Source organism: Pleurodeles waltl, chromosome 1_1, assembly GCF_031143425.1.
Source record: "Pleurodeles waltl isolate 20211129_DDA chromosome 1_1, aPleWal1.hap1.20221129, whole genome shotgun sequence".
In the NCBI taxonomy this organism is placed as follows: domain Eukaryota; kingdom Metazoa; phylum Chordata; class Amphibia; order Caudata; family Salamandridae; genus Pleurodeles; species Pleurodeles waltl.
This window is the reverse complement of record NC_090436.1, coordinates 252,296,362-252,368,450: the sequence shown is the minus strand read 5'-3', so window position 1 is coordinate 252,368,450 and position 72,089 is coordinate 252,296,362. Positions and strand designations below refer to the sequence as shown.

At 46.5% G+C, this 72,089-nt stretch overlaps 1 protein-coding gene across 1 annotated transcript; it reads left to right on the top strand.

Moving 5' to 3' along the window:
- Positions 1-25,361: 25,361 nt before the first annotated feature.
- Positions 25,362-53,917, top strand: SELENOP (selenoprotein P). The gene is made up of 5 exons (XM_069221486.1): positions 25,362-25,468; positions 29,470-29,692; positions 35,671-35,883; positions 36,362-36,479; positions 51,871-53,917. Exons 2-5 carry the CDS (start codon positions 29,487-29,489, stop codon positions 52,459-52,461), a joined length of 1,128 nt encoding a protein of 375 aa, XP_069077587.1. The 5' UTR covers positions 25,362-25,468; positions 29,470-29,486; the 3' UTR covers positions 52,462-53,917.
- The last annotated feature ends 18,172 nt before the right edge of the window (positions 53,918-72,089 follow it).

Here is a 72,089-nt window from a genome sequence, read left to right as displayed (position 1 = left end):
GGAAGACACAGACCTAACAGACCTAACCCCATTGGTCCCTGTCCTCCAAACACAGATGGAGAATTCTGTAAGGAGGGGGTCACTTCAGCTCTAGACACCTTATGGGTGGTCCCAGCTGAAGTGGTCACTCCTCCTTGTTTTTCCTAATTTTCCCATTGGACTTGCTGCCAAAAGTGGGGCTTTGTTTGGGGGCTGGGCATCTCCACTAGCTGTAGTGTCCAGAGGCACTCTAACAAGAAGCCTGAGCCTTTAAGGCTCACCGCCAGGTGTTACAGTTCCTGCACAGGGAGGTGTGAAGCATCTCCACCCAGTGCCAGCTTCGTTTCTGGCCACAGAGCGCACAAAGGCTCTCACCCCATGTAGTCGCAAATCTCTCTGAAAGTAGCAGTCTGGCATATACCGATCAGTCCTGCACTGGAAGTTTGGTTAAAATACAAGGGGCATCTTTAATATGCCCTCTGGATGCATTTTTCAATAAATCCAACACTGGCATCAGTGCAGGTTTATTGTGCTAAGAAGCTTGATACCAAACTTCCCCGACTTCAGTGAAGCCATTATGGAGCTGTGGAGTTCGTAATGACAAACTCCCAGCCCATATACTCAGTATGGCCACACTGCACATATAGGCCCTCATTCTGACCCTGGCGGTCGGCGGAGAGGCGGCGGTCGGACCGCGAACAGACCGGCGGTATTAAAAATGGCATTCTGACCCTGGCGGGAACCGCCAACACAGCCCGCCAACTTAACACTCCGACCGCCACAGCGGTACAAACAAGCAGCGCGGCGGTTCCCGCCAACAGCCCGGCGGCAGACAAAGTACCGCCCACCCTATTACGACCCACCAATCTGCCACCTTTTCCGGGGCGGGAGCACCGCCGATAAGAACACGGCGGAAACAGACTACGAACGGGAAAACGCTCACCTCTACGCACTCCACGGGAGATTCCGGCAGTATGGAGCCAGAGTTGCAGGTCATCCCCGCACTCCTATTCCTCCTCATATACCAGGAGCACGCCCGGCGGCGCGGAAGACATCGGTGAGTACTGCACCTACGACACAGGGGAGGGAAAAGATTACCGGCACACACCCACCCACCCACACCCACTACAACACACACATCAATGCATTCCCACAGATCACTGTCACAACCCACAAACCACCCCCCTCCGAAATAATGCAAAGACCAAAAGAAGAGATCATAAACGGCCAGATATATTGAAATAAACTATGTACAAAATATATACAGCTACTAAATGTAGTCCAACCACTGTCCGTGGATCACAGGGGTCCTGTGCAAAGGGGCAAGGCCCAGTCCCACGACAAGAACTCCACGGAGAGAACACTGCAGGGGCATCAGAAAGAAAATAGGACAGGCACCTCAGGGGGAAGGGAAGGGGGGGCACCTCAGCCACTTGAGTACACGACGCCAGATCCACGAGGGGACTCCATGACCACTGGGCCATCCTGGGGAGAGCAAAGCCACAGTCCATACAGTCCATACAGTGGGTGGCCTGCCCACTGGGCCATCCTGGGGAGAGCAAAGCCACAGTCCATACAGTCCATACAGTGGGTGGCCTGCCCACTGGGCCATCCTGGGGAGAGCAAAGCCACAGTCCATACAGTCCATACAGTGGGTGGCCTGCCCACTGGGCCATCCTGGGGAGAGCAAAGCCACAGTCCATACAGTCCATACAGTGGGTGGCCTGCCCACTGGGCCATCCTGGGGAGAGCAAAGCCACAGTCCATACAGTCCATACAGTGGGTGGCCTGCCCACTGGGCCATCCTGGGGAGAGCAAAGCCACAGTCCAAACAGTCCATACAGTGGGTGGCCTGCCCACTGGGCCATCCTGGGGAGAGCAAAGCCACAGTCCATACAGTCCATACAGTGGGTGGCCTGCCCACTGGGCCATCCTGGGGAGAGCAAAGCCACAGTCCATACAGTCCATACAGTGGGTGGCCTGCCCACTGGGCCATCCTGGGGAGAGCAAAGCCACAGTCCAAACAGTCCATAACAGACCCCACTGCCACTGGAGGAGGCAAGTTGGCCAGAGGACATCCTGCAGCCCTGCGCGAGATAGATCCTGCCCTGCCACGTCTGCCAAAGGCCCAGCGGTTCTTGCCTTGAAGGGCCCAGTCCAGCGGTTCTTGAGACGGCGGGGCCCAGTTCAGCGGTTCTTGAGACGGCGGGGCCCAGTTCAGCGGTTCTTGCCTTGAAGGGCCCAGTCCAGCGGTTCTTGAGACGGCGGGGCCCAGTTCAGCGGTTCTTGCCTTGAAGGGCCCAGTTCAGCGGTTCTTGAGACGGCGGGGCCCAGTTCAGCGGTTCTTGAGACGGCGGGGCCCAGTTCAGCGGTTCTTGAGACGGCGGGGCCCAGTTCAGCGGTTCTTGCCTTGAAGGGCCCAGGTCAGCGGTTCTTGAGACGGCGGGGCCCAGTTCAGCGCTTCTTGAGACGGCGGGGCCCAGTTCAGCGGTTCTTGAGACGGCGGGGCCCAGTTCAGCGGTTCTTGCCTTGAAGGGCCCAGTCCAGCGGTTCTTGAGACGGCGGGGCCCAGTTCAGCGGTTCTTGCCTTGAAGGGCCCAGTCCAGCGGTTCTTGAGACGGCGGGGCCCAGTTCAGCGGTTCTTGCCTTGAAGGGCCCAGTTCAGCGGTTCTTGAGACGGCGGGGCCCAGTTCAGCGGTTCTTGAGACGGCGGGGCCCAGTTCAGCGGTTCTTGAGACGGCGGGGCCCAGTTCAGCGGTTCTTGAGACGGCGGGGCCCAGTTCAGCGGTTCTTGCCTTGAAGGGCCCAGTTCAGCGGTTCTTGAGACGGCGGGGCCCAGTTCAGCGGTTCTTGAGACGGCGGGGCCCAGTTCAGCGGTTCTTGCCTTGAAGGGCCCAGTCCAGCGGTTCTTGAGACGGCGGGGCCCAGTTCAGCGGTTCTTGCCTTGAAGGGCCCAGTCCAGCGGTTCTTGAGACGGCGGGGCCCAGTTCAGCGGTTCTTGCCTTGAAGGGCCCAGTTCAGCGGTTCTTGAGACGGCGGGGCCCAGTTCAGCGGTTCTTGAGACGGCGGGGCCCAGTTCAGCGGTTCTTGCCTTGAAGGGCCCAGTCCAGCGGTTCTTGAGACGGCGGGGCCCAGTTCAGCGGTTCTTGCCTTGAAGGGCCCAGTCCAGCGGTTCTTGAAACGGCGGGGCCCAGTTCAGCGGTTCTTGCCTTGAAGGGCCCAGTTCAGCGGTTCTTGAGACGGCGGGGCCCAGTTCAGCGGTTCTTGAGACGGCGGGGCCCAGTTCAGCGGTTCTTGAGACGGCGGGGCCCAGTTCAGCGGTTCTTGAGACGGCGGGGCCCAGTTCAGCGGTTCTTGAGACGGCGGGGCCCAGTCCAGCGGTTCTTGAGACGGCGGGGCCCAGTTCAGCGGTTCTTGAGACGGCGGGGCCCAGTTCAGCGGTTCTTGAGACGGCGGGGCCCAGTTCAGCGGTTCTTGAGACGGCGGGGCCCAGTTCAGCGGTTCTTGCCTTGAAGGGCCCAGTCCAGCGGTTCTTGAGACGGCGGGGCCCAGTTCAGCGGTTCTTGCCTTGAAGGGCCCAGTCCAGCGGTTCTTGAGACGGCGGGGCCCAGTTCAGCGGTTCTTGCCTTGAAGGGCCCAGTTCAGCGGTTCTTGAGACGGCGGGGCCCAGTTCAGCGGTTCTTGAGACGGCGGGGCCCAGTTCAGCGGTTCTTGAGACGGCGGGGCCCAGTTCAGCGGTTCTTGAGACGGCGGGGCCCAGTTCAGCGGTTCTTGAGACGGCGGGGCCCAGTTCAGCGGTTCTTGAGACGGCGGGGCCCAGTTCAGCGGTTCTTGAGACGGCGGGGCCCAGTTCAGCGGTTCTTGAGACGGCGGACGGTCTATGGCCAACTGCTAATTGCATGGTGGTGCCCTCCTGGGCAGCGGGGATGGTGCTCCTTCACTGCCCACCTGGGCTGTGGGTGGTGGGGCCCTCCTGGCCAGCTGGGCTGGGTCCTCCCTGGGCAGCGGCTATGGTGGTGGTGGGCTCTCCCGGGGCAGCGGCTATGGGGGTTGTGGGCTCCTCCTGGGCAGCAGGCCTGCTGCCTGACCTCTCCAACTTGCTGCCCTTGCCCTCCTTAGTCGTCGGCCTGTGGCCCTTGCCTCCCTTTGGAGCTGTGGCTGGTGACTGTCTCTGGGTGGTGTCCGGGGGGGATGTAGAAGGCGGGCTCCTGCGGCGCCCCTTCCGCCTTCTGCTCCTCTTCCCAGGGGGTGGGCTGGCTGTCCCCTTGCTGCTGGGTGAAGATCCAGACATGCGGGCTGGCGGGCTCCAATACCCCTGCACCCTTGTCAAGGGGGCTGCAGGGCTGGTGGTGGCTGAGGTGCTCTTCTTACCCCGACGAGAAGGAGGGGGGGGCTCAGGGTCAGGAAAGAAGTTAGTAGTGGCGAGGAAGAGCTTCTTGGGACAATGGAGAGTGGTAGGTACAGTGGGAATGGGAGTGGAGGGAGAGGATGTGGTTGTAGGTGAGTCACGTTTGCTGTCTTTGGGTGCAGGTGCAGGAGGGATAGGCTGTCGTGAGGTGGATGGCTGTTGGGTGGGTGGGTGGCTGCGTTTGTGTGGTGTGGAAGAGGGGGTGACAGACACAGTGGGAGAGGACACAGGGGACGTGTAAATGGCAGTGGGGGTGGTGACTGCACGTGTGCGGACTGGAGTGGAGGGTGTGCTGGTGATGGAAACACTGGCTGATGGTGAGTTGAATGGAGGTGTGAGTGTAGACGTCACAGGGAGGGAGGAGGGAGACGAGGAGGTGGGGGTCACAGAGGTGGTAGTGACTGTTGGCATGTCTGCATCGGAATGTTGCGTGTGTGAATGTCTGGGTGATCTGTGGTGCTTATGTTTGGATGAGCTTCTCTTGGGTGTTGAGGTGTGTGCAGGCTGGTCTGATGGTGTGGGTGGGACAGGCAGAGGAACAGGAGACTGGGAGGAGGGAGTTAGTAGAGGCAGGCAGGAGACAGGGACAATGGCTGCCGTCAGTGCTGAGGCCAGAGCCTGGAACGATCGCTGATGGGCAGCCTGACCCGAATGAATGCCCTCCAGGTACGCATTGCTGCGATGAACCTCCCTCTCCACCCCCTGGATGGCATTCAAAAGGGTAGTCTGCCCAACAATGAGCGTTCGGAGGAGGTCAATGACCTCCTCACTGAGGGCAGCGGGGGTAACAGGGGCAGGGCCTGAGGTGCCTGGGGCGAAGGAGATGCCCGGCTTCCTGGCAGAGCGGGCACGGGGCGAACGCGGAGGGGCTGCTGGGAGGGCGGAGATGGTGCGCTGGGTGGCGGCTGTACCTGTAATGGCGGGGGGCACGGATGGTGCCACCCCCGCAAGGGAGCCCCCTTCCGAGGACGTGTCCGTGTCGCTGCAGGCTCCAGTCGTCCCCGTCGTGGAGCTCCCCTCGCCCTCCGTCTCACTGGTCCAGTCTGACTCTGTGGCATGGCCCTCCTGGGCCATGTGAGATGCAGCTCCCTCCTGCCCCGATGCCACTTCTCCTCCGCCTGATGATGCTGATGCACACAAGCACAGAAAGACAAACAAAAAGGGGGGGGGAGAGAGAAATAAAGGGATATTGAGTACATGGATCTCCGGTACAGTTAGCGGACATGACAGACACAGATGCCCCCTGCACTAAGTTGCGCACTTGGGGTCCGCTACGCATTCCGTGGAACATGCCCTACACGCCTAGAGTTGTCAACTGCACCCATGGATGACACGGCCCAGGGATGGCTGTACTGACACACTACTGAGGGTGGTGGCTGGGGACACAGGGGCTTACGGGGGTGCCCAGCCTACAGATATCGCCCTGGCCTAGGGGGACCCACAGCCCTCCTCCCCCACCCAGACACCTCCACTGCACGACAACAGAGTAGATGATGCTTCTACTCACCCCCTTGTGTCTGCTGTGCTGCCCTCACGCGCCCATCCAAATCAGGGTAGGCCACCGCCAGGATCCGGAACATCAGGGGGCTCAGTTGACGGCAGGCACCCCGCCTACGTTGGGAGGCCATCCCCAGCAGAGACTCGGCGGTCTTCTTGGTCCCGCGGCGGATGTCCTCCCACCTCTTGCGGCAGTGGGTGCCCCGTCGATGGTGGACCCCCAGGCCCCGGACTTCCTTGGCGATGGCACGCCAAATCCCAATCTTCTCATGGGCGCGGACCTATGTGACACGTACAGGGAGGGAGAAATACCACGTTCAAGTTACTCAGCATTTTCCTTTCCAGTGGCCCAACGCCCCCCATCCCCGCCAGGCCCCCCGCCAGGCCCCCCGCCATGCCCAACATGCCCCCCATCCCCGCCAGGCCCCCCGCCAGCCCCAACATGCCCCCCATCCCCGCCAGGCCCCCGCCAGGCCCCCCGCCATGCCCAACATGCACCCCATCCCCGCCAGGCCCCCCGCCAGGCCCCCCGCCATGCCCAACATGCACCCCATCCCCGCCAGGCCCCCCGCCAGGCCCCCCGCCATGCCCAACATGCCCCCCATCCCCGCCAGGCCCCCCGCCATGCCCAACATGCACCCCATCCCCGCCAGGCCCCCCGCCAGGCCCCCCGCCATGCCCAACATGCCCCCCATCCCCGCCAGGCCCCCGCCAGGCCCCCCGCCATGCCCAACATGCACCCCATCCCCGCCAGGCCCCCCGCCAGGCCCCCCGCCATGCCCAACATGCCCCCCATCCCCGCCAGGCCCCCGCCAGGCCCCCCGCCAGCCCCAACATGCACCCCATCCCCGCCAGGCCCCCCGCCAGCCCCAACATGCCCCCCATCCCCGCCAGGCCCCCGCCAGGCCCCCCGCCATGCCCAACATGCACCCCATCCCCGCCAGGCCCCCCGCCAGGCCCCCCGCCATGCCCAACATGCCCCCCATCCCCGCCAGGCCCCCGCCAGGCCCCCCGCCAGCCCCAACATGCACCCCATCCCCGCCAGGCCCCCCGCCAGCCCCAACATGCCCCCCATCCCCGCCAGGCCCCCCTCCAGCCCCAACATGCACCCCATCCCCGCCAGGCCCCCCGCCAGCCCCAACATGCACCCCATCCCCGCCAGGCCCCCAAGCCAGCCAGTGGCCCCAAATCCAGATAGAATTAAACTCACTTGTTGGTCTGGAGGACCGTAGAGTTGCGCATACTGGGGGAGGACCCCATCCACAAGTTTCTCCAACTCCTCTCCAGTGAAGGCAGGGGCCCTTTCCCCAGTCGCAGCAGCCATTGTCCCTTCCAGACCGAGGTCACAGCAACACTTGCAGTATAGGTCCTCTCCTGTGAAAGTTCAAGTCGCAAGTGGATAAGTAGATAGAAAATGGCGGTCACGTCCGCGGCGGTGCGTACCGCGGCGGTGCGTCCCGCCACCGCCGGCGCCCTTCGCCATTGGCTCCTGAAACCCATAGGCTTCAATGTTAACCAATGCGGCTTCGCGCCGCGGTCTTGGCCCGCCGCCCGCCGCGGTGTGCCACGCCAGCGCATTGACCTCACATCCCATTGTCACACTTCACAGGTCAGGCAGCCGCCATTTCCAGGGCCCACATGGCTCAATTTCAACTGCGTCACACAGGCCTAGGCCTTGCATAGCCACTCATACACGCCATTCACTGCATAGAGAATCGTATACTGTGCTAGCTGTGAGTACGTACCTGTGGGTTGCCTGACTGTGTGCTCCATGTTGTCCTTCCTAGGCACCGTCCGCTGGGTTGGGCGAGGAGACGGATGAATCCTCCCGTGTACCGACCGCTGGTGGACCTGTCGACAATGGAAGAACGCCACATTATCCTGACCTACCGTCTTAACCGTGCCACTATCCATGAACTGTGTGCCCGGCTGGAGCCCGACCTGATGTCCCCCATCCGCCAACCCACAGGGATTCCCCCTCTGGTGCAGGTCATGTCAGTACTCCATTTCTTGGCAAGTGGGTCATTTCAGACAACAGTGGGAATTGCTTCTGGGATGTCTCAGCCCATGTTTTCAAAGGTGTTATCCAGAGTGTTGTCTGCCCTGATGAAATCCGTGAGGAACTACATCATTTTCCCTGAGGTGGGCGAACTGGCTACAGTGAAGGGTGATTTCTACGCCCTTGGACATATTCCCAACGTAATTGGTGCCATTGATGGGACCCATGTGGCTTTGGTTCCCCCAAGAGACAGGGAGCAGGTGTACAGGAACAGAAAAAGTTACCATTCAATGAACATCCAGGTGGTGTGTTTGGCTGACCAGTACATCTCGCATGTAAATGCCAAATTCCCAGGGTCAGTGCATGACGCCTACATCATGCGGAATAGCAGCATCCCTTACGTGATGGAACAGCTACAGAGACACCGTGTATGGCTAGTGGGGGACTCTGGGTACCCCAACCTGTCGTGGCTACTGACCCCAGTAAGGAATCCCCGGACCAGGGCAGAGGAACGGTACAATGAGGCCCATGGGCGTACTAGGAGGGTGATCGAACGCACCTTTGGCCTCCTAAAGGCCAGGTTTCGCTGCCTGCATATGACCGGGGGATCCCTAATGTACTCACCTAAGAAGGTGTGTCACATCATCGTGGCCTGCTGCATGCTTCACAACCTGGCTTTGCGCCGCCAGGTGCCTTTCCTGCAGGAGGATGGTCGAGACGGTGGTGTTGTGGCAGCGGTGGAACCTGAGGAGAGTGACGAGGAGGAAGACGACGGGGCTGAAACAGACAACAGGGACAGAATCATTGAACAGTACTTCCAATAGGACACAGGTAACATTTCAAAGATCATTTAGTAAAAGTTAACTACTCTGCAGCATCTCTGCTGCCTGTCTATTTGCCCCAGTGTATGATGACTGAGTTTTGGCTTTTCCCTCCCTATTTCAGATCTGGGGTCCCCACTACGAGTCCTGTGCTTCGTTTCCCCATGGACTACAGCTTTGTGGCAGCTGTTTGTTGACTTCACCATGTACAAGGACATATTTGCACTGTCATGTCAATTACAATCTATTGAAATCACAGCCAGACTCCTGATATTTTGGTGCAAAATAGGTGTTTATTGAAGTGCTCAAAATGGGATGGGTGGTTTCAAGTGGGTGGGGGCTATGGTGAAGGAATGTCCATGGCAGAGTCCAGAGTAACAGTCACACAGGTGCATTGTCCAGAGGCCTGTGGAGAGATGGAGCATGGGCAGTTCGAGGATGGACAGGGTGACAATGTGGGACAGTGGGATGACATCAGGTGGTATCCATTGCTGGCGGGGGTCTTGACATCCTACTCTGTCTTGCGAGATCTCAGGGCCCTCTTGCGGGGTGGTTCTTCTCCTGCAGGAGGTGGGGGTCTGGTGGGCTGCTGCTGTGCGGGGGCCTCCTGTCCACTAGCGCCGGCGGAGGTGGATGGCTGTTCTTGGTCCCGGCTAGTGGCAGGGGCCCTTGGGTGTTGTTCAGTGTCCGCCCTGCTGTTTACGAGGTCCTGCAGCAGCCCTACCATGGTAACCAGGGTGGTGTTGATGGCTCGGATGTCCTCCCTGTACCCCCGATAGTGTTCCTCCTGCAGCACCTGGATCTCCTGGAACCGGGCCAGTACCGTCGCCATCGTCTCCTGGGAGCGGTTGTATGCTCCCATGATGGTGGTGAGGACCTCGTGGAGAGTGGGTTCCCTGGGCCTCTCCTCCCCCCCCTGTCGCACAGGTGCCCGCCGAGTTGCCCTGTTTCCCTGGGCCTCTGCCCCCTGGCCGGTGTGCCCACTACCACTGCCCCCAGGTCCCTGTTGTTGTTGGGGTGGTGGGTTATCCTGGGTGCCCTGTAGTGGTAGACACACCGCAGATTGACGCGCCCTGGAGACAGAGGCATGGGCCCGCTGGGTGGGAGCTGTGCTGGTGTTCCCAGAGGGGTTAGGGTCTATAGTGGCCTGTGCCTGTGTGAGGGGAACCGACTGTCCAGAGGTCCCCGATGGTCCGGGCTGGTCATCGGTGTCCAGATCGACAGAGCTGCTGTCATCGCTGACGGCCTCTTGGGTGGGGGGTGTGGATAATTCTGGCCCCTCCGCCGCGGTGTGTTGACGGTCGGGTCCTGCAGGGGTATAGAGGTATGGTTATAGTTTCAATGTGTGGCATATGGGTGTATCTGTGGGTTCCCGTGTCCCCAAGTGCTGGCATTCGTGTGTGGGGGCTTTGGTGAGGGTGGCTTGTGGGGGGGATGTGTATATGCATTGGGCATGCTTTGGTGATGGGTGTCCATGCTTAGTGGACGCATGCAGGCCTAGGTTTTGGGATGTGTGGGTTGTGATGGTGAGACATTGGCGGGGAATAGGTGTGCTGGGGGTGGGGGTGAGGATGGTGGTGGGGGTGAGGATGGTGGTGGGGGTGAGGGTGGGGGTGAGGATGGGGGTGGGGGTGAGGGTGGGGTTCGAGGATGGGGGTGAGGGTTGGGGTCTGATTTGGCATGCAGGTGGGGGGGAAGCAGTATTGAAGCTTCAACTTACCAGTATCCATTCCTCCGCCGACTCCTGCGAGGCCGTCAGGATGCAGGATGTTCAAGACTTCCTCCTCCCATGATGTGAATTGTGGGGGTTGAGGTGGGGGTCCTCCGCCAGTCTTCTGCACGGCGATGTTGTGCCTGGATACCATGGAACGCACCTTCCCCCGTAGGTCGTTCCATCGCTTCCTGATGTCTTCCCGATTTCTGGGGTGCTGTCCCACTGCGTTCACCCTGTCGACAATCCTCTGCCATAGCTCCGTCCTCCGGGCAATGCTGGTGTATTGGACCTGTGTGCCGAACAGCTGGGGCTCTACACGAACGATTTCCTCCACCATAACCCTGAGTTCTTCGTCTGTGAAGCGGGGTTGTCTTTGGGGTGCCATGGGGTGGTGTGTATGATGTGTGGGGTGGAGTATGTGTATTTAAGTGAGTTGAGTGTGGTGGTGTGTGTTGTTTTGTGTGTGGATAGTGTGTGGGTGATGGTGTTGAGTGGCTGTGGCTGTTATGTTTTGGATGCTGGTGTCTCTCTCTTGCCTTCTTTACGATTTTGTAAGCGTAGGGGTTTGTGGGTGATGTGGGTGGGTGTTTTATATTGTATTGTGTGTGTGGGAGTGGTGTGTGTATGTGTATCAGGTGTGTGGGATTCAAATCGTCCAATGTGGGTGAGTTTTGTTCGTTGGTGGGTATTCTGACCGCGCCGGTGTGTCCCGCCAATGGAATACCGCGTTTGAATGACCGCCGCGTGGATTCGTGGGTCGTAATGGGATGGGCGTATTTCTGTTGGCGTGGCGGTGGAGGTTTGGTCACCTCCACCTTTCCGCCGACCGCTGGTCTGGCGGTCTGTTGTGGCGGTCGGATTTTCGGAGGTTTGCCTTCTGCGGGTCAGAATGACCGTGGCGGGTTTCCGCGACCGCGGCGGGATTATGGAGGATTTCTGACCGGCGGTAGGCGCCTTTTACCGCCGAGGTCAGAATGACCCCCATAATGTCTAAGAATGGACTTAGACACTGTAGGGGCATAATGCTCATGCAACTATGCCCTCACCTGTAGTATAGTGCACCCTGCCTTAGGGCTGTAAGACCTGCTAGACGGGTGACTTAAGTATGCCAAAGGCAGAGGTTTGCCATGCTGACGTTGTCTTTTTCTCCCACCAGCACAACCAAGCTGCAATGGCAGTGTGCATGGGCTTGCCGAGGGGTCCCCCAGGGTGGCATAATACATGCTACAGCCCTTTGGGACCTTCCCTGGTCACGGGGCCCTTGGTGCCATGGGTACCTTTTGCAAGAGACTTAACTTTGTGCCAGGGGTATACCAATTGTAGGAACAATGGTACATTTTGTGAGAAAGAGCACTGGTGCTGGGGCTTGGTTAGCAGGATCCCTGCACACTCTCAGTCAATTCAGCATCAGTATTGGGTAAAATGTGGGAGGTAACCATGCCAAAAAGGGCACTTTCCTACAACAATCTAACATGTCTTTAGGAGAGAGCACACGCACTTTAGCACTGGTTACCAGTGGTAAAGTGTGTAGAGTTCTAAGGCTAGCAAAAGCAAAGTCAGTAAAAACAGCAGGTCGGAAGGCAAAATGTTAGGGAGAACACCATACCTATGATGCTAGGTCTCACCCCCCTAGTAGTGATCCACCTTGGACTGTATCTACAAATATTGACTACGGTGAATCTTTCCTTCTCTGTTCCAAGGGGTGGAGAGACTCACATCAAATTCTTTAAGATAAATGGCAATGTAAACAAATGGTCACACATTCAATCTCGTAGACTAGTTGAAAGCTTGAAAGGGCTTTGTTACAAACTCAAAGTCAAACTTACATAAATGAATCTCAAAACCATGGTATAGGTATACAGAGAGTTGAATAGTCGCACAATATTCAATCAAATTAGCATATGGAATATCAATATCTCAATAGCGACAAGGCAGAAAATCAGGAGAAATGCCTGATGTTTAAAATCCCAAATCAAATTCTCTTGCCTAATCACTGAATCTAGATTTGTAACTATTTTTATATTTTAAAAGGTTTAGAGAAATGTCAGCATAACAGAACCTCTGTAGGGAGGTGTGTGCAGCATAAGGTCTCAAAAAGGTCCACTTTGGTCAAGGGACCACTAAATAAGAAAACCACACTTAAATCTCAATCCCTCCAAACATTACTTCAACTCTTATTCTGAAAAAAAGCCGCAAATCAAATGAATAATTGATGACTGTAGGAGGCTGGCCTGGCTTATAGTATGTACCTTGTGGTACTTACACCTTGTGCCAGGTCCAGTTATCTCTTATTAGTAGATTAGTAGTGTTCTAGCAGCTTAGGCTGATAGAGGTAGCTATAGCAGAGCAGCTTAGGCTGAACTAGGAGACATGCAAAGCTCTTACTATACCACTTATTTCACTTAGCACTATATCATAAGAAACACAATACTCAGAGTTACTAAAGAACAAGTTACTTACCTTCGGTAACGCCTTTTCTGGTGGATACATTAACTCCCTGTGGATTCCTCACCTAAAGAATTTTCGCCAGCTTCGACGGAAATGTTTCTTCTAGCTCTGCACATCGACGATGATGTCACAATTGCCCGACCCCACGCAATGCTGTATGATGTCATCCAGGCAATCAAGAAGCCCTCATCAAAGTGCAGACGTCAGTTATCACCATTTTTTACGTGCCTTTGAGACAAACAGGTGAACATTGACCTTGAAGAGAAATATAATCACATCAAGTAAAATTATGTAGCAACATTTATTGCAATAAGATAAAATTAAACTAATGGCAATAACACCCTCATATGGAAACATATATACGTAGCCAAGTTCAAACATGTTTCCTTTGAAAAATACCATATATAGTAAGAAATACATATATACATGCCATCATTATATACAAATATAGAAGGAAATGGTGCTCACCCAAGGAGTTCGTGGTAAGACCACTCATGCAATGGGGAGGCGGGTGGGACCGTGAGGAATCCACAGGTGTTTAATGTATCCACCAGAAAAGGCGTTACCGAAGGTAAGTAACTTGTTCTTCTGATGGATACACCTACCTGTGGATTACTCACCTAAAGAATAGAATCCCAAAGCAGTACTACCTCTGGAGGTGGGTGTCTGAATGGTCAAACCAAGAAATCCTGCAGCACTGAGCGTGCAAAATGGCCATCCCTCCTGACCTCAGAGTCCTAACAAAAATGGTTGACAAAAGTATGGAGGGATGCCCAAGTTGCCGCCTTGCAGATGTCAACCACAGGAACACCCCTGGCCAATGCTGATGAAGCAGCCTTAGCCCTGGTGGAATGAGCTCGAAGCCCCACAGGTGGTTCTTTCTTTGCTAAGGAATAACAAAGTTTAATACAGAGAATGACCCACCTGGACAGCGTTCTCTTGTGGACTGCTCTGCCTCTCCTCTTCCCCACGTATCCAACGAAGAGCTGATCGTCTTGCCTGAACTCCCTCGTCCTGTCAACAAAGGAGCTCAATGCTCTTCGTGGATCCAACCGGTGAAGCCTCTCTTCCTCTTTGGATGGATGAGGTGGAGGTTAAAAGGAAGAGAAAGTAATAGACTGCCCCAAGTGAAAGGGTGTAACAACCTTCGGAAGGAAAGCCGCCTTGGTCCTTAACACCACTTTGTCTCTAAAAAAGGAAAGATATGGGGATTCTACACTAAGAGCCTGGAGCTCACTCACTCTTCTGGCCGATGTTATGGCCACTAGAAACACAGTCTTTAAAACTAAGAAACGTAAGGAACAAGAGTGCATTGGCTCAAATGGCGATCCCATTAGAAATGTCAATACTAAATTAAGATCCCACTGTGGCATAACAAACGGAGTGGGCGGAAACTTATCTATGAGACCCTTAATGTACCTCAATACCAGAGGTGATTTAAACAGAGAGGGCTGGTCTGGGAGGCACAAAAAAGCTGACAGTGCTCATAAATAGCCCTTAACTGTGGCAACTGCACACCCCTTCTGTGCCAAGGAAAGAGCAAATAACAACATGTCAGACAAGTGAGCCTTCAACTGATTAATTTGGTTCTCTCCACACCAACTGACAAATCTGGCCCACCTACTTGCATAGATCGATTCGGTGCAGTGTCGCCTGGCCGATAAAATAACATCCACCACCTCCGGCGGGAGAGAAAAGGAACTCAGATTGCCCCGTTCAATCTCCAGGCAAGAAGGTGCAGGCTCTGAAGGTGGGGGTGTAGAATCTGCCCCTGCGACTGCGAGAGGAGGTCTGCCCTGTAAGGGAGACGGAGCCAAGGGCACAGAGAGAGTTGGAGAAGGTCTGAATACCACACCCTTCTTGGCCAATCCGGGGCTATTAAGATGACTTGGGCCCGGTCTTGGCGAATCTTCTTCAGAACCCGAGGAATCAGGGGTATGGGGGGAAACACGTAGAGCAACTGACCCTTCCAGGACATCTGAAACGCTCCCCCAAAGCTCCTTGCACCGGATACTGGAGGCTGCAGAACGACGGGCAGTGCGTGTTCTCCTGAGTGGCAAACAGATCTATCCGCAGGAATCCCCACATCCAGAAGACGTAAAGAACCTGATCTGGATGAAGACGCCACTCGTGATCGATCGAGATGCGCCGACTGAGAAAGTCCGCACGCACGTTCAGAACTCCGGCCAAATGATTTGCTACCAAGCAAATCTCGTGGTGCTGAAGCCAGGACCAGAGTCGAAGAGCTTCTCTGCAGAGAAGATACAACCCCACTCCTCCCTGCTTGTTTATATACCACATCGCGGTAGTGTTGTCCGTCAGGACCTGAACTGACTGACCGGGAAGGGAAGGGAGGAAGGCCTTGAGAGCCAGACGTATCGCCGCAATTCCAACAGATTGATGTGAAACCTCTGTTCCACTGGAGACCAAAGGCCTTTGATCTCCAGGTCCCCCAGATGAGCTCCCCACCCTAGAGTGGAAGCATCCGTCACAACTGTGGCCACTGGCGGAGGCAGCGAGAACGGCCTTCCTTGCGACAGGTTGCCGACCGCAGCCCACCATTGGAGATCTGCTGCAGTGTCTCTGGAGATCGTGATCGAATCCTCGAGATCTCCTTTGTGTTGAAACCACTGCCTGCAGACGCACCACTGAAGAGCCCTCATGTGCCAGAGTTCATGAGTGACCAGCAGAATGCAAGAAGCTAACAGACCGAGCAGACGAAGGACCTTGAGGACTGAAACTACCGCTCCATTTCAAAACATTGGAATCAATGCCTGAATGTCCTGAACCCGCTTGGGCGGAGGAAAGGCCCGATTCAATGTTGTGTCCAGTACTGCCCCTATGAACAGGAGGCGTTGAGAGGGCTCCAGGTGAGATTTGGGCACATTGACTGAGATAACTGAGTTGTTGACTGCAGGTGACGCCGCAAGAGCTCTGGAGACTTGGCTTTGATCAACCAATCGTCCAGATAAGGAAATACCACTATCCCCCTTCTTCTGAGCTCTGCTGCAACCACCGCCATCACCTTTGTGAAGACTCGGGGTGCCGAAGTAAGACCAAACGGAAGTACCACAAACCGGAGATACTTCCTGTGCGACTTGAGGATCGGAATATGGAAGTACGCATCCTGCACATCTACAGACACCATCAAGTCTCCTTCGTTCAATGCCAAAAGAACCTGTGATAGGGTCAGCATCTTGAACTTTTCCTGTTGAGGAACCAATTCAAAATCCTCAGGTCCAAGATTGGACGTAACCGACCATCGTTTTTGGGGATCAGGAAGTACCTTGAATAGTAGCCCTGGCCCTCTTCTGCTCTGGAACCAACTCCACTGCGCCTTTCGACAAAAGGGACATCACCTCCTGTTGCAATAACAGAAGATGGTCGTCCGAACAGAAGGAGGGACGGGGAGGGAAGGGAGGAGGAAATTCCCAAAAGGTAAGAGCATACCCCTTCTTCACGATGCCGATGACCCAGGAGTCTGATGTTATGGACTCCCACATGGGAAGAAAGTGGGCTAGTCTCCCCCCTACCGGAGACATGTGAGCAGGGAGTGGCGGAGGTCTAAGGCTGCTTTCCCTGCTGCACCCCTCCTGAGGAAGAGGAAGAGGCAGAGTGCTGCTGGGTGGCCCCTCTAGGTCGTACTCTACCCCTGCCCCCGAAGGATCTGTAAGGTAGCGTTCCTGCAGGTTGCTGTCCTGCTGCATGGAGCCTGCCACGAAAGGAGGTGCCACGACCAAAACCTCTAAATTTCCTAAAAGATCTAAAAGTAGAGGAAGTGGCTGCCTGAAGTCCCAACGACCTCGCTGTGGCTCTACTCTCTTTAAAGCGTTCAAGAGCAGAATCGGCTTTTGCCCCAAAAAGTTTATCTCCGTCAAATGGCAGGTCCAGGAGAGTAGTCTGTACATCCAGGGAGAAACCTGATGAACGCAGCCAAGCTTGCCTCCTCGTCGCTATGGCTGTGCCTATAGCTCTTGCCCCTGAATCCGAGGTGTCCAGCCCAGATTGAATCACGTGGGTCCGACAATAGGTGCAATACCTCCTGTGGCAAACCAGGGTGACCCTTAGCCTCCTCCATAAGGGCATGAATATAACGCCCCAAAATGCAAGTCGCATTAGTAGACTCTGAGGCCATGCTTCAAGAAGAAAAGGCCTTTTTTGCTGCCTGGTCCATTTTCTTAGACTCCTTCTCCGCAGGGGTCCCGGGGAACGAACCAGGAGCTGAACAGGAGGAGCACGACGCCTGAACAACCAAACTCTCCGGAGTTGGATGCTTGGTGAGAAAGTCCGGATCACCTGGGGCCACATGATAGCGTCTCGCTACCACCCTGTTGACGGCTGCCGAAGTCACTGGCTTCTTCCAGATGTCCTTAATGGGGTCCAAAAGAGCCTCATTGAAAGCAAGAGATGCACCGCCGATGCTGGATGCAGCACTTCGGTCAGACGGTTTGTTTTCACCTCTGCAGCAGGAAGAGGAAGGTCAAAAAAGTCTGCAGCCTTCCTCACAACAGCATGAAATGAAGCAGCCTCCTCCGTATACTCCCCTTCCCATTTCCAGCCAGATCCCATTCAGGGGAAGTGTCCAGGCCACTTGCTGTGTCTTAGCCTTGTAGGTCCCCCGAAGGCTCCATGATCTCACCTTCCTCCAAATGCTGTCTGCTATGCTCCTCTTCCTCCAGGAGCCGTAAAGCCAATCTCCTGGATCGGAGTATGGATTCGACCCCCGGCGTCGATAAGGCGTCGGGCGACGCCGAAGATCTTCGTCGGCGCTGCTCCTCGGATCCATCCGACACCGGACCCTCCGGTGCCACAGGCAACTTCACAGTAGACTGGATCCGTGGGGAATCCATTGGCGCCGGGACAGCAGACGTTGTCGGCGTCACAGGCCTTCTGGGCGATGCCAAGGGCATCGGCGCTGAAGCAGCTCCAGAAGGAAGAAAGGGAATAAAGGGTGTCGGCTTGTACGGAGCTGGAGCACCCAAGTTAAAGGCCCGATGGACCCGCATGCCCTCCACCAGGCGCCGTGGTGGCAAAGATGTTAAACATTGCATTTAAAAATGCAGCGGGATCCGTACCCGGCGCTGGGAAAGTCGGATAAGTCTAAGGAACCAGCACCAGAGGAGAAGCCGATGATGGACCAGGCATCTCCTGCTCCGGAAAAGCCGTCGGCTCCTGATGAGGCTTGACTTCAAACACCGACAGAGGAGACGTCGGAGAAGCCGGAGTCGTCAGGGGTGGAGGCGTGACAGTCGGGCTAATCTCCCACGTCGGCCAGCGCCGAGCTGACGGAGATCTGGATCGGTCCCTGCTCGATCGGCGCCGTGATTTGTGATGACGCTGAGAGTCCCCATGGCGTTGATGAGTCTTTGAAGATCAGGAAGAAGACTCTCTGCGATGACGCCTCTCCTTCCTCTTCTTTGAACGGGCAAGAAATAATGTTGCCTCTCGTTCCTTAAGGGCCTTAGGATTCATGCGTTGGCATGAGCCGCATGACTCAACCTCATGGTCGGATCTAAGGCACCATAAACAATTTTCATGGGGGTCCGTGACTGACATTCGACCCCCATACTGGTTACAAGGTTTAAAACCAGATTTTCTCGGCTGAGACATAGTAACACCGAAGTTAAACTGTAGCTCCCTGTTAGCCTCAAAGAAAAAACGTTACTTGAAGGCACAGAAAAAAGAGAACTTACGTCTGCATGTCGACAAGGGCTTCTTATTGCCTGGATGACGTCATACGGCGTCGCGTGGAGTCGGCCAATTGTGACGTCATCGTCGACATGCAGAGCTAGAAGAAAAATTTCCGTTGAAGCTGGCGTGTGGGGGAAATTCTTTAGGTGAGGAATCCACAGGTAGGTGTATCCATCAGAAAATAAAGATACTTTATTTTAGTGACAATATGCCAAAAGTATCTCAGAGGATATATTCCCTTAGGAGGTAAGTAACATACACAAAATATACACACAAACCAAAATCAGGTAAGTACACAGTTAGAAAAGCAGAGCAAACACTGTAGAACACAATAGAATGCAATAGGAGACAATAGGCCTAGGGGCAACACAAACCATATACTCCAAAAGTGGAATGAGAACCATGAATGGACCCCAGACCTAGTGTAGTGTGTAGAGGGTCGCTGGGAATGTAAGAAAACACTAAGGGTGTCCAAGATACCCCACCCCAAGACCCTGAAAAGTAGGAGTAAAGTTACCCTACCACCCCAGAAAGACAGTAAAGTTGAGATAGGGGATTCTGCAAAGGCAACAACTGACTGCAAAGCACTGAAGATGGATTCCTGGACCTGAGGACCTGCAAAGGAAGGGGACCAAGTCCAAGAGTCACGCAAGTGTCCAGGGGGGGCAGGAGCCCACTACACCCTGGATGAAGGTGCAAAAGGGCTGCCTTCGGGTGGAAGAAGCAGAAGATTCTGCAACAACGGAAGGTGCCAGGAACTTCTCCTCTGGTCAGAAGATGTCCCACGACGTGCTAGAGGAGGCAGAGTTGTTTCCACACAGAAAGACTGGAAACAAGCCTTGCTAGCTGCAAGAGTTGCAGTTGAGGCTTTTGGGTGCTACCAGGGCCCAGGAAGGACCAGGAGGTCGCCCCTTGGAGGAGGAGACAGAGGGGGCACTCAGGAACACAGAGAACCCACGAAGCAGGCAGCACCCGCAGAAGCACCTGAACAGGCGTTCAGAAGATCTGAGCACGGTGGTCGTCTCAGCACAACAAAAGAGGGTCCCACGAAGTCAGAGTCCAACTCAGCGAGTTGGGCAATGCAGGATGGAGTGCTGGGGTCCTGGGCTATGCTGTGCATAAAGGAAGTCTTGCAAAAGTGCAAAGAAGCCCTAGCAGCTGCAGTTCACGCAGTACACAGGATTACTGTCTGGCGTGGGGAGGCAAGGACTTACCTCCACTAAATTTGGAGAGAAGGGCTACTGGACTGTTTTGGACACTTGGATCCAGCTCCTGTGTTCCAGGGACCACGTGCGTCAGGATGAGAGGGGACCCAGATGACCGGTGATGCAGAAGTTTGGTGCCTGCGTTAGCAGGGGGAAGATTCTGTCGACCCACAGGAGATTTCTTCTTGGCTTCCAGTGCAGGGTGAAGGCAGACAGCCCTCAGAGCATGCACCACCAGGAAACAGTCGAGAAAGCCGGCAGGATGAGGCGCTACAATGTTGCTGGTAGTCTTCTTGCTGCTTTGCTGCAGTTTTGCAGGCGTCCTGGAGCAGTCAGCGGTCGATCCTTGGCAGAAGTCAAAGAGAGAAGTGCAGAGGAACTCTGGTGAGCTCTTGCATTCGTTATCTCCAGAGAAATCCACAGGAGAGACCCTAAATAGCCCCCAGAGGAGGATTGGCTACAGAGAGAGGTAAGCACCTATCAGGAGGGGTCTCTGATGCCACCTGCTGGCATTGGCCACTCAGAGGTCTCCATTGTGCCTTCACACCTCTGCATTCAAGATGGCAGAGGTCTGGTACACACTGGAGGAGCTCTGGGCACCTCCCCTGGGGAGGTGCTGGTCAGGGGAGTAGTCACTCCCCTTTCCTTTGTCCGTTTTCGATCCAGAGCACGGCTGGGGGGATCCCTGAACCGGTGTAGACTGGCTTATGCAAGGAGGGCACCCTCTGTGCCCTTCAAAGCATTTCCAGAGGCCAGGAGAGGCTACTCCTCTCAGGCCCTTAACACCTATTTCCAAAGGGAGAGGATGTAACACCCTCTCTCAGAGGAAATCCTTTGTTCTGCCTTCCTGGGACTGGGCTGCAGAAACCTGTCTGAGGGTTGGCAGCAGCGGTAGCTGCAGAGAAAACCCAAGAGAGCTAGTTTGGCAGTACCTGGGCTCTATGCTGGAGCCCCGGGGATACATGGAATTGTCCCCCCAATACCAGAATGGTACTGGGGTGACAATTCCATGATCCTAGACATGTTACATGGCCATGTTCGGATTTACCATTGTGAAGCTACACATAGGTATTGACCTATATGTAGTTCAAGCGTGTAATGGTGTCCCCGCACTCACGAAGTCTGGGGAAACAGCCCTGAACTATATGGGGGTACCTGGGCTAGTGCCAGGGTGCCCTCACACTTAGTAACTTTGCACCTAACTTTCACTAAGTGAGGGTTGACATATAGGTGACTTATAAGTTACTTAAGTGCAGTGTAAAATGGCTGTGAAATAACGTGGATGTTATTTCACTCAGGCTGCAGTGGCAGTCCTGTGTAAGACCCTATGGGTGGCAAAAGAAATGCTACAGCCCATAGGGATCTCCTGGAACCCTAATACCCTGGGTACCTAGGTACCATATACGAGGGAATTATAAGGGTGTTCCAGTGTGCCAATCAGAATTGGAAAAATTAGTCACTCGCCTGCAGTGACAATTTTAAAAGCAGAGAGAGCATAAACACTGAGGTTCTGGTTAGCAGAGCCTCAGTGATACAGTTAGGCACCACACAGGGAACACATACAGGGCACACTTTATGAGCACTGGGGTCCTGGCTAGCAGGATCCCAGTGACACAGCCAAAATCAAGCATACATACAAGTAACAAGTAACATGACAGGCAAGATGGTACTTTCCTACAATGACAGTATCTACTTTAAGTTTCTTCTATGTGGCCTTGGTGCAGCCTCACACTCAGGAATTTCAAACAGCGAATTCAGGATACTCCTTCTATCCTTGTAAAGCTTTTCTTAAACTCTTTTATCTCTCACGCACAATGGGCTCCTTATTAGTCTCAGCACCTGCAGCTTCAGAAAAACATGCAAAAAGCAAACTTCACATTGAAATTAAAACACAGGAATAATGTGGGCCTTCACTCTGTCCAAGCTAAATGTGCACAAGTACACTTTCAAATTAAATGGTTTCTGTGTGTTTTGTTATGTTGAATATAAAATGGCTATAAAGAATAATAGTGCTTAAAATACTATAACAAACATTTTTCGAATGATGATTAAATGTGGCATACATGAGACAATATATTCATTTGTGCACTTTACTTGTATGAAATTCGATGCACCATATTTAAATGGGAAACATTTTCATGTTATGAGGAAAAACAACCACCCTTTAATTTCATGTTTTAAGAAACATAATGACAAAGCCAGGTTATGCTCTCTTAGTAGTTCTAAGAACCTGGAGAGAACATCAGCATTGGTGCGGTCTGTTCCAGGACGGTGCTCCACTGTAAAGTGCATTCACTGTAGGGATATGGTACACCTCACCAGTTTGCGATTCTCGCTCCTCATCTACATTAGCCATCTGAGCAGTCTGTGGTCTGCTTCAACCTGGAAATGAGCACCAAAATGGTATGGTCTCAGCTTCTTCAGTGCCCAGACCACTGCAAAGGCTTTACTCTCTATTGCACTCTACCTCTGTTCCTGCAGAAGTAACCTCCTACTGATAACCCTGCTGTGAGAGCAGGGCCCCTACACAATGCTCTAAGGTTTCAATCTGGATAATGAATTCTGTGGAGAGGTCAGGAATCATGGCCTCCTTCAGGTTGGCTGGGCTGTTTCTTAGAAGTTGGCTCTGTCAAGGGTGCCACACATATTGACAAATCTCCTGTAATAATCAAGGAGGCCTAAGACAGCTCTCACCTCTGTCTGGGTAGTGGGGGTTTCCCAAGCCAGAGTGGTCTTCATCTTGGGCCGGTGTAAAAGTCTTGGTATCCCACCAATGCGTTTCGACTCCCAAGTCTTGCTCACGGTGAGCAAGTCTTGGGAGTTGAAACGCGTCGTGGTGGTGAAGGTGATGAGCTAATACTGAAATAAAATTGTATGGTATGGACACTTTCCTGGAGTGCAGTGTATCAATACTTTTTGTGGATATATATATATATACATACATATATATATATATATATATATATATATATATATATATATATATATATATATATATATATATAGGAACTGACATGAAAGCAGTTCCTGTCAATGTAGAGAGTTATCTATAAGGCAAGCAGACAACTAAATTGGGTGAGCAAAGGTCCCTCAGGGTGTTAGAGGTATTATCCTCCCCCATCCCAACAGAGTTAACCCGTCCTCAAAATTCTAAATAAGGCCCATTGTTTTTCTTGCTTCTATAATGAGATTTGAATTAAGCTTTTCAACTGTAGTGTGTTGGTCACTTTATAAGGGGCCCTAAGAAATTGTTTCTATTTTGATCATATCACCCTAAATATTAGATGGCTGTATGTTACTGGAATACAACATTTCCATTTCTGGTTTTTGCTTTTACAAATCATTTTTTAAAGTATTTAAGACTGGTTTGTTTTATTGAACTGAACCAGAATGAATAATTACAGAGTGCACTGAATTGCTGCAAAAAAATAGTATTATTTCATAACATGGAGCCTTTTGGTGATCCTATATCTGGGCCTTGTACATTCTCATGGCTTTGTGAGGGACAGTGAGTTTATAGCATTAGAGGACTAAACAGTTTTAAGTAGTCTTAAAAAAGTTTTTCATCTTTATCGTTAGTCACATCTGCATGAAAATGTAAAGGAATAGGAGCATTTGTGGAGCATGAGACAGCTCAATAAAAGGCCTCCTATTCTGCACTATGTCTATCAAAATAACATTCAAACATTTGGGACCTTTAGACCTATAATTTGGCACTTACATGTAAGTCAGTTTTGGCACTAATGGACTCACGTCACACAATCACAAGGTTTGTAAACACAAAAATACTTATCATTTTGTATAAAACCTTTTTTTATTAGTTGGACATTTTTTTAGACTCGTAAAAGAACTGTTTCAATTGTTTTCTGATTTGCAAATAGGAGAGTTCATGAAAGGGGTTTCCTTCCTCCCCTTTCCAATCCAGAAAGGAATTTATTGATAGTTTGTGACTGCAATTGCTGTCACAACCCATTGATGAGCTAATGACCCCAAGCTGGCGTGGTAGCTAATTTGTAAAGGGCAAGGGGCCCTTTAAGGACACAATGTTGGCAGCCTTGGAAGAAGGAGTGAGTTTTCTAAAAACCGCCAACCGAACAGTGCAGAATCTCTACTGTATAGCCAACAGCCGGGTAAATACTGAAGTTGTGCTATTTGCACGGCTGTCAGGCGACGAGCACAGAATCTCTATTATTCAGCCAGCAGCTGGGTAATTATGTGTTTTCCTGTTATTTGCACAGCTGCCGGAAGAAAAGTGCAGAATCTCTACTATCTAACCAGTGGCTGGGTAAATAGTAAAGTTTTTCTGTTATTTGCATGGCCATTAGTCGCAGTGTAGAATCTCTACTGCTTAGCTAGAGGCCAAGTAAAAAGTGGCTTTTTTGCTATTTGCATGGACACAGGCAAAACAGGGTAGAGTCTCTACTATTTAGCCAGTGGCAAGGTAAATAATGTTTTTTTTGTTTTACTACTTGCTCGGCAGTCGGACAAACAGTGCAGAATCTCTAATACTTAACCAGGTCAATAGTTAAGTTTCTCTGCTTTTATCAGGGCCTGGTCAAATAATAAATAATTTCTAGTATTTTGCCAGTTGCCGAGTAAATAGCAGAAAAATCACTAATAGTGGCCAAGAAAAAAGCTGCTATCTTGTTTGAATGCAACAAGTATCATTTTAGAAGACATTCAGGATTATATAACATTGTTAGTTTTAACTTTAGTTAAAATGATAATCGTCAGCAAGATTAAAGGGGGGGGGAGTGAGGTTCGGATTTTCCAACAATGTCACTGGCGTATAATGTTATAATAGGTTACAGAGGGGCTAAAGGGGCAAAGGAAAGGGAGACGAATATGGATTAGTAGGACGAAGTGAGAGAAAACACATTATTTGTAAAATAAGCAACATTGTTGAAGACGTTTAAAACAGAGAGGGAAGAGTGTGTGTTTTTTTTGTCTGTGTGCATGAAAAAATTACTTTTGCAATCTGACAGACACCCCACCATACCAGACTGAAAGCACATGTACCCCACTATTACATGTACCCCACTATTTGGCAGAAAATAAATGTATTAGTGGGGAGATAACACCTTAAATATCCCCTGAAGCTACGCCTCTGGTGATCGTTTGAAAGTCACCAGTTCACGCGTTTGGAAAATGCAATTTTAACACTTTGTTTTTCTAGTACATTAGGGTACATACTACTTAAAAGAGCCTTTTTTAAACTGAAATATTGGCAATGTCAGTCAGAGCTTTCAAGCCGAAGATAAGGCAGACAAAAGCACGTCGCAGCTGTAACTCAAAGACGAGATAAACTAAACAAGATAAATGCATACACAGCAATCGGGCTTCTAAGTTCGCTTGAGCAATTTAAGAATGCGAGGCCCTCCCTTCCCCTAACGGGCTGTACCAATAACTGCTTCAGAGTGGGAGACAAAAGGGCGGAACTTTCATTCGATATAAACTATTTTCGCGTTTGGTGACCTATTAACTGTTCCAACTACTTAAAAACCTGTAAAGATCGGTGTCATTGGTTTGTATGCGCGCTGTCTGCTAAAGGTAAAGTATTTGCTTCGCTTGCAAGGTCATGCCACATAAAACTGTTGAACTTTGTCCCCCCTGGACTCTGAACAACAAGCACGGTATAAATGGGACGGGGCAGCTGTTCTCAGAATGTTTACTTCAGCAGCAGCGAGAGGGAAACGAAGTAGAGAAGTGAGTACTGAAGTATTCATCTGCCGCTATTCATCTAATTTCTTAATAAATTGTACTGGGCGTGTTTGTTCTTCCTGCTGTAATTGGTTGCAGTGTTTACAATAAGCCATCGCACAAGAAAGATTTACATGTTCATTAGAATCTTTGGAAACTTTATGCATATGAATTTAAAAGGTATTTTTGAGTTACTTGGCACAGCGGCTACTTTTGTAAATTGATGCAAACAAAGACTGTTTGCAGTACATGACGAGGTATTTTAGTCTAATCACTTTTGTTTTTTAAGAGTGAGACTGAAGCAGCTCAGGCCTTGTGCTGCAGGTGGCCGTATCATGAGTGGTCTACACAGAGCCGATCCCCTGTTTTTTGTCCTCGAGCTGTGAAACATTTAGTTTAAAAAAACATGCTGGCACTGCGTTGCGTGAGAGGGAGAGAGCTGTAAAGCCTTATGTCTACTAAGACATGGCACTGTCCTGCCCTCTCCTTCCTAGCGCTCAGCACTATTACGATGCTTACCACCATGCACACAGCTCTACACCTTAGTGCAAGGCTGTGTGAGTGCGATTTCTAACTTGGGTTTCATGCTGGAGGGTACGCTTTTAAAACAAAATATTTTGCCTAGACACACTTTAAACTCTGAATATATCCTGTACAGTGCAGCACACATACATAGTGGGAAACAAATTTGGGGTAATAAAATAATTTTTCCAAGTTGAGCACCGTGTCTACTATTGTTAGTAGATAGAGGGTTCCATCAAAACCCACGGGTTTGTGTTTGGAAATGTTCATGTGCCAATGGAATGCCCTCCACCCATGGAAGTACTGCAAAGCACTGATTTGCTTTACTTTCAGCAGGAAGATCTTAAGAAAGGGGGCCCTGGGCCAAACGGATTTTGGGGAGCCCTGTTCAGAAGAGCTTTGAATTTATGATCCAATTTCAGCTCCTTCATGTCCTCTTTGGCCAGGCGAAAAATGCACAGGCACGCTTAACTAAATTTGAAATGTGCTTACATCTAAGATTCAGGGATAGTGAATTGTGTTTTCGATATATAACACAGCAGCAGCTCACTAATATTACTGCAAATAATCTCTGTGACACCCTCCCATTTCTCATGAGGTTCTGTTTTGATCTAAACGAAACTTTTTATGGTTGCACATGAAACATAAACACAGCATTTCTCTGCCAAATGTCTGTAATATGCCTATCACTCACATTAAAAATAAGTTAAAGGCAAACGGTATTTAAAACAATTTGTTTAATAATTACTCAAGGTCATCCGGGAAGGAGTCTCTGCAGAACAGAGATAGCTCTATAAGGGGACCCCTGAAAGGCTAGGGACCTGGGCAAGAGTACACTTTCCCTGTGCCTCAAAATGCCTTGTACTTTCAAGGACTGTTGTTACTTTGCATTTAATCACCAAAAAGGCACTTGATAACTAAAGTTTTAACAGCCAAATACGTATTTCAAATAGCTTGTAAGGTAACATGTACCCTGGTGATTAAATCAGCAAGTGTGATGGGCGCTCCTACTCAACAGTATTTGGGCTGTTGAAGTGGCAACAGTGCAAATAGTAAAATCAGAAGAGCTTGGCATAGGGAGAACTGGCTGTTTTCTTATTTGTTCTCTTACAAATTCGCTACAGAATATGATGGTGTCCCTGTTTTCCATTTCAACACTTAAGGGTAGATTTAAGAGTCCCTAGTGCCAACTTTGTGCTGCCATAGCGTTATTTGTTTTACGCTAAGGTGGCATTTTCCCCACGCCATATTTACAAATAGGCGCAATGCATGCTGGGTATAATGTATGCAAGGGAGGGGCGTTCCCACGTTAGGGGGTCAGAAAAAATGGCGTAAAGAAATCTAAGAGATTTCCATGCGCAATTTCGTCCGGCACTTTTAACACCTGCTCAGAACAGGTGTTAAAAGGGTCATTCCGTTATTTATAATGGGCTCCTATGTATTCTGCAGGCATAGCACCAACATTTTGGCGCTACTCCTGCAGAGTACAACAATAGCGTTAAAGTTAAAATTAAGCTATTGCTCCCTACCCTGCACCATGGTGCACTGTATTTTAAATACAGCGCACACGTAGTGGCGGTAGGGAGGTGGTGGAAGGTACCTGTCTGTGTTAGTGTTTCAGAACTTGACAAACTTGTTGACATTTATCTAACTTGTAATTGACGTCCCTCAAAAGTTTGTGTTTTTTTTTTTCCCAGACCTCTCACCGTGGGTCGGTGTAAGCATTGTTAGCTTTTTACATGATGCTGCCACCGTGTGGAACTTTCTGATTTGACATTTAAACATTGGCTCAAACCCGTCTTGAATGGTCTTTTAGTTGTGTTTAAAAAGTGGACTTTTTTTTTTTAACTTGTCGAATCAAAAATACACTATTAAACAGCAATAACCAATTTCAAGATTGAGCGGAATAAACTGAAATTTAAACCGCATGAGTTCATTAGATGCCAAGAGAAAACAGCAGTAGATGGGCAGTGTTTTCTTTTCATGGAAAGAAAATCATTACAACAGGTTAAAAAAGAGTATTTGTTATATTACTCCCAACATTGTAAAAGTATTTAACGGAATTTCTCCATTTAAAAACTCAAAATCTGCAAACGCTTTTGAAAAAACAAACCATTGTTTACAAATATGCCTAGGGTCCAGTTGCAAAGCCTTTAGTGCACCTCAGTTTAACACCCGTGTAAAAGGCATGCTTTATGATTGCAGATATATTTTGTATTCAGAAAACATAAAATACTCATAAACGAATTCACTCACATGTAATATTACACTACTGTCAAGTTAGGTCATGTAAATATTACGTGGGATTAGCTCAACCATTCTGTAGGCATAAACAATTTCTATCCCTGCCCGCTAGTCAAACGTGATACTGTTGAAGGTTTGGTTCTGTCAAGGGCAGGACTTTAGGCCACATGTACGTAGCTTTTTTTTTTCTTGGGGCAAACGGCCTGATTCACAGAATCGGGCCGTTTGCCACAAGAAAAAAGCATTTTAGTATGTAGAGACCCTATTTTGCGATTCGGTAATCTATTTACCGAATCGCAAAATAGGTTCGCTAGTCACAATTAGGAAGGGGCGTTCCTTTCCTAAATGTGAATCGCAGTGCAATGTAGGAATGTTTTCTGACTGTGATTGTAGTCCCAAATAATTGCAGTTAGCACCAATTTGAAATTGGTGCTAAGTTATTCGCAAGCGGGAAAGTGGTCCCCTTCGGACCACTTCCTGCTCTGAAAAAATAAAAATAAACTTTTCATTGCTGTTTTTTAACTGCATCCCGTTTTCCTTTAAGGACAATGGGCTGCATTTAAAAAAAAAAAAAGAAAAAAAAAAAAAAAAAAAGAAAAAGCTTTACTTAAAAGCAGTCACATAGATGTTGGTCTGCTGTCCTCTGCAGGCTACCATCCCTGTAAGAACAGCCATTCACAACGGGGTCACAAATTGCAGCCTACCTCATGAATATTTATGAGGTAGGTCATTTGCAACCCCGATTGGGAATAGCAAACAGTGTCATTGATACTGTTGTACATCAAGTTTTGCGAGTCGCAAACCCTAATATTCGTACATGTGGCCCTAAGTCCCCCATCAACAGCGGGAATGCTGAGAAACACCTCAAATGTGTGGGGTTTGATGCAGAGTTTCTGAACGTGGAAAAATGTTTTCCCACGGTGTAAAGAAAACATAATGTGTAAGTGCACGTTTCCTAGCATTTATACTTCATAATAGCAAAATCATGTACATTTGCGAATGTGTAAATGCTATACATGGGAGTTCTCCTAGACTTTTTTTTTTTGACAATTACAACAAATTGTAATTTTGGTTTGCACTGTATCTGTAATATTATAATTGTAACCTTCTTTCTTACTAACTGGCTCTAGCTTAAAAAACAAACTTTTGTAGAATGAAAATTCATTCTGCAACTGTGAATCATACACTGCAACGCTATGAGATATTCTACTATAGTAAGACATTTATTTTCTCTTGTGCAGGTGCAACTACCCCCACAATGTGGGGAGGAGGGCTGGGGATCGTCCTGGCTCTCTGTCTCCTCCCAGGTGGAGGAGCAGAGAGTCAGGGTGAAAACCACCACTGCAAAAAGCCCCCAGACTGGTATGTTGAGGACCGCAGCCCAATGCTGGATTCTGCTGGATCAGTGACAGTGGTGGCTCTTCTGCAGGCTAGCTGATATCTTTGTGTGTTGCAGGCTTCCAGGTATGGTTGGCGTATATTGTGCTATTACATAAATCTTTACAACACATGCTCTGAAACACAACACAATGAAAGGATTGAGACACGTAATGTCTGCAGCAATGGGTTAATTGATTCAGCATCGCTACCAATTTGCATTTTTTTCTACAAAGCTATATATTATAGTTAACTCAGAAAACACACAATAGGATTGGGACACGTAATGTATGCAGCAATGGGTTAATTGATTCAGCATCGCTACCAATTTGCATTTTTTTCTACAAAGCTATATATTATAGTTAACTCAGAAAACACACAATAGGATTGGGACACGTAATGTATGCAGCAATGGAATAATTGATGCAGCATAGCTACAATTTGCATTTTTTTCTATAAAGCTATAAATTATAGTTAACTCAGAAAACACACAATGGCACAACTTTCTTATAAGAAAGGTATGTTTTTCAACAAAACAATACTTACTTCAAGAATACAAACTAAATGCTGGAGAGTTACTCATGAGTATCCGTTCACCAAAATTCCAATACAGGCGGAGGTGAAATCACACGCCATTTAACCTTTTTTTTCTCCTTTTATTTATTGAATTTCCACTCTAACAAAACGGCAATAACAAGAGTAATATCCACGTGACATAGTGTGACACGGTGACCAGTTGAGTCAAACTGAGCAGTTAACATTGTTACATGTGCGTGGTCATCAATGGTCATTTCACAGACGCAACAATTAATCGGTAGGACCAGTAAACCATTACAACATAAATCACCCCACTCCAGGTGTGTGTCGACAACATGGTAGGTGATGAGCAATAGCAAAATCTTGGTGAAGTTAGTACCCATAGCTTATATCCTAAAGGTGGAGTGCGCCCCATCAGTCTGGATTGAGTTTCAGCAAGTAGGTCCTCAGTGGCTCTCAAAACTCACGAGAGCGTGCCGCTGGGGGTAGCGTTACTGCATATAGGTCAGACCATTCCTCACATATTGACATATCTTTCAGCCAGTCTTTAAACCGTGGAGTGAGCATACGGCCCCAGGGCATCACCACTCTGCATTTTCCCAGGAGTAGTGTTAGGACAACAAAATGTTTTGGGGTTATCCTTAACATATCCTAACAGTATCACAAGGGGGGGTTTTGAAATGCCTGGTCAATCATGTCGTACAGTGCCGTCATAGTTTTAGACCAAAATGAGGCCACGGTCGGACATGTCCCCATGCTAAATGAAAAAAGGACTCCTCCAAAGTACTACAGCAAGTGCATTTAGGTCCTCATTATGAGGCTGGTGTGCCGACCATCAGCCAGCCATCCCCGTGGTGAGAAGACCGCCCCGGTCCTTGAGGTCTTCCCACTGGGCCTAATACAACTTTGCTACTGGGCAGACCGGTGGGAGGGAGGTAACACCCTCTCCTTTGGAAATAGGTGTTACATGACTTGGGAGGGGTAGCTTCTCAATGTCACCGGTATGCTTTGAAGAGCACATTTGGTGTCCTCCTTGCATAAATTGATTTGCACCAGTCCAGGGACCACTGGTCCCTGCTCCGGCACAAAACTGGACAAAAGAAAGGGGAGTGACCACTCCCCTGTCCATCAAAATCCCAGGGGTGGTGCCCAGAGCTCCCCCAGGTGGCCACTTGATTCTGCAATCTTGAATCCAAGGTGGGCAGAGGCCTCTGGGAGCATCTGAGTGGCCAGGTCAGGTAGGTGATCAATCCCCCTTCCTGGGCTATTAAGGGTCTCCCTCCTGGGTGGGTTCTCAGATGTGCAAGACTCCAGCAGGACTCCTCTGCAATGTTTACTTCATATTCTGGCCACTGGAACCGCTACTGGACTGTACAGAAACCAACAGTCTGCAACTCCAGCGACGACTCAGTTTGCAACATTGTTTGTCCGGCTCCTTCCACCAACTGCAACATTTCCCTGGCTGTGCATCCTCTGAGATCGACGAGACTTCAGCCTGCACCAAGAAGTAAGAAGGAATCTCCCTTGGAGTGAAGGAGTCACTCCCCTGCATCTGCAGGCACAAACTGCAACGATGACTGGCTGCATGGATCTGCTCTCCTCCGGAACTGCGTGTCTCCTGCATCACATGTGGTGGTCTGCAGTGGTCCCCTTGGTCCTCTCTGCCAGCAGTCCAACTTGGGAGATGGCAAGCCCTCGCCTCTCCTTGCAAGAAAGTACCCCTAGGCACCATGACTTTTGTAGCTACCAAGGCTCCAGGGGATCTTCAGGCTTCGTGTATCCCCTGTCCTCAGCACTTTTCTGCAGAGCACAGTCTTCTCTCTGCTGCTCCAGCGACGTGGGACTCCTCTTCAGGTGTGCTAAGTGGGCCTCACTGCGACTGCTGTGCCTGCTGCCTGTGGGGGCTGCCTCCTCTTCTTGTGACTCTCCCGACTGCTGAGGGTCACCCCGGACTCCACTCCTTGGGTCGAGTACCCTGGGCCTTGCTAGTCCTCTTCAGCCTCGCAAAACATATTTTTCTTCTGTTGCATTTGCCAAGGCTTGTTGCTGGTCTTCCTGCACCATTGACCCACTGCAACCCAACAGCCGACGTGGGACACCGACTGCATCACTTCAGGGACTCCTCTTCACCTCCGGTGCTGCACAGCTGATCTTCATCCCCTGTCGACCTGGTCCTGCATCCACAGAAGGGTGAGTAGTGGCTCCTGCCACAACCGGACACTCAATCACGAAATGAACTTGATCCCCTTCCTTTTCAGGTCCTCTTCTGCCAGAATTCAACTTTGGGTTCTTCTAGTCTTGTTTAGGTCTTGCACAATCCTTTTCCAAAGTCCTCCTGTTGGGTTTGGGGAATACCAGGTACTTACCTCTGCTCTCCTGGTCGCTGGGGGTCACTCTGGTACGCTCCTCTTGGGGTTCCTAGTTCCTCCAGCTCCTCTCTACCGATTCCACATCCGTGGGTGGGACACTCTATCTCACATTCCACTTATTTAGTATATGGCTTGGCCCTCCCCTAGGGCCTACACTGTTTGCCAATGCTTATTATGCTCTTTACAGACTGCTAGTGTGTATATAATAGTGTGTTTACTTACCTCCAGTTGGGGGGACTGCCTAATAGTATTCTGGTATCTGTGTAACCATAAAAGTACTTATTTTTTATTTTTATTTGTATTATTTTTTGGGTAACACTGTGTATTATTTCATGTGTGCTATGGGATGTGCTAGTGCTGTGTGACTATAGTGGTATTGCATAAGCTTTGCATGTCTCCTAGATAAGTCTTGGCTGCTCATTCACAGCTACCTGTAGGGAGCCCTGGCTTCCTAGACACTGCCTATACTTCACTGATAGGGGATAGCTGGACCTGGTATAAGGTGATAACACCATAGGTGCTCACCACACACCAGGCCAGCTTACTACACCAGTAAATTGTAAGTCATTCTTTATTACACTGTAAGTGAATATTAACATATTATTCACTACTAGTGTAATAAAGAATTGGCAAATAAAGGAAAGTGTAGCTGCTCTTATGTGCCGGGGACTGATTTTGCCATCTCTAAGGCCATGGGTCGCAAAAGCAGTGGCAGGGTTCGCAAGGGGCAAGCCAGGGGTCACTACTGCGACCCCTGGCGGACCCTAAATGATGTCCATGGAGTTATTCTCGCGTCCTTTTAGGAGGTAGGAAACAAAAGCATACAAAGGGGTGAGTTCAGCTTTTTAGTCATTTATACTATATATGGTGATATTACCACCCATTGGTCCCTGCACTGTAGATCACTAATGGGCAGAAATGCCAGTATCAAAAGTATAGTTTTCATATGGTGCACATGATTAGAATATTTTTTTTTTAAAGTACTATTTACGTATTATCCAATTTGAACCTAAACGCAACAACTTATTTGTAAACAAATAATTCGGAAATATATCTGCTACACATGCAGTGATTAGTAAATTCTAAAGTAAATCTATTCATTTATGTTAAAATACTCTTGTTGCACTTACATTAAGGGCCCCAGGGGAACTTGACTTTGCATAATCGGGGCACTTTGGTATTACAGAAGCCACAAATGCTAGAGAAACCCCTTCTGTAGCCTACACACAAGTAAGAGCAGTGGCAACTCAAAGCGGAGTGGCCTCATGCAAATGAGGAAAATCTTTCCCTCTGCTCATGCCAGATTACAGGCCTGGGCCCGTGAGCAAAGAAGCTGTCAAGAGTTGCAGTGACTCTGTGCAACGACTCTGTGCAACATCACGATGGCATAGTCAGTGCGCCCTCTTCCCCCAAAGAAGTCTAAGATAACGGGGAGGATGGTTCCAGCCGCGGCGTCTGCCTGCAGACCAGTGCAGGCCCAGTTGTCACCTGCACGATGAAGGGCGGATGCATACTCCGAGGTCAGGCGCTAGATTATACTTGGGATAGGGGGGGAGTACATTAACTGCGATTGAACACACTGTCAATGCCTGTGTCCGGCGCACCCATTTAAAGGTGTGCAGGGCATGAACAGGGACTGTGCACTCTATATATAATGCAGGCCCTGGTCACTAAGCGTTAACCAGGGGTCTAGGGACAACAGCACTAGCACGAGGTAAAAAAGTCTGTACCCCAGCTTCATTTCCTAACTCCTTTGAGGACATTCATCACTCACAGTTGCATACACAAGGGAAACTGTACCTAGACATGATGGCAGCACAAATAAAAGCAACTCCTAAGCTCAGGATTATATTGAGTGCCTTAGACCCGCCATAGTCTTAGACATGTTCTAATTATATAGTAGCCCATAGGCATCAGTGTTGTACAACAGGAAAAAAGTACCTTTACTACTCTAGTGTCTTCCTGAAGGAAATTAGAATGCCTCTTAAAACACAGGCAGCTCTAGCTACTGAAAAGCAATGTGTCTGGGTTTGCAACAAATCAATGGGTACTACCGTTGTAATGGTCTCCTTGTGACCTCAGAAATTTAAGAATATGTTACAATTCCACATCCTCAATGGCAAGATTCAAAAATAGATCATCCAGAATGTACTCTACATAAACACGCTATTCAGCCTTCTCTATTTCAGATATCTCAGAAGACACCCTCTATATTTTAAGTCTGTGAGTTTCCATCTAGAAGGAACACCACAACCATTTTATAAGTATAGAAGATACAATTCCAAGCTGGTAGGCACCGCTTTTGGCCTAGCCACTGCAGGTGCAGTTCTTCAAGCATTGGCAAAGTCAATAGCGGCTACAGCATGCTTCAGACGGGCGTAGGGAGAGAGGCACGTGAGAAAACACAAAGCCGCACCAGTGCTCGGTGACGGTAGTAGAGGAGGTAGCGTAGGAAAGAAAACTGCTTGCACATCCACTGAGCATTAAAGCTCAAATGACAGAAAACACAAAAATAAGGAGTCCCCTCGCATCAGCCCTGGAAGGACACACACAAGAAGTCAATAAGCATCGTTGAATCTAAATGCGCCAGGGGCAAGAAAAGTACAATAATAGGTAGTTGAGCTATCAAATCAGTTGCAGGGCACTGAAACAGACAGGGAAGCCATCCAATCCTGAAGAAGGAGCACACCAAAAACTAATTTTAAGGATATGGTAAAGAGGACTGGTTATAATGCTGTCTGCAACAGACAGCTAAAGCTGACTCTGGAGAGGCCTCATCAAGACAGTCTTTTTAAACACTGAAACTATTTAATTAAAACCACCATCTATTTTCTTGGAACACAGAACACCATTGTCATCTTGCCACGTACAGAATAATGCACTCGCCTATAGATTATTCGGATGCTACAAATTTTCTGGGCTTTTTTTTTTTTTAAACGAGTATAAAGCACTAAACTCCTTTGTGACGTGTAATAGTGAAGCTAAATTAATTCGGTACTTGGAAACACCCTGTGAAATGTTCCTCAAGTAAAGTACGATCGTGCCACGAGGTACAAATAAAATCATAGCTAAAAAAACGTGCTATCAAACAGGTAACAGCACAAACTAAAACACCTCGGAAAACTTCTATAACTGTGCTAATTATCTTTTTATATCTAGATTGGAAGAACTGCGCTTGAAATTGGAGAAGGATGGTCTGGTGAACATTTCATATATTGTCGTGAATCACCAAGGAAAGCCTTCGCAATTAAAATACCATCTTTTGAAAGAGAGAGTCTCAGAAAACATTTCTGTGTACCAGCAGGATGAAACTCAGCCTGACATTTGGAGCCTTCTAAACGGAAACAAGGATGATTTTCTGGTTTACGACAGGTCTGTAGTGTATTCAAAATACACCTAATAATAGCACAGCGATTAACTTCGTGACAGTGGGCGTCTAGGCACTAGTGCATATATACACAGCTACTACTTTATATTTCTCATCACTTTGACAGATTAAATGCGTTTGGAAGCCATGTGAAGAATGGTACAAACGACATTTACGTTGTATGTTCATGGCTGTTAATCTTGTTCCCCATTCCGTAATGCAGCATTTTATTTTAAGCGCACTGGCATTTCTCCACCCCACTCCTTCCCCAAACATGTAGCAACACATGAATAAAAGCTTCAAGCCACATTCATCACACACTGGTATCAAGGATTTAAATTCATGTGCAAGTATTAAACTGTTCCATAGTCCCAGGGCAGGTATAAAGTGAATGTAGGTCTTGTGGTGGTCTTTCTAGTATTTTATACCTCAATACTGTCAATATTAATTGCTTGTTAATGTACTATTTTTGTCTCGCTTTAGATGTGGGCGACTTGTATCCCACTTGGGTTTGCCGTACACCTTTCTCTCATTTCCATACGTGGAGGAATCGATCAGAATCGCGTACTGTGAAAACAAATGTGGCATCTGCAACAATACGGTACTTTCATGTCTATTTGTTTTATTATTGAAAAACAGTGAAACAGAAGTGTCTTTTTACCAACGCAATAATGAAATAGGTCCTGGTTTTAACCTGTCGGCGAGTATTTTCTCTTCATATTTCTTAAATCTCTCATGCGGGCATAGACGGGGGACACATTTGCAAGGCTGTTTAACAGAGATACTAGCATATAGTAAACAGCACAGTGCTTTTCACACTTATTTTAGGTTTCAAAATGTATAGCGTTTCTATCACAGAAATCTGAATGATCAAAGAACATAAGTATGAGTTTTTTTATAAGGCTCAGCAAGCATGCACAAACACATTTTAGTTGGCAGGTGCTTTACAGTCTCTTTAAAAAAAACACTGCATTTTGTCTTCATGCTCAGGTGCTGAGATTGACTGACTGTGATATTGCAATTATCACACTATTTTTTTTTTTTTAGTCAATACACTATACATCTATAACGTGAGATGTTTTGGTTCAGAGAGCACTTAAAATGTTTGTTTCATATAATATACTATCAATTTGTTACTGATGCCTTGCTGCTGTATTAGGTGAATACACATTAGTCATTTTACAGTAATGTGTGGAAGCTAATACACTTGTACAGGTGCTAAAAGAAGCAGGGCCATAAAGGACTTAACAAAGCTCTCACAGTATCTGTTCTCGCAGAATATTCCTCCAGCAACATTGAACCATTGTTCATCATTTGCAGGGGCTCAATGATTAAAGCCGGCTTTATAGCTGGGTGGTAACAGAAAACAGTCTGATGTAAAAGTGCTAAATCGAGATTTTCTTCTCCGTAGGGGCATTAAGGAGGAGGAAATTCTGCCAGCAGATTATCCTTCAGATGTATCACTTCCTCCACAAATTGGTTTGTTATCATCGAACTGAACTAATGATACACTTAGTTCATGACATATTTATTGGGACAAGAATGTGCTTTGTATGGTGTACAGTTTTGTACACTGCCCCGAGTACCCACCTGCAACTAGCTGGTATGCAGCTTTTTGGATTTTTGCCCTGCGCACACTAATCCATCAGATGCATGAAAGCCTAAGCCTGTCTTTTGATAGAAGTTTGATTATGAACCGGTTTCGGACCTGCGGGAGGGCACCTAGCAAGCTCTCCATAGTTATAGGGGACCACTGTTCCTGTCACAGGTTCAAGCATGTAGCGCAGTGGTGGCAGCATACCATGAAAGCGTATAGTATAAAGTTTCTGATGTGGCCAGTCTTTTATCTGTTACAGGAATGTTAGCCTACTTGCCCGCTCCGGTAATTTTCCACTGCTATACGTGAATCTGAATCCTTGTGCTGATATCCTGAGTGCATTTGTGTTTGTATGTGTGTGGTGTATATGTTACACACACTGCGTATGTCCGAGTGAACCAAAGTTTCTGGGCTCTATTTTGGAAGACCACGGCCTTCTCATGTGCACAAGATGGAAGTGAGATGAATTTTACTAAGTGTGGGAAACACCCAGATACTGAATTGAGGAAAGATGAGACAAGGTTCCTTATAAATTCAGTGAGGTCCTTTTGCTATAGAGAACTGTTGAATAGTCTTTCTGGATACTGCAGTTAGGTAGATTTAGGGGTAAAAGATGGGACTGCAGTTTCTGTGGTAAACAGTGTGAAGGATACTTTAGAAAGGGATCCGTCTTTCTATCTTCCGTCCTGATCACAGCCATGTGCGACTTTGATAGTTAAGTGCAGAATGTTTACTCCTCTTTGTGCCTCTGTTTTGGGTTTTATTGCCTGGAGATGTCCCTGCTTTGAGGAACATCACTGTGGACAAAGACTGAGTCTGGAAAACAGCCCAAGAAGGACACACGAAAGAAGAACTGAACCAAACTGTTTCTGCAAGACAGACAGATACCTCTCTACTCTGCAGTACCTACATAAGAGTTGGAGCTGCTGACCCACTTGTTCTCTTTAGCCAAGGAGGGGTGTATCCACAGAATACCCAGAGAAGTTTTAAGTAGCCAGTGCTGCTATCTGCCTGTAAGCCAGCTTCCCAGAGGTAAGGGGCATCACTTGGAGTGTGACCTGAAGGAATAGCTTTTTTCCTTGACCTGCAATGCCTGGAGCATCGTACCTGGAAGGAGTGAGCCAACCCTAAAAAGTGGACTACTGTTTTTGGAAAAGCAGCTGACCATGGTGCTGTGTGTCCATCTGACAGATTAGTAGAAGCATGACAGGCACACCCCATGCTCTGAGTCTGTCACCTTGGCACACTAGTAAAGTGTGGTGGAGCAGATTGCCCTGCCAACCATACTGTCACAGCCATGACACTCTGCTTCAAAATGGGACCGAGCAGTCTGCACTGCTGTAAGAGGAGACTATTGCTAAATCGCAGCACTCACCAAATATGCCTGAAGTGACTTTCCTGTCACAGCCTTGGCATCTGACGCAGGTATGTCTAAGCAGTCTGCACCACTGAAGAAGAAACCTATTTAAGCCTGTAGCACTTGCTGCAAATATGTCCAAACCGATCTGTATTGTCGCTAGCCCCATGGCATTTTTTCAAACCTGTGGTCACATGGACTACTCCACTTGAAGTGATCTTTTTCCCTAAGGCACTTGCCATTGGGTGCCCAAGTGACTGAGCGCGTGCCGAAATACTGACCAGAAGTGTCAGATCATGCCCAACAACCACTGTTGCACTAAAGTTCCTTGAAGCGGCTCAGCTGTCATCTCTGGATCTGTGCCATAAGTGCACCATGTTGCTGCCGCTAATATGGCGGACCAAGCCACTGAATCAATGACTCACTTAGTCCAGGAGTAAAGAGGTCCTGAGGGTCTGTCCGCTGCCAACAATGAGTTCCTGGAAGAGGGCTACTGACTGAACACAGCAGCCGCACCTGCGGCCGATTCATGTCCCTCGATGGTGGAAGGAGCAGGACTGAGGAGTAGGAGGCCAGAGTGAGGCCTACCACAAACCTGTATTGCATCTAAGCCAAACACTAAGAGATTGAGTGCTTGCTAGTACGTACCAGACAAGAAGGGGGAGAAGGAGTAGGAGTGCTACACCTGTGCTAAAATCTACCATGTGGTTCCTTAGACAACAGGAGGTGGAAAAGAGGGCATCTTCAACAGCAGGCAATGGTCCTTCTCAAGAGACTCTGATTACACAATATTTTTGTGTAGTGTTGAGTTTACATTGTAATAAAGTACTGGTTGTCTGTTGAATGTTGAGCCTGTAGTATTTCTACACTAACCTCCTTGAGAAGCTTGTCACTGATCACTATTGCTACTACTGAAAGTCAAGTGCTGAAAGGTTTGCGCTTGAATCAGTTTTCAGAGTAATAGTAAAAAAGCCCCACGGACACCCGAGGCAAAGAACCCCAGACGTGACCAAGTAGCCCCTACTTACCCTGTGCACCTGCTACCCCCTCTGCCAAAAGGGTCAACTATATAATTCATATTTTAAAGACAACTTTAGCAATAAACATAAGTGCCAATTTTTAAACGATTCCTGAGAGAAGTTGAAAAGTTGTTGCTGTTGGAGTTCACATACATTTGGAGCACATTTCTGAGGTTTTAGGACATTGCCAAATTTTCTTTTAAATTATCCAAGGATTTATAAGGCATACTCACAAGATTAACAGTTTCCAGCAAACACCTGGCACTAATGTCAGGAACTAGTTGCAACAGGTCATTCTACCAATAGAAGTTAGACAACCTTTACACCAGAATCAATTGGAAGTTTTGATGTTGAAATGCACCGTGAAGCTGTTTAGATAAATGGAGAAGTCTTTCCATTAGGTGGTCAACTAACATTTCTGTTTGGGAAACATCCAGTGTGTATCTTCTGATCCTAAACCTGTTTACGAAAATCATGAGGCTTCAGTGCAATTACAAATTATTTTCTTCGGTATTACATTTCAAAACAAATGCCAACCAAAGTTTCATTCCTGTAGCATCTGCTCTTTTAAGGGCTATTTGTCCAGTGACAGTTGTAGGGTCATATAGTTTTTTCCATATCCTATCTTACATGTAGTGTTATTTCATTTCATTGTTTTTCAATAAAAGTAATGTCAGCTTATGCTATACTCTCCACAGGCTCCAGAAGATGCTTAGAATGTCTGGTTTCTTTTAGTATGTCTTATTTTGATTATTGTGCCTTTTTCAAACTGACGTGTCCTCACCACTTTCTCCAAAGCCATCAGTTATCTTGTTAGTCTTCCTGGCTTGCACTCAGGCCAAAATTAGTTCAAAATAAGCTGGCAGACTAACCCATTCCGTTTTTTTTTTGTCTGTTTTCCGAAAATGTACTCCTGTAGAAACCCCTTCCACATAAACTTAATGTCTGGTGTACTCATGACTCATTCCCATTTACTCCTGACAGTACTACATCTGCACACATTTCAGCACAGGAAACTATTTAAAAATGTTTGAATAATCACAAGCTCTTACCTTTTCTGGTGACATCCAGCTTGTGACTGGAGGCTGCAAACCAATCAGGGTAATAAATGGTCACAGTCTCTAGAGCCAAATGTGCATCAGCAGCCTCCTATGTGAGCAGGTTGTGGGGCTATGCTAAACACACAAGCCTACAAACTCAGTAGAACATCTTTCTACAGCACCTACTTGCTGCTCCTCCATCCATATCAGCATAGTACATAGTGAGTTGGGGGGGGGGGGGTTTGCCATATTTTTAAAATCTACTTTTATTGAAACCTGTACTGTCGTAGCACTCTATTTGGTGCAAGGAGGAGACTGGGTTCATGAAATAATTACATTAGATTGTCTAAGTCTGGATAGGGTGATGAGAATTCTGTTGCTCTCATATCTCCAGACAGTTGGCTCGGCTTGACGACCTCTGTCCCTACATTGTCCAGACAGTATATTGTGCTTCAGCAATAGGGATTTGAAGCTTGTTCTTACCCAAACCATGTTCTATCAAATTTGCAAATGTTTTCTTAAGGCCCTCTGTGGCAGCATATCTTCCTGTGACACCAAATGAGGGACTACAGACGTATTAGCTGTCTAGAACCAACACCAGTTTGTCCTGACGATACTATGTTTCGGCATAATCCATTCCCCAAAAAGAAGCAGTGGCCGGAGGAGACAGTGAAATGATGGAAGATCGTCTCAATCAACTTAGCATTTTATTGTATTTAGTAGTTTTATGCTGACATTAGGAAATGTTACTTAAAACCTTAATTTATTGCACATGACATTGGAAGGCATCACAAAGCCTTCTCGTTTTTAGGGTAGAGCATGCAATCGCCCTGGCCCCTGTAATCTCTCTATGGGCTTTTAACCACTCCCATGCCCCACCCATCAGTTTTGTTGGTTGGTGGACTTGCCTTTCAAAATTCGCTTCATTTCATTAGTGAAAGGCATGCATACGTCATGCCTTTTCTGGTATTTAGCCCTTCTCGAGCGCACTGGACGACTACTGAAAACGTACGAGACTCCATGTTTTCCGTATAGTTTCTGGACTACGTTTTCTTTTCATTTCGTAGGCAGCACAATCTTAATGGGCAGTAATCGAGAGCTTTTCATGACTACTAGTTGAATTCTTTTGTTTATCATAGCACTCCTTCACAAATTCAAGGTTTTACAGTGCGATCGCACTAATTTAAATATATATATATTTCTTCTTTCTGTCCCTTCCCTGTCTCCGCTCCTCCCCTCAGGCCTCTAATGAATGGTATACCCTGTATGACATGTAAAGCTACTGTGATAATGGCCTCTTGTGACTGGCGTGACCAATGTGACATCCCTGTTGGCTTCGGCAGTGAGTATGGTCGATACGAGTGCTCTAAGGGCGTTGGCCAGAAAGTCACAACCACTTTTGCAGTTCTAGGCTTGAGAAGGAGCAGGATTCGCTAGCTCAATCCTAGGTGCTTGGTACACCAGTGAGGGGTGTGCAAATTTGTGTAATTCGCTTCTTGCGGAGTTCCGTGAAATTATGGGTATTTGGGTGAAATGCCAAATGTGTCCTTTCATCCTTTTTTTTTGTTTACGATAGATAATGACCACTTGCTTTCTGGCTGTCCACGTTGTTCTCATTCTCTAACTCTATAATTTTGCGTCAAGCGGCAGTGTAATTATTTGCTGCATCATTTCAAGAATTTTGCGTAAAAGTGTAACCCTAACACTAAGTCATCCTAAAAAGAAAAAAGGGAGCACACTGCCTCACACTCCAGCAAAAAGTTAGCCCCAATGCATCATGGTAAATGCAGTCACTTTGTTTTGTGTTGAAAAAGTAATCAAAAGTCTTTCACCTAAGTAGGTGCAGCAAGTGCTGTGTATCTCTGGACACGTGTTTCTAGGTTTAGCCCGTCATCAGCAGAGAGCAGCCAAAGTCTGTGGGGTTGCTTGAAATGCCGCCAAAAGTCTTCTCAGGTTTATGTACCACTCACTGGCGCACAGGTGCCTCACCAGAGCTCGTCAGCTCGTTAGCTCAAGGGAGCAGTCATTGGACAAAAAGAAAAAAGGGAGCACACTGCCTCACACTCCAGCAAAAAGTTAGCCCCAATGCATCATGGTAAATGCAGTCACTTTGTTTTGTGTTGAAAAAGTAATCAAAAGTCTTTCACCTAAGTAGGTGCAGCAAGTGCTGTGTATCTCTGGACACGTGTTTCTAGGTTTAACCCGTCATCAGCAGAGAGCAGCCAAAGTCTGTGGGGTTGCTTGAAATGCCGCCAAAAGTCTTCTCAGGTTTATGTACCACTCACTGGCGCACAGGTGCCTCACCAGAGCTCGTCAGCTCGTTAGCTCAAGGGAGCAGTCATTGGACAAAAAGAAAAAAGGGAGCACACTGCCTCACACTCCAGCAAAAAGTTAGCCCCAATGCATCATGGTAAATGCAGTCACTTTGTTTTGTGTTGAAAAAGTAATCAAAAGTCTTTCACCTAAGTAGGTGCAGCAAGTGCTGTGTATCTCTGGACACGTGTTTCTAGGTTTAGCCCGTCATCAGCAGAGAGCAGCCAAAGTCTGTGGGGTTGCTTGAAATGCCGCCAAAAGTCTTCTCAGGTTTATGTACCACTCACTGGCGCACAGGTGCCTCACCAGAGCTCGTCAGCTCGTTAGCTCAAGGGAGCAGTCATTGGACAAAAAGAAAAAAGGGAGCACACTGCCTCACACTCCAGCAAAAAGTTAGCCCCAATGCATCATGGTAAATGCAGTCACTTTGTTTTGTTTTGAAAAAGTAATCAAAAGTCTTTCACCTAAGTAGGTGCAGCAAGTGCTGTGTATCTCTGGACACGTGTTTCTAGGTTTAGCCCGTCATCAGCAGAGAGCAGCCAAAGTCTGTGGGGTTGCTTGAAATGCCGCCAAAAGTCTTCTCAGGTTTATGTACCACTCACTGGCGCACAGGTGCCTCACCAGAGCTCGTCAGCTCGTTAGCTCAAGGGAGCAGTCATTGGACAAAAAGAAAAAAGGGAGCACACTGCCTCACACTCCAGCAAAAAGTTAGCCCCAATGCATCATGGTAAATGCAGTCACTTTGTTTTGTGTTGAAAAAGTAATCAAAAGTCTTTCACCTAAGTAGGTGCAGCAAGTGCTGTGTATCTCTGGACACGTGTTTCTAGGTTTAGCCCGTCATCAGCAGAGAGCAGCCAAAGTCTGTGGGGTTGCTTGAAATGCCGCCAAAAGTCTTCTCAGGTTTATGTACCACTCACTGGCGCACAGGTGCCTCACCAGAGCTCGTCAGCTCGTTAGCTCAAGGGAGCAGTCATTGGACAAAAAGAAAAAAGGGAGCACACTGCCTCACACTCCAGCAAAAAGTTAGCCCCAATGCATCATGGTAAATGCAGTCACTTTGTTTTGTGTTGAAAAAGTAATCAAAAGTCTTTCACCTAAGTAGGTGCAGCAAGTGCTGTGTATCTCTGGACACGTGTTTCTAGGTTTAGCCCGTCATCAGCAGAGAGCAGCCAAAGTCTGTGGGGTTGCTTGAAATGCCGCCAAAAGTCTTCTCAGGTTTATGTACCACTCACTGGCGCACAGGTGCCTCACCAGAGCTCGTCAGCTCGTTAGCTCAAGGGAGCAGTCATTGGACAAAAAGAAAAAAGGGAGCACACTGCCTCACACTCCAGCAAAAAGTTAGCCCCAATGCATCATGGTAAATGCAGTCACTTTGTTTTGTGTTGAAAAAGTAATCAAAAGTCTTTCACCTAAGTAGGTGCAGCAAGTGCTGTGTATCTCTGGACACGTGTTTCTAGGTTTAGCCCGTCATCAGCAGAGAGCAGCCAAAGTCTGTGGGGTTGCTTGAAATGCCGCCAAAAGTCTTCTCAGGTTTATGTACCACTCACTGGCGCACAGGTGCCTCACCAGAGCTCGTCAGCTCGTTAGCTCAAGGGAGCAGTCATTGGACAAAAAGAAAAAAGGGAGCACACTGCCTCACACTCCAGCAAAAAGTTAGCCCCAATGCATCATGGTAAATGCAGTCACTTTGTTTTGTGTTGAAAAAGTAATCAAAAGTCTTTCACCTAAGTAGGTGCAGCAAGTGCTGTGTATCTCTGGACACGTGTTTCTAGGTTTAGCCCGTCATCAGCAGAGAGCAGCCAAAGTCTGTGGGGTTGCTTGAAATGCCGCCAAAAGTCTTCTCAGGTTTATGTACCACTCACAGGCGCACAGGTGCCTCACCAGAGCTCGTCAGCTCGTTAGCTCAAGGGAGCAGTCTTTGGACAAAAAGAAAAAAGGGAGCACACTGCCTCACACTCCAGCAAAAAGTTAGCCCCAATGCATCATGGTAAATGCAGTCACTTTGTTTTGTGTTGAAAAAGTAATCAAAAGTCTTTCACCTAAGTAGGTGCAGCAAGTGCTGTGTATCTCTGGACACGTGTTTCTAGGTTTAGCCCGTCATCAGCAAAGAGCAGCCAAAGTCTGTGGGGTTGCTTGAAATGCCGCCAAAAGTCTTCTCAGGTTTATTTACCACTCACTGGCGCACAGGTGCCTCACCAGAGCTCGTCAGCTCGTTAGCTCAAGGGAGCAGTCATTGGACAAAAAGAAAAAAGGGAGCACACTGCCTCACACTCCTTTGCCTAGAGCCGCCTTGCTAGTCCTCAACACTAAGCATACTGGTTACGGTAGACCGGTACATGTTGCAGGGAAAGTAAAACTGCAAGTATTTGCTTGTTGAGTGCTGATGGGCCAGCAATGGCTGAAGACTACTGTTGTGATAGGAGTCTAGTTGACCATTGTGGTAAGTAAAGTGTCACAGAAAGTAAAGTTGTATGTTCAGAGAGTTAAATTAGAATCCCTTATGAAATGTTGCCATTGGTTAAGCGAATCAGAGCTCTTAGAATACACTATTGGCTCAGTAGGTCATTTACCATAAAGCAGTGTTTCCCAAAGTGTGCGCTGCGGCACCCCAGTGCGCAGTCAGAACTCACCAGGGGCGCCGCACACTTCTTGGGAACATTGGAAATGCTTTCACAGTGGTATGAAAGCAAAAAACTTGCAGTGGAAACAAATCAAACATGATGGGTTTTACAAGTTACATTGTAACATTGCATAAACCTAACATGTTTGATTTATGTCAAGTTTGATGGGTTTCCACTGCGAGTCGTTCTCCTTCTTACTACTGTACAGCTAACAAAGCCGCATGGTAGTGTGAAAGAGAGACTCACAGTGTAAATAAATCAAACCTGATGGGCTTTACAATTTACATCCTAACATTACAAATACCTAACAAGTTTGATTTATTTGCACTGCTATTCTTTCTCTTTCATACTACGGCACGGCTCCATTCTAAAGACTAACGGATTCATACCGTAGTTAGTATGAAAAAGAAAGAATCACAGTGCAAATAAATCAACCTTGTTAGGTTTGCGCAATTTTATATTGTAAAACCCTTCAAGTTTTTGGTTCCACTCAGTGCTTAATTTATAAATAAAAAACGTGCTGGTGCTGAAAGCTCTTGTCTGAAAAATGCGGCTGCTACAATTAAATGTGCAAGCACAGAATACTGAGGCAGCATTAATCCTAAAGCCATCTTGGACCTCTTTAATCCATTTACAGCCTCTACCTGCCCCTTCAGTTCACTCTTAGAGCTTTCTGATTTCCTTCAATGTGGAGCTCTTCCATCCTTCTCTTCCTCTGTCCTTCCCATATGTGTCTTTTGATTGCAGTACATGCTTGATGCAGAAAACTGTGCCAGCCCTCAAAATTTGGTGTTGGTTCCCCCCACCAGAAACCACTGTCTCAAATTCAGCACTGCTTCCACTGCGAGTATTTCTCTTTCCTACTACTGTACAGCTAACAAAGCAGCGCAGTAGTGTGAAAGAGAAAGACTTTTAGTGGAAACATTGCAAAAGCCTAACCTAGTTTAATTTATTTGCATTGTGAGTCTCTCTCTTTCGTACAGCTCCGTATTAAAAATGGTACGTTTAGAACAGAGCTGTACGGTAGTATGAAAAATAAAGAATCGCAGTGCAAATAAATCACACCTGTTAGGTTTTTGTAATGTGCATTTGTGGCCCCGAGTAACCCATGTGGGGATGCCATGTGGGAGAGTTATGGAAGCCACACATGTCAGTGTCTGGAAGGGTTTGGACCGGTGCTTGATGTCTTGCCTAATAAATAATGAGCATGTCCCTTAGGCAGGGCCAAGCACAATCAGGACAATGATGAAGTGGTATTGTGGTACATGTTCTTCAGCTACTCAGGAAAAGCAGGTAATCATGAAATCACATATATGCCAACATTTAAGAGGAAAGTGGGAAGTTTTTAAAAAAAGAATCCGGAGCATGTATTTCTCCCATTGAGGCCATAAATCAGGTCTACTGTCATGTGTGGGACTTGCAAGTGCTGCAGGATCCAATATCGAAAATGCTAATATGCTTTTTTATTTTTTAGCCTGCAAGGAGAAAGCGCTATGGCAGGCAGGCAGAGCGTGACAAAAATGTTGTGCACTGGCCTGCAGCATCAGGTTACTGGCAGTGTGTACTCCAAGTCACTTAAGACAAGTCCCTGTCACAGAAGCCCTTTATCGGCTTCATCCCAATTATTTTAGAGAGAAAATTGGAAGTGCTCCTGATGCCTGGCTTAAACCTCCCCCCCCCCCACCTGTTAAAAAAATAAAATAATAAATGTGACATAATAGGGTGCCGCGACCAATGGCCAGTAGGTCAAGGGATCTGCGGGTCAAAGGTTTGGGAACCACTGCCATAAAGAGATGATTGGCCCCTTTGTCTCCTTATTTTGAGCGAGATTAGGAAGGCTGGTGCTAATGCTAATTTAAGGTTAAGAGCTATCAATTGTCCTTCTCTTCCTTAAGCACCCTCTCCTTGGACCACAGTCCCATAATTGCTGTGTGCACAATTGAGGTGAGAAGTGGCAGAATATAGGGAGGGCAGGGAAAAGAAGACGACAGAACACATCAGTGTCCAGCAAGATTCAGCATGAGCCTGTGTTTCTGAACAGTGGATAATCGCACTGTCTGTGCAGTGACAACTGATCGTCAGGAAGGGACCCCAAAGAAGTACTCGAATGGATGCCAAGCGCAAAAACAGTCCTTTGATGGAGGAACGCCTTGTATGCAGTGCTTAACTTGTGCTTGTTGTTTCTGGTGCAGAGCACCGGCACTTGTTTTTGAGGGCAGGCACTTATTTTTCTGCCTCACGCATTTACTGCGAGCAAACGACATATGGGAAGGATGGAGGAAGAGAAAAACGAAAAAGCGTCACAATGGGAGAAAGATGCAAGAGTGAGCTGAAGGGGCATGGATTAAAGAGGCCCGAGATGGCTTCAGGATTGCGCTGCTTTAGTATTCCGTGTTCGCACATTTAATTGCAGCAGCCGCATGTTTAAGAGGAGGGGAATTTGGGCACCGGCACGGTTTTATTTACAAATTAAGCACTGCTTGTACGTCTGTTTGGATTAGTAATGGCAGTCATTTGTGTGGTGTACGTCTGTGGGGGAGGGAGTGAAGTATACAGGTGTGTGCGGGCTGCGCGTGGGTTGTTTCGGGAATGTGCAGAGTACATTTTGAATGTAGGGTGTCGTTAGTAAGCGGGGTGACTGAAGAACTGACAGATATACATCATTTCAGTTCACCCACCTTCATGCCTACATAAATGAACGGGCTCGAGTCACTACCTCAAGACTGTCTTCTTTAAGAAAATGCAACATTAAAACGCGCGTGCAGATTGAAATGATTATAACTGTGACTGCGGAGGAGTTTGATGCGTCACAGAACAGTCGCCATCACCCTACAGTGTTGCCTTTTCACAGAAGACGTCATTAAAGATTAGCACTGAAAAAGCCAATACGTTTTATCTTAAATACCATGCGAACAGACTAAACAAAAATTTGTGAAGCCTTGAATCATACATGCATGCAGACCAGAAAATCTGTTGGCATCTATGTGTGTATAGATCAAAATCTCGCGTGAACAAACTCCAAACACCTCTCTAAACAGAAAAATTGACACACAGGCACATACATACAGTCGCACATAGACACGATACTTGCAGATCAACAGACTTACAGAGAATGCCAGACACAAGGATGAGTACAGGCAAAAGCGATGGGTGGACACACAACATGCGGAGGACAAATACACCCCCAGTACTGATTCATGTAAATTGCACGCAGCACGGATAAAAACATATACAACTGCAGCAAACACACAACGAGGCACATATGAATGATCAGTGACAGAAAGAAATACAGGCAGCCAAGTATAATCCCCAAAACAAATACCGACTTTCACGCACAAAGGTCAACAAACATTCGAGATTCCTTGTACAGGTAAACAAACATACGAGCACACATGCACAGGCTAACAGATGTACTTGACCAATGCTTAATAACAACTTACATGCAGCTGCCATCCTACACAGAGACACATACAGACACTAACAGCACAGCTGCAGGCATACAAATAGATACACATACAAGCAAGTCACATACAAAAGGCACGAATAAATGACAGATGTGTGATTCCAGAAGGAACTGGCAGATTCATGCAGGCTTAATTTTGAACTTCTATGCAGGGGAAATGACATTTGAAATGAAGTAATCACTGGAGTCCCAACCCCAATTGAACCATAGCATCTAGTTGGAGATATTTCTTTACTGTATGGTGAAATAGTCTAGACTTCATGCACATTAAATCTTTCACACTTTGGAATAATCACCTGTAGGAAACAGTATCCTGCTCTCTGCATGCCCGTACTATCATTGGCTTCTTTAGTAAGATCATACACGTACAACACTGCAACTCACGAACAGCAGCCTGCCCACCTTTGTCTTAAGGCTCCTCAATTTTTAGGTCGAGCATGCAAACACTATGGCTTGTTGTAATTTATCTGTGAGCTTTTAATCACACCCACCGCACTCCCATCAATGTGACTCGTTCATGGGCTTGCCTTTCAAAAATCCTTTTTTTATCATTGGTGAATGCTTTACGTTTGTCCCTTTTGGCCATTGACCCTGTTATGTGGGTAATTGCACGTTTGCCAATACGTTTGACTGTCAGCAAACTTCTTTTTCCTTTTGTGTCTCTCCCTGACGATCATGGCGGCCGTGGTGCTTTGAATCGGCTCACTTATGTCAACTGTTTTACTTTCCAGTTTCAATTTATGTGGCAAGAAAAGTCCAGTTAGGAATTTACAACGCTAATAGCTCTAACTCGAGCAAACGAGAGACCCATTGCATTGCAAATGCTTGTTAGGTTCCTTGGGGGTCCCAAATACATCTGTCTGTGTTGCCTCTCTCATATGGAGAGCAACCCACTTCAGGAAACACATAAGCCCTATGTGATGAAATATTTAGTCGTAGGTGACCCAAGGGTTCTCACAGCCATGGTGTTCACCTTTTAGCGACTTTAAATGCAGGCTAATCCCCATGTTTTAGATCAACATAGTGGCCCCTAGCTACAGGTTTTTGTTATCCGAATTTGGAGGTGTTTCTGCTGCTTTTCAGGAAAGCTAATTAACATATCATCTGCCAGACAGGTTTTGAAAGCTTATGGTGCCTTTTCTGACATAGCTTGGAATACAATAAGCTGTGTTGTGCAACCACAAGTCGACCTGTTGCATATTTTACCCTTCACTTATGTCACATTATATACCATTTTAGGTATTAGGCATATCATTTTATTATTACCCTCAAGGCAAGCAATGTTTAGTCTAAATAGCTAGCCTTGCTGCCTACGTCATAGTTCTCAGTGAATGTATTTTTATTAGGGACTATCACTGCTGATAATGACACTCTGGTTTTTATGGCTCTTAAAGAAATTCCTCGGTTTGTTTGTTTTGCTGAACATTATTTTAAAGAAGTCCTAATTTGTTTTTAATAATATTATCATTCTAACTTCTTGTGTTTTTGTGAATTTGTTGTATGTATTCACTGATTGCTTATTTTCACCATGTAGTATGCATTTGCTATTATGGCCTTCTTGCAGAATAAAGGTATTTAGAAATGAAGTAAGTGGAGGAATTTCCGTTTGAGCAAATCCTATTTGCAGAGGTAAAGCCTCATCATTCCTGACTCACTGAATCAAGAAATTGATTTTGCTACTGCAAAAATAATTTTATGGCACTAAACTGAATTTAATCACACCAAAAAAACTTTTCAAATGCGGTCCTTAATGTCCAAAATAAAAAAATGTCAAACACGATAAGACTAACAACTAAGAAGTAACGCCGATCAAAGTAGCATTAGTACCTCAATTGAGACAAAATGATGGATACTGTAAAAGGAACAATTAGATGCAAATAAAGTAGAGCAAAATAATGCATATTCAGTTCTCATTAAGGTCTCTAACCAGCAGCAAGTTGTTTAAAAACTGTTGACTTCATTATAGGCTATAAAGATAAAACATTGCTGTCTTGGTATGCCCCTTTACCTTTATCTGAGTGTAAAAATACTATGAGATCAAGAGCAGAAAAAAACAGAGGGAGAACGTTAAAGTTTACAGGGTCAAGGTCTCTGCTGAACTAAAAGTAAATTAGTCAAAAGTTGTACAACACTGGAGTTCAGAAGGAGTGCATGAGGCACCCTGCATAGCTAGTTGTGCCTCACTTGGTATCATACATATTTTTATTTACTCTGCTTTACACAACATTGCAGGGTTTCTGCGGCTATGATATACCTTTCTATTGTTAATATGCGGCAAGCTGTTTTTCTTAGATTATCACACCTTGTGCGAGAGAATCCTATATTTCATGGGGTATAAAGACTGCAGTGTGCAAAAAAACAAACCATCTTCAACATCTTTATGCATGCCCATCCAAATGCTATCATACATAATGCATACAACCCATGTTAATAGAAATACACAGTAGGGAGAAAACAACTGTGATAACAAACTTTAAGCAGAAAACAAATGTATTTGTTCAGTTTTATAATTGTTTTAAAGCTTGCTGACATGTATTTAAATGTCAGTTAATCAGTTTCAATCTGCTGTGTATTTGTTGTAGATCCCAATAGCTGCTGACGTGTGTAACACTACTTTGAACGTACCAACAGAAGGTCCAACTGAGGAACATCAACCTGAGGAGCCCCCCACAACGAACAACGCTCGCCCACATGACCCAGCTAAACATAGAGGTCATGGGCACCAACATCCCCACCATGAACGTGACCATCTTTCAGAAGATAAGAATCACCAGGGTTCGGTTCATGAACCAGTGCGACACTCTCACAATCGTAACAGGGTAGTGGGTCATAACAGGCAAGGGCAAAGAAGTGGCCAGCAAGTTGTAAATATTTATCCCCAAAAAGATCTGGTGGGATTATCCCCACAAAGAGAAATTAAAGTTCCAACTCACATTAGACCTTGAAAGAAACAAAAGAGCTGACAAAAGCAGTTCATGTGAAACTGGCAAGACGTGTTAGGGTTAACTTTGTCGAGCTGATGTTGACACTGACGACAACTGTCATTTTCCGAGTCCTCTAAGGGTATCACCTGACAGTGTAACAATGAGCTTCCATCTTCCTGTAAGTGACAGGAACTGCTGTCAGAGAGTGCCTCTGAATCTTGACAGTGACGTTTGCCTCCAGCTGCTTGACTTTTAATAGCTACAGACCAGCTAGATGAACAGTTGCCCAGTGTGTCAGACCCCAGTGTTGCTTGACAGTGACCTGAAGCAACAGGCTCTTGACAATGACAGGTAGTCACAAAGTAAACATGCAAAGTTCACACAATAATTTGCATGCGTTATTTTGGATAATCTATTTTAGAATCACCTCTGCTAAATGCGAAGGCATTTAGATTTTGGTTGAATGTATTCAAAATAACAAATAACAAAGCAACTCCTGTCAAGCACTGTTCAATTTGAGAGCAGCTCGTGACCATAAATTACTGTTGCAGAACATACGACAGTAATTTTTAGTTGCATGACTCTTGTGCTTATCTCCTAAAGCCTTGTTTGCTTTAATGATGACAGAAGCATAAACTATGACGTAGGGGCTTCTGTTTGATACTTAGCAGGCAAGCACGGGCGGAAGCCAGAGAATACCCCTGGACCACTTTTCTTTATATCCTACTATAGTCCTCTTGCGTTTAAAAACATTATAATGTTTTTGTTTTCCTGTTTCACATTAATGAAACTGTATTTTCTTTAAATTCAATTATTTAATAGCATTACTCGTTCCTGTTCCAAAAACGATTACGGGCATAGTGATTTCATCAAGGTGTACTGAAATAATGAAAAAGTACAGGTTCTGTTTTTTTTGGGTAGAATAACAGAATTTGGGAGTGCACTTTTCATATACTTAAGATCAACATCTGATTACACGTGTACAGAAGTGAAAGTAAACGTAATCGTGGTTGAAAGTATACCTGATAGCTGACACTACTTAACAGGTAAACAAATTGTGTTACCGATTTTAGTACCCATGCCTCCAAGGACTTAACAAAGAACCAGCAGAATACACAGAACTAAAAAATAAAATGAACACTGAAATGAATATCACAAACCTTATGAATTAAATACCTAGAGTATTAAACGCGAAAAGCTGTAGGGTGAAAAAAAGTAAAGAAAAAAGAATTGAGGCAGATAATAGACGATTCTTTATTAATGTAGTTACTTTACTTCGTGAATGTATTTTTCCAAACAATAATTGAGTCTAGTAGTTAGTGAAGAAGTACTTTTTAAATGGTGTTTAATATCATGTACAACAAATAACAAAAGTACAGTTGCATTGTCTGAGTGTGTCTATTTCTTCGCTTAATTTCCCATGTGTGAAACACGTCTCTTACCTTCCTGTTTGACTTACTTTACTAAAATATGTATGTGTTTTCAACTAGATTAAATGCTGTAGCCTTTCATGAAAGGCTCAAAAGAAAAACGTGAATTGATGCTTTTACAGCATTTACCATATTCAATGATGGTTTTTAGGAAAATTGCCCCTCCTAGAAAATCTGAAAAATCATATGGTGAATGCAAAGAAGTAAGAAAGATGAAAGAAAAGCAAAATGTCACTTAATATTCATCTAATAAAACATGACCTATAAACCTGTAATGTATTTTTTACTTATTTTGATTTATTTTTAATGTACAGTAACAATGTATTACATATAGAGGCAAACATGATGACTGATCAGAAATGCTTGCGTTTTAGCTGTGAACCTTGGTAGATGCTAAGTTGCTGTTGCAAATTTTTAATAGTGTTTCGTAGAGTTTCAATTTCCTTGTTTTTTTCATCCTGTAAATGTTGAAGTTTCTAGAAAAATGAAAGATTAGTGTTCTTTACAGATTTCGATAAACTTGCTTATTTTTAACACTGTAATACAAATAATATTGTGTAAACCTTTCTTCAAGATTTTTGTTGCAATATTTCCTTGAGCTGACAACAACCTTATACTTCACCAAAAAGTATGCTACAATCTTGATGGTGCCACATTTCAAAAGCTCTTCAATGCTCATAAGATAATCGAGGTTGAAAATTAGAGAGAAATACAAAACCTATGTATTTACATAATAGCTTAAGGCGACATGGCACCTTCAAGTAACTTGGACCAGATGGAAAACAAGCATTGGTAAAGCCAACATGTTTGGCTTTATCTGCAGTGCATAGACCTGGTGACAACACTACAAGCAAATCAACACACAGAACATCCCAGAAGGCAGCACATTTAGTTAATCATAGAAGCACACAAGTGCACAGAGGGTTGCCTGTGTGGGCATGGGCATCTGTATGCACTGTGCATTGTCTGCATGCATGTTGTATGGGTTTCTGGGGGTCGGTGTGTGAATGTGTGACTATAAGTCTTGCCTTTGTGTATATTTTCACTGCACACATATGTATTTTGTGGAATAGCACTGTTTCTGCACCTTTGGACGCATATCATGTGAAACCCATAGGCATCCATAAAGTCTGACACCTATTTCTTTACCCTGGCAGTACCCCCCCCCCCCCCACTATAGAATGAACAATGTGCGCAAAAGGGAGCTAGAAGTACTTTTCAAAGAGTAAGATGTTCTAAAATAGTCAAAAAGAACAGACGATAAATGGAATGAGCAACAAATCAAACATTCACTCACCCCCAGTCATAGATCTGGGTTTAATCCATCAGCTTTTTTGCTTGCCATGCCACTCCAGTTTGGACCCAGCCAAATAAAAATCACTCTTGACCCTGCTTCCCCTCGGAACAGTGCAGCCCGAACTGCCGGGCCAGGTTCTCCCTGGAATGGAAACAAGCATTGTGGGCAGAAAAAATGATAGATTAAACCCACGTTTGTTACTGGGGGTCAATGTTTGATTTGGTGCACATACGTTCATCATCTGTTCTCTTTGTACTAAAATAGAATGCAGCAAATTTTAGGTAAGTATAAAACGCAAACAGGGCACGTAAAAGAGGTAAGCAGGAAGTATTGCACTTAATGATGTTGAAACACAAAATGCACCAAGCAGTGCAAGATACTGCTATGGTGAGAGTAGGAAACAATGTCCCAAAGAAAACTGAAGGACATAATGCACTGGAAGGAGAAGAGCAACCCTATGCACTGAAGAAGTGGGGTCACAATGCACTAAAATAGAGCATGAGAATGCATTAAAATGTGAGGGACGCCTGTTTTCAGGGTGCAAGGTGAAATTTAGTGCATTTAAGGAAAAAAGGGCCACAATGCAGCAACAAGTGAGAGCGGCACAATACCCATAATGCAGAAATTACAACTCAATAACTAAAGTCCTTATCTAGGATTACTAAGCCACGCACAGCCACTTTGCATGGTTTAGTAAAGACAAAGTCATGCAATGTAGCGCATAGATCTGCCTGCCGTTACTTTGTGTCAGGCAGGCACCCCCTGGGTAGAGCATAAGCATTCCCACGTATCCACCCATGGATTCTGATACAATCCCATTTTTACTGAGGTCAGTAAACATGGGATTGTACAAAAATGGTACACCCAGGGCATGTGTGGCTGTAGATACACGTTTCTCATACTCCTGCCATTTAGTGTTGGGTCTGGATGTGTCCAAGTTGTTTTTCATTTAAGAACTCTTTCGAGTCATGAGGTAGAGTGACTCCTCTAGGTGATAATGAACATTGGCATTAATTCCACTGTAAGATTGTTTTCTTTCTGCCGCCTGGTTCGGACATGTGTGCTTACGTTCCGGTTCCAAACCGTTAAAGTGATCTTTACGACTTGTGCTACACCCTTATCGGTATTGTTTCGATCTTGCTCTCTTATTCTGCGTATCGAGGAACCGCTAAATCCATTGTCGGGTTGATATGCTTCAACTGTGACCCCTAGAAGGCCTTGCCCCTCAGGAGCAATCTTCCTCAGTCTCCATCTACTTCCCTGGTGATGGAACAGAATCCTTTTGTTTCTGCCTTCGCTGTCACACAAAATATCCCCTGACTGACTTACATCAGGTCAGTAACCTGTGTTTGTCACCAGAACACAGGGAGTCGGATTGTGAGGATTGTCGATCTTTCCGCTCCAAGAAAACCCTCCAAGACCATAGAGCAGGTTGACGCAAAATTTAGTACAGAAGCATTGAGGATACTACCGAAAACATTGGCCATGAAGATGTCAACGAAGAACAATATCCTGAAACATCTGTTGCGGAGGAAGAGGCCTTCTCCTGAGGGCAGTTCTCCCTCTGACCTCGAAGTTGACCTGGAGATGCAGAAAGTTACACCATGTCGACAAACTTTGAGTACTGTACCCCCTGACCCTCAATACCGTGTTGAACACTCTAAAAGACACACAGCCCCTTCTGATCAATAGGCCCTTGGTCCACCATTGTCCTGTGGCCATGGTTGGTACAGAGAGACCTGTTTCGGATGCCCCACCCTTGAGCTTGGTGCCGCAACACCAACCCAAGCTGAAAGCTTTGGCAGTAAGCACAATCATTGGAGTGCAGCTGGGGGCGGGAGCTCGAGCCCCTTTGAAACTGACTTTGCGCTCCCGCTTCGCGGGATGCGCACAATCATCGGACGGCGGCTGGGGGCGGGACCTTGAGCCCCTTTGAAATTGTGCGCATCCCACAAAGTCAATCATTGGACGGCGGCTGGGGGTGGGACGCGCACAATCATCGGACGGCAGCTGGGGCGGGACATTGAGCCCCTTTGAAATTGACTTCGCGCTTCTGCTTAGCGTGACGCGCACAATCATCGGACTGCGGCTGGGGGCGGAACCTTGAGCCCATTTGAAATTTACTTTGTGCTCCCGCTTCACGGGACGCGCGTGGGCGGGACACGCCCTATGCCCGTCATCGACAGGAAGAGATTGGGCTGGCCCCCCCTATATACGGCAGTAGCATAAATCATCAAGAAGATCACAGAACTGAGGACTTCTTTATTTGAGGTACTGTTGTTGCCCTTATTATCTGGGGTCCTGTGTGTATGGGGAAAAGAAAGATAAGTCCCAAGAACGGGGAAGGTGGGCTGGGCTGCTCCGCCCAACCATCTATTACTAGCTATCTATCCTCTGTGATTGATGCTATAGAATCTGAATTGGAGCAAGTTGAGGAAAGGATTGGGGCGGTCCATAAATCAGCCCAGTTAATTCCTCTGGAGCCCTCTGTCTATATCAACACCAAACCAAATGAAGGGCCACCCCGCCGGTTTTGCCTATAAATATTACACAGTCTGTCCCTTGCGAAATGCCCGTGCAAGATCTAATTATCCTTCCTGTATCTAGAGATTACCTAGCTTTGGAATGCTCTCAGGCAGATTACCCCCCACTGAAGAGAAGGCGAGTGGGCAAAAAGCCTAAAACTACGAAAAAGGCCTCAGTCCCCAACAAGTGAATTTACTCTTCGCCGGCAATAAGTGCCAGTGATTCGGATGTTTTGGCTGAAACTATCAAACACCCTATGCTCAAGGATGTTCTTAGTGATTCCACTGTCTTAATAAACTATATACTTAAACCTTTTTGTGCAACTCTAGAGGAGAAACTTATGACCATGATAACTAAGAGGCTTGATTGCTTCTGTAATAATGTGATTAGTACTCTGTCCCAGAATGTTAAATTACGATTATTAAGTGTGGGGAATGCATACATACAGGAAGTGGGGGAAAAAAAGACAATCTATTACCCTTATTGTTACCTAAACAGTATGATATACCCCTGGCCAATTCTTTTGTCACTTCCGGCCAAGATAATACTGTAAACGATCGGCCTCAAGTAATCTCTAATGATGTTCATCTCCCTGAGCTAAACCGTCCTTCATTGAATAAATCTGCAAATCATGCAGAAAGTTTGCATTTACCGCCTGACTGTATCCCGTATGTCCTGGTGCTGACAAATGTGCCTTGTTTGGATAATAAGAAAAAAGAAGACACACAGGCTCTTATTAGGAAGTCTGCTCATTGGTTGAAACCCAAATTCAAATCTCACTATTGTTCAAACAGTAAGGGCCAGATGTAGAAAGCTTTTTGCATTGTGCAAACTGCGAAAATCGCAGTTTGCGGCATGCAAAAAGCCTTTTGCGATGCACATTCACAATTTGCGAGTCAGTACAAGACTCGCAAACTGTAAATGCGACTCGCAAATAGGAAGGGGTGTTCCCTTCCTATTTGCGACTCGCATCGCTATGCTAAATTGCTTTGTGACTGCAAATGCGGTCGCAAAGCAATTCACAGTTACCACCAGTGTCACACTGGTGGTAACCCATTCGCAAAAGGGAAGGGGTCCCCATGGGACCCCTTCCTCTTTGTGAATTTTGCCAATAAGGGTTTTTCAGAGCAGGCAGTGGTCCAATGGACCACTGCCTGCTCTGAAAAACCGAAACCAAAAGGTTTCTTTATTTTTTTTATTTTGCAACTCGTTTTCCTTTAAGGAAAACGGGCTGCAAAATAAAACAAAAAAATGCTTTATTTCAAAAGCAGTCACAGCCATGGAGGTCTGCTGACTTCAGCAGCCCACCATCCCTGTGAGTGCAGGGACTCGCTATGGGGTCGCAAAATGCGACCCACCTCATTAATATTAATGAGGTGGGTTTTTGCGACCCCATAGCGACTCGCAGTCGGTGTCTGAGACACCGTACTGCATCCGATTTTGCGAATCGGAAATTGTGAGTCGCTACATCTGGCCCTAAGGACTTGAGGGTATGTGTCGATCTGAGCTCACTAAATGAAGAGATATGGGTAGACTCACATCTTTTGCCAAAAATAACTGAAATGTTGTCTACTATAAAAGATGCAAACATTTTCAGTAAACTGGATTTATCCTCAGCATACCATCAGTTAGAGTTGACACAAGAATGTAGATACTTGATAGTGTTTGTATCACCATCAGGAACATTCCAATTTTGCTGCATGCCGTTTGGGCTTGCATTCCTGGCTTCTGTCTTTCAGAAAATAATGACCACGCTACTTAAAGGTGTTTCTAATGTTTGTATTTTTCAAGATGATGTTTTGAGTCATGCCCCAGACAGGTACATAACAAAAGTTTGACTCAGGTTCTAAAAATGTTTGCGCAATATGGTATTGTTCTGAAAAGAGAAAAATTTGAATTTTTGAAGTTATCTGTGGAGTATTTAGGACATGTAATTTCTGTCCATGGTATCCACCCAAAACCGGGGTTAATTTAAGCCATTGTTGAGGGTCCTCCACCCAAAGACAAAACAGGAGTTAAATCATTTTAAGGACTGTGTGAACAGAAAACTTTCAGATTCAAAGCTGACGCCAGGTAATTCTAAGGTAAGGAATCTGCAGCTAGAAGTCTCTATCAGATACTAGGGACTTATAGGGGTGGTAAAGTGCTTGCCAATTGGTCTATGCAATTCAACATTCAGTTTCAGGAAAAGAGCGTAAGTACTGAGGTCTGGTTAGCAGGCCTTAGTTCACTAACAGGTCAGAAACAACAGCATCAAACAGCAAAAAGTGGGGGTATGACAATCCAAAAAGGGAACTTTACAACATGACCCCCCTACCAGATGAAAGGGGATGAGCACTATCCTCCCTTCTGATAGTCCTCATCTTCTAAGTGGAAAAACCTGGGAAGGCCATCTGCGTTCCACTACAAAGTCCATCACCTGTAGGTAAATGGACCACCTCAACTATTTGGGGTTCTCTTTTCTCATCTGCATCAGCCACCTGAGAGGCCTGTGGTTGGATTGAACCTTGAAGTGAGTCCCAAACAGGTAGGGTCTCAGCTTCTTCAAGGATCAAACCACAGCAAAAGCTTCCCTCTCAAAGGCATGCTAACGCCGGTCTATGGAAAATAGCCGTCTGTTAATAAAAGCTACTGGCTGATCCGACCCTCATCGTTGGTCTGCCCACCCCCCAGTTCAGAAACGTCTGTTTGGACAATTAATTGTTTCCCATAATCAGGTGCTTTTAGGACAGGTGCTAAGCACGTTGCTGCTTTCGGGGTGTCAAAGGTATTATGACAGGCTGTGGTCCAAATTACTTCCTTGGGCTGCTTTTTAGAGGTTAACTCAGTGAGAGGACTACAGTGGTGCCATACCCCATTCACAAACCTCCTATAGTATCCTGTCAGGTCTCAAAAGGCTCTGGTCTGAGTTGGAGGCTGCCAATTCAGAATGGTCTGGATTCTGGTCTGGAGGGGTCTAACTTGGCCTCCACCTACTTGGTGGCCCAAGTAGACAACAGAAGGCTGCCCTATCCAGCCCTTACTGACGTTGATATTGAGGCCTGCCTGCTGCAGGGCCTGTAGGTCTTCTCTGAGGGGGACGAGGTGATCCTCACAGGTGGAGCTAAAGGCAGCTATATCATCTAGATAGGATGCACTAAAGTCTTCCAAACCTGATAGTGCTCTGTTCACCAACCTCTGAAAAGGTCCAACCAAAGTCATCACTTTAAACTGAAAGTGGCCCTCATGGGTGGAGAATGCAGACCTCTCCTTAGCTCCCTGTGCCAGTCCAATTTGTCAATACCTTGATGTTAGGTCAAAGGTGCTTAGGAATTGGGCTACCCTGAGTTTATCAATCAGCTCATCTGCAATATGAATGGAATGTGCATCTGTTTGAGTGACTGCATTCAACCCTCAATAATCCAAACAAACCTTCATCTCAGTTTTCCCACCTTTGGAGTGAGCTTGAGGACAAGTACTACTGGGATGGCCCAGGGACAATCAGAGGGTTTAATCTCTCCTAAATCTAGCATCTTCTTTTGTCGTAACGACTCTTGTATTTCAACGAGACTCCTTGGTTTAGGGTGACAGCACCTCTGCTTATAGGTGACTGAGTCACTCCTACACCAGCTGGCAGCTGTTGATCCTTAGCAGCACCTCACCCAAACTCAAAGGGTAAAGGTGATATCTGGCAGCCTAGCGCATGGAACTCTGAATACCCCTCAGGTAAATCGTGGTAAACAAGCCTTACCCTTTTCTCTCCAAGTACAAGTTTCTTACACACACATAGGCTAGAAAGAAAATGCAGGATAGTTTTCAATGCATTTATTGAGAAGACTGCGATCAACGATAAAATGCATTAGTTGCAATGATTAGAACAATGAGGAATAACAAATTCAGGACTGTGAAGATCAGAGATATAAAAATGAACAACCCCAACATATTGCAATAAACATGAATGTACAATTCCTACAAAAAGCCTATTCTCTAGCCTCTAGGGAGAGCATGGCAGTGCAAGTCAAATCTGCCCGTGCAGTGTCCATGAAAGGCACACCCTACCCCTGGTACCTTAGTACACAGTCAGGCCTTCAGTCTCCAGAAAGGCTTCGTAGAGACACAAAGGCTGAGATCAGCTGGAAACTGACATGCAGTGTAGATGGAAATCCTGGCTGGTACCCCTCTAACATCATTTGTCCTACAAGGTGTTTATGTAAGGGACATTTTGTTCTTGCAAAATAAGCCTGATGCGGGTAAGTACCTAAGTGCTAGACTGTTTGCGCAGTCTTGTGGTGGCATTACCAAAGTATTATCCTGTGTTCTCATTCTGTTCTTGTCAACCAGGGCCAAAGAACATGATACAATATGTCATGCATAGCACTAATAATGACACTCGCAGAAGTGCAAGGGATTATGAAAATAAAACATCACTACTAAAACAAGTTGTGCTAAAACGAATAAAATCAAATAAATGAAAACAGGACATATTATCTGGGTGAAATAGTACAGGCTGCAAGCCTAAGCTAAGCCAAATACTGTTTCCAGACAAGGAGGTAAAATTGACCCACAACACTCTCCTCTATTGCTGAAACAAGGGTGCAAAGTCCAAAGCCTAAAAATGCTCTAACTAAAAAACAAAAAGCATATATAGAATCTTACATAAAAGATAAAATATCTAAGTCAACAAGCAAAGTAGGCCAACAGACAGGACGAATAAAAGGGCAATTTGGTGTCACATTTTACACTTTGAAAAAGCCAATGGTCATATTTTAACAGTAATTATGGTCTTGTAGATAATCTCCAATGTCATCAAGGAAGATTGAGACCATAAAGGACTCCACAGCGGCAGCCGACAGATTGGTCAATATATTTATTGGCAGAGGGATCCATGGAGCAAAATTGTGCAGAAACTGCAATGCATTGTGCAGGGGTGTAGAATTCCTATAGCGCAGGTGTGGAATTCCTATAGTCCCACGCCATATTTTTGGGGGTTAAAGACAACAAGGTTTCATATTCATGTTGTCCTTGGGACAACTAGGTCCAACCCTATGCAGCACAAACACATTGTCTGCCAGTTTGCAGTGCCACACTATGGATCAGAGAAGGGCATTGTCTACAGTAAAGGTAAAATTTGTGTCTGTATCTTAAGGCTGTACAAACTTGTACTTATGATTCATTAATGCAAAGTCTCTATTATTAGGGAGAGTGGGCTAAGGAAATGTTGTAAGCTCGGACTACACTACTAGTAGTTCCAGTATAAAAATGTGTACACGTTTGCAAATTTTAACAATGAGGCTACATATACTTCTCCCCAGAATGCTCTCTAATTAGATGCAGATATTTGCAGCAGCTTAAAAGCAATATTGAGGATTCTTTGATTTCAAAACCAAAACGTTCATTAAAAAATGGAACTAGGAAAACTACATTTTGCTAAACTACTGTGAACTTTTCGGTACCATTTCTTTTAAGTATCATTTAGTAAAATGTGGTGATGCATGCTAGCATTTTCAAAAATATATCCATAATAGAAAAATCTATGTAACAAGCTTAAATCAGTGTAATTAGTTTCAACAAGGTTATGAGAAACATGAAAATAAACAAGCATTGGCAAGTAGGTTGAAACGTATTTGTCAGTCTTCGTTTTGTCAATGCATGTCTTGTTTTGACATGGTTTTGGTAAAACTCTATTGTTGTGGGAGCTGCTGGCCCCTCGCTATTCTAACAAACACTGGCAAAAACCACAAATATTTCTGGTCTCAAAAAGCATACATTGCCACCGTCGTTCTTGGCATTTAATAAAGCTACTTTGTGTGCCACTATGCTCCTTGTCAAATAGCACAATGCTGTCACTCACAGAGAAGTCAGCCAAATGACAGACAGAGGCAGAATTTTAAGAAAAACAAAAGGCCTTGGTTAATGCTAGACCTAATTAGTTGCCCAATTCTTTAAAGGAAGTCACAAAAGTGCACCCATAGTATATATTCTTGCATGAGTGCATATTTTCGACTCATGAATTACCAAGCATTTACAGAAGTAGGCCGGGAAATGGTACTTCTGGAAAATATTTGTGAACTGTATTTTAGCTCGTACAAATATGTATGTGTAGATTTTCTCAAGCGAAAATCTGTTGAGCATGTACAAGTTCACTTTCTCTCCAATTACTTTTTTCCCAACATATATTTCAAAGCTTTCTCAGTATGGGAAATATTTCAGAAGAGCTGGCACTATTACTTACTGCTACCTACAGCCCCAGTATGTACATCTGTGGAAAGGTGGCAAAAGAAGGGATTAACTATTATTCATACCCTACTATAGTATGAGCCTTGGCATAATCAGAGAGGTTATTATCACAGCCTTATACAATGAGATCGCTGCCATAATTTGTTGCCGCACTACATGGCACCAAAGGGGCAACTGGATTTTGTTACAGGGCAATTAGATTTGAGAAGCAACCTGTCCCATGTATGTGTAGATATTTTATTAAATTCCACACCTTTGAATGTGCCAGATGTCACTAGAGCCAGTAGATCTACAAGTGGTGGGTCATAGGATGGCTCGCGAATCAACCTCAGTCTCAAGGGGCATGTTCGTGAACATTAACAGATTCGTATCCTCAGGAGGCAGGGGCTGCACGGCAAGGCACACTATCGGTCCACATTCAAAGAGGCACCAAGTGCAATGGAAAACCGGCTGAACACACGTCAAGACTGGTTGTGATGCCAATGGCCAATCTAGCTCAGGCTCCTCAGCAAGGAAGCTCCAAAATACTGCTTCATGCGATCTTAACACAGCTGGGTTGATTGTGGCTCCATCACTCCAATTTGCTAAGATAGGACACAAGGGTATCAAAAATAGCAGCAGCAGAACTCCACAAATTAATGTCAAAGCCATAAGGAATCTGCCAAAGACGCTAGAAAAGAGTGAATGTATGGCTGAATGGATGACACCAAACACAGTCTGGAAGGTGCTGACAAATCCAAAACCAATAGCTTTAAAAAAAGAGTACAACCCCTGCAGTATTTGATGCATTGAAAATTCTGGTCACCAATTCTCCAAAGTGCTTGGGGAAGTTGGTATTTAATAGGGATTGTGCCTCAGCTAATGACTTTGCGATCTGGAGATCATAGGTCTCCTTTGCTGATGTCAGAGCCACATGTTTTTGGAATAGTAGGACCTTTAGTCAGGTCAGCTTGTCAAAGTTTACATTAGAAGTAGCAACATGGGGCTACAAGTCTGCCACTTTTACCTGTTGTATGGCGGGAATAAAACATGACTGCAACAAGTTATTATTTGAGTAACCAAAATCCCATAAGAGATTCCTGGCTTCATTCCACAACAGCTTTGATCGTTCAGGACCACATAACTTTCATTAGAAAGTATCTGAAATATTGGATGAATCAAAGAGTACCCTTCAGATAGTATGCCAAATTTGCAATCTTCGCGTTGCAAAGGCCTTGCAAGGACACCTGCTTACAGATCATAGAATGACTAACAGTAGTCTCATATTCACTTTCACTAAGAAAGAGCTCTGTTTTGCTGTTCAGACACTTGAAATCGAAAGGCAACTCCCACACTTTGTGTATGTAACTCTCCTAGCTGCTCAAACCTGTCTACTGCAAAATGCTATAGCATTTTGTAAAACAAAAGGTGGAAACGGGCAGATTTATTACTCTATGTATTAACTATACTGGTGAGGAGATTTCTGCTACAGTAAAAGGCAATTTTTCCAGCTTCTCAATGTTAAGCATGATGTAACTAGCTTCTTTTTTAGCCATTATCTGTTGCTGTCTGGACAAATTAGAAGCAGCAAACAATTGAGTACCCTTAACATGCTGCCAAGGCACACAGCCCTTTTTGAGAACCTGCAGTGTCCAACTTAACTGCATGATGGAACGCAGCTGGCTCTGATTGTGGTGTAGTTTTCAGATCTCGTTATATATGGCATATAGGAAGCGTTTTGAGCATGGCTTTCTGGGTCTTAACAAGAAATATTGTAAATCAACATTCTCTGAAAAGAAACCAAGCTGTTCTTTGACAGCTGCTAAGGTGGAAGAAGTTAACCATTGCTGGCACAGTTTACCCACACTGTATGTATTAATGATACCTGAATGTTGAGCAGAGATAAAGCAGGGGTCCGGTCAGCTTGCTCTGAAACCCCTAAGGAATTAACAAAATGTGCCTGGCAACCATTTGTGTCTATTGGCCTTAATAACCCCCCAATGGGACTTGAAAATTAGGAATTAAGGGGAATAAGGTATGCTCTAAACAAAACTTCCCTACGCTGTATCTGCCATTCTTTTGCTCCCCATACACTCTTCAACTTAATAGTGTTTTTCCAATACTTATATCCTTCAACAGCAAGCTGGAAAACAAAGGAACCTGAATAGATCAATTTTGTGTTGGTTAGCAATATTTTCCTCACTCTAGAAGGTTGCAAATTGAAATAATATGACTCAGCATTTCTAGTGTTATGCCCAGTAAAATATGCCAACTTATTTAAATGCTTTTTGGAACTCCCCACAGGTGGAGTTTAACAATGTTCCCATGGTGTGTAGTTATAAACTAATCTTGGAGCCCTAGCTTGGTACAGAAAGTAATGTTAGTAATGGTGATAACAGAACATTTCCCCATAATTCGCTGTGTTCATATACACGTCTTCACGTTCAAATACAGTATAATATTCAAGCTCAGAAAGCATGGAATCAACTGTTTAAACATCCCAGTCATTGGAAACAATACCAGGTGCAATAACATCACTTACTGAAACACTTAAGAAATTTGAATGACCTCAGTAGGACCGTATCTCTCAAATGATGCTTTCTCTCAAACAATCTCATTTGGAATTGGAACTGCTGAAATGTTCACAAGGGACAAGTCTCTTCGGACCTCATCGGAAGATAGGTAAGGAGTCAAAAACTCATCCAGAGGTTCGACTGCAGAGCATTCAGGAAGATAATGACCATTTATGAAGGGGAAAAAAACGATAACAAAACCAATCCAAAGCAGAAAGGCAAGCTATGTCAGTAGTATCCACAGATAATACCATGGATAAATTAAGTGATTGTTTTTAAGCCACATGTACAGCTTAACCCCTTCAATGTGGGCGTCGGCCACTGGCCGACGCCCGCACTACCTCCCTGGTGCGGGTCACAACCAGTGGCCGACACCAGGGAGGGGGTTAATAAATCCTCGGGTGCGACTTATTTTTTGCTCTCAGGGAGACACAGCTCTTCTGTGTCTCCCCCCACCCACCCCTTTGTGACGTCAGCGCGCCTCGTAACAATGTTCATTTCCCCATCGGAGCAGGAAGTAGTCTTGCGGCCGCTTCCTGCTCCGATGGGGAAAACGGCCTTCCTCACGTTTGGGAAGGCTTCGTAAGAAAGGGGAGAGCAAATAGCCAAAAAAGGGCTCAGCACTGGGGGGGGGGAAGGCCCAGCAGCTAAGAGGTTAAGTGTCTTTGATACAGTATCAGTTGCAGAAGCAGATGCGTCAGAAGAAAAGTGATCAATGTTGATGAAATAGACAGAAGCAGTCTGTGCAAACACAGGAGCCGGTGCAGAGCTGGTGGATGGACCCATTTGTTGTAGTGGTTCATAGTAGACAATGTCATCCATCTGTGTTGAATTGGAATAATAAAGTTCAACATCTCAGATGTTTTTTGTCAATGAAGTGGTAACAGGAATAAGCAGAAGCTCATTCTCCACCCTCCCCCTGCTGGAGAAGGCTATTGAGGCATTGGTACTTGCAGACGCACTGTTTACTGCTTATAGAAGTATATCCCGTTGGGCAGTGAGAGGGGAGCGGGTACTATCCAAAGGATACTTTTGCTTGGTCTACTGTGCAGGATTGATAGTGCAATTTGAGGTTATCAATTGAAACAAATCTGTTTTCTTTGGAACGAGGCAGCGGTGGTAAGATGACAGTTCTGGTACTGTATATTCCAAGGACTGAAACCAGTGAACTGTAGGATGGGCTCCTTTTTCACAGCAATCTTTTCACAAAGTAGATCCCCAACTTTAGGAATCCAGCCTGTAGATTTTGTAGGCAAATCCCTTATTCCCAAGGTGGCGGCACAGGCAGATGAATTCTCATGACTGAATTGTTGTAGCTCCTATAAAACAGCAACACGTTCAATTATGTCAAATGGTGTGTCTGTCGCCACTTCAACAGGGTCATCAAGATCTGGGGCATACATAGGTATCCCAAATAGGACCTCATAGAGGGTGAAACCTCCCAAGGACATTCCGGGCAGCTTATTTAGTGCTCTCTGGACCCCATGTAGGTGATGGACCCAACTATGGCCTGAACCTAATACTCTTGCTGTTAAGGACTGCTTTAAGTCTTTGTTCCTCCTCTTTACAATACTATTTTCCTCGGGATGATACTGCGAGGAGTAATGGAGCTGAACACACATCGTCCCCATGGTGTCCCTGAATGCCCTGAGGCAAAAGCAGGACCCTGGTCCGAGTGAAATGCTGCAACCGCATATGTGCTGATAAAGATTTGCAAATCTTTAACAGTCCGAGTGTCAGCCGATTGTTGTGGCCATACCCACAGCAATCTAGAACAGGAATCAACAGCGACTAAAATGTATCTGTATGCACCATCAGGTTGTAAGGGAACACAATGGTGCAGGTACACATACTGTAAAGGTTTGTTGGAAATTAGAAGGGATGTCTGCAATGGGCGTTTGATGTTGGACCCTTTAATTTGTTGGCAAATGTCACAATAAAGGACATATTGCTTGGTCTGTTTAAATAGACCTGGCCACTAAAAGCGTTTTAGTAATAGAAACATTGTAGCCGCCACACCTGCGTGAGCAGAAGCGACACCCTCATGCTCTTCTTTGATGAGATCTAATCTCTGGTCTTGGTTGTGGAGCACACGGTCCCCCACCCCTGGAATGGTTGCAAGTGCAATGTTTTGAGCACTTGGCAGGAATATTTTGCTGGGTATGGTTTTGGTAAAGGTTTGCCGTCAGCTGAAGCACAGCAGCCAATGTGTCATTCTCCAACCTCGTATGAGATCGAGTTATTGCAGCAACAAAAGCTGGAGCTACTGCAGATTTGGCAGCAAGTGTTTCCTACAATGTGTATTCCTCCACGTTGGTTGCCCAATGTATGTACTACATGAGCGCTTGGTAGTCTGTCCTGCAAATCAGCTACTCTCCCCCAGAAGGTTTTGTGTTTGATGGTGTTCCCTTTGGAAACTCTGAGGCTGTTCAGGCGCAAGTGATTTTGGTAATCGTTATGGGTCTGGACACAATAGTACGAATCACACTCAATTAGTTTTGGTTGGTCCGGATCTGTATGTTTCAGTGCCAAGACAAGAGCCTTAAGCTTGCCAGTAGTGCAGTGCAGTCCCCTACGGTCTGAGTGTAGGTGTTTTGAGGGTTGAAGGTAACAAACCTACTCTCCCCGCTTCGGCTATGCAAGCAGCTGAGCATTGGTGATTAGTACCAACAGCTGGTTGTGCTGAACCATCAGTGTAAATGACAGTTCGGTATTGGCCACGTGGTAATATATTAGTAGGTGTGGGGTGCTCCTGTTTGTTTTGAAGGAATTCTTAAAGTTTTGGGTCAAAGATGTAGTTAACATCACTGGCAGTTAGGGAAGTTGCCCATAGAATCCAACGTGGATGCAATGCACTGATGTACGGAACAATGGCTTTGGTAAAGACAATAATGTATTTCCCTTGGGCAATTGGCCTCTCCTTGATGACAGCCATCTGTTCTGCAGACAGTATTTTTTCTGTGGGTGCAAAAAGTTGTTCGTGTTTGAGTGCAAATGAGATTTGTATGCTAAGAGTCCGGTGTTGCTGTAGTTGGACTCTTGCTCTAAGCAAGACTGCTGGGTTAGGGATGACAGCACTTTTGTTTGTAGGCGGCTAGGCCAATCCTAAAACAAGTTGCAACTGTCAGCCCAACAACCCCCCGACTCACAAGTAGTACCTCACCAAAAACCCAAACAATAAAAGGTGATTTATTGCAGCCTTTACGCATGGACTAAAGAGTGCGACCTCAAAGGGGAGTCGTGGTTAAACGGAGATTACCTTTTTCTCACATGAGCAACAGGTCTCAGTCACACACAGGCAATTTTATTAACAGAACTGCAATCTACTGAAAATGCATGTGCTGCAATGATTAGGATAACAAACATTGCAAGGAACAGACCCCCACCATCTTGCAACAACATGAGATGTGGAATAGGTTCTAATACCCTAGCATGATGAAGCTGATCTCTAACCTAAAGAGAGCTGGGTGTGTTAAACCTAATCTGCCAGTACCATGTCCATGAGAAGAGCCCCACAACCCTCGTTACCTTGGAATCCGACTCCGTGGGGACACGAAGGCTGGGTCTGCAACAAGGCGGCGTGAAGCATAGATAGCGTTGATGGGATCTGGTAGGAATCCCTCTGATAACCTTGTCTGCGTGAGATGTATTTATACAGATCTTGTAGGACCCCTGACGTAGGTATGTTCCCAAACAATAGATAAGAAGGCATGCTTGAGGCGGCAATTATAGAAATATTTTTTTCCAAAGTACTTTATGTTCCTGTCACACGTAAGTGGGAAAGGAACATGATGTGAATACCTATGTATATCACTTGTATTTGACGCTGATAGTGACACCTTCACAGAGTGGCACTGATAATGTGAAATCAAAACATCTTTCTAACTATAAACATAGCAGCCATTTTGAAAGAAATTATTAAATGAATGTGCTAAAACAGAGCAGGCTGAGTAGGTTAAAAGTCACTAGGTGACGGGGACATAGGGCTGCACGCCAGAAGGCTAAGCTATCTCCTGATTCTCAATAAAACTAAATAGGACCCACTACTGTGTCACTCTCATTAAAAGTGGCATAGGTGAAATGTCCTGCTGCTGTTCTCTAATAATGCATGTGTGTTCTGCTGTCCAGTGTTTGCTTGAAAAATCTGGACAAATTTGATCATAGAGTGGTGTAAAAAACTGGCCCCTTGTTTGCAGTGCCTCTCCACTTTTTGCTGATATCTGATACTAACTTGACTGCGTGCTGGGATCCTGCTAACCAGGTCCCAGCACCTGTGTTCTTTCTCTAAAACTGTACCATTGTACAACAATTGGCACACATCTAAATCCCTTGTAAAAGGTACCAATGGTACCAAGGGCCCTGTGACCAGGGAGGGTCCATAAGGGTTGCAGCATATACTGTACCACCCTAAGGGACCCCTTAGCAAACACATGCACACTGCCAATGCAGCTTGTGTGGGTTGGTGGGAATAAAGAGGTAAAGTCGACATGACATCCCCCTCAGGGTGCCATGCCCACCAACCACTGCCGGTCACATAGGTAAGTCACCCCTCTAGCAGGCCTTACAGCCCTAAGGCAGGGTGCACCATACCACAGGTGAGGGCATAGTTGCATGAGCAATATGCCCCTACAGTGTCTAAGCCAATTCTTAGACATTGTAAGTGCAGTGTGGCCATATTAAGTACATGGGCTGGGAGTTTGTCATCACGAACTCCACTGCTCCATGATGGCTACACTGAAGTCTGGGAAGTCAGCACACTAAACCCACACTGATGCCACTGTTGGAGTTATTGTAAAATGCACACAGAGGGCATCTTAGAGATTCCCCCTGTACTTTACCCAATCCTTTAATGCAGGACTGACCAGTCTACAACTAAGTTTCAAGCTTCTGACCCCATGGGGTGAGAGCTCTTGTTCTCTCTAAGGCCAGAAACAAAGCCTACACTGGATGGAGGGGCTTCACTCCTCTCCCCTGCAGGAACTGTAACACTTGGTGGTGAGCCTCAAAGGCTCAGGCCTCCTGTTACAGTTAGCAGAGATGCCCACCCCCCCGGACAAAGCCCCACTTTTGGTGGCAAGTTCATCAGAAAACTTAGGAAAAACAAGGAGTGACCACATCTGCTGGGACCACCCCTAAGGTGCCCAGAGCTGAAGTGACCCCCTCCCTGCAGATTCATCCATCTTGGTTTGGAGGACATGGACCAATTGGGTAAGGACTGTGTCCCCCTCCCCAAAGGGAGTGGACACCAGAAGGGTGTAGTCACCCTCAGGGACAGTAGCCATTGGCTACTGCCCCCTGACCTCTGTAACAAACCTAAATCCAGGATTTAAGGGCTCCCCTGAACCCAGCTCACCAGATTCCTGGTGACCTCAAGAATAAGACAAGAGGAAAGAAGGACTGCTAAGCTGACTCCCAGCAGAGAAGACATCAACTGACTTTTCCCCAGCCCCACAGGCCTGTCTCCAGCTTCTGAAGCCCTGTACACAAAGGCGTAGCATTCTGCAGGACCAGCAGCCTCTTAAAAGCCTCAAGAGAACTGCCTGCACCCAAAAGGACCATGATCTCCTGTGGACAGCGGTCCTGTCCAAAACAAAACACCAGCAAAGGACTCCAGAACCACCCCGGATCCGCGAGTCCTGCCCACTCTGCACCCGACGCCAATGGCCCGTGTACAGGTGGCCCAACCTACTAGAGCTGGTCCCCTGGGTTGACCCCTCCTGCCCAACATGATGACGCCTGCAGCCTAAATCCAGAGGCCTTGGGGAATCCGACCACCGGTCCAGCAACGTTCAGCAGGCGGCCCACCTCCTTGTCCAGCCTGTGGTTTTCCGGAACCGACCCCCTGGACCTAGCCTG